The 72,089-nt window shown below is 44.8% G+C and overlaps 2 protein-coding genes across 7 annotated transcripts in view; one reads left to right on the plus strand and one right to left on the minus strand.

Annotated features, from left to right (window-relative positions):
* Positions 1 to 674: 674 nt before the first annotated feature.
* Positions 675 to 32,102, plus strand: fbxw2 (F-box and WD repeat domain containing 2). Its single transcript, XM_085965600.1, has 7 exons — positions 675 to 927; positions 13,706 to 14,215; positions 16,380 to 16,574; positions 18,067 to 18,200; positions 22,131 to 22,217; positions 29,241 to 29,410; positions 31,369 to 32,102. The coding sequence occupies exons 1-7, from the start codon at positions 678 to 680 to the stop codon at positions 31,655 to 31,657; spliced, it is 1,635 nt and encodes a 544-aa protein (XP_085821726.1). The 5' UTR covers positions 675 to 677; the 3' UTR covers positions 31,658 to 32,102.
* A 29,496-nt stretch (positions 32,103 to 61,598) lies between these two features.
* The window catches only part of ralgps1 (Ral GEF with PH domain and SH3 binding motif 1), a 905,396-nt gene continuing 894,905 nt past the window's right edge, over positions 61,599 to 72,089 (minus strand). For 4 of the 6 annotated variants that reach the window (XM_085965594.1, XM_085965595.1, XM_085965596.1 and 1 more), the window contains 2 exons: positions 66,817 to 66,922; positions 64,159 to 64,666 (listed from right to left, as the gene is read on the minus strand). In XM_085965594.1, the coding sequence (XP_085821720.1) occupies positions 64,527 to 64,666; positions 66,817 to 66,922 (246 nt within the window). In that variant the 3' untranslated portion in view covers positions 64,159 to 64,526. Of the gene's footprint in view, positions 63,014 to 64,158; positions 64,667 to 66,816; positions 66,923 to 72,089 lie in introns of those variants that run through there. The other 2 variants (XM_085965598.1, XM_085965599.1) reach the window with 1 other exon arrangement.

The raw sequence follows: 72,089 nt of genomic DNA on the forward strand, positions 1-72,089 counted from the left end.
CCAGGGGTCACAGTCTAAGGATAAGGGGTAAGCCATTTAGGACAGAGATGAGGAGGAATTTCTTCACCCAGAGAGTGGTGAGCCTGTGGAATTCTCTACCACAGAAGGCAGTGGAGGCCAATTCATTAAATATATTCAAGGAGGAGTTAGATATATTTAAGGCTAAAGGGATATGGGGAGAAAGCAGGGACCAGGTACTGAATTTGGATGATCAGCCATGATCTCATTGAATGGCCTTCTCCTGCTCCTATATTCTATGTTTCTATGAACTGTTCCCATTGGCAGAGGGCACAGATTTAAGGTGATTGGCAAAGGCGACATCAGAAAAAACTTTTTTACGCAGCGAGTGGTTAGGATCTGGAATGCACTGCCTGAAAGGGTGGTCAAGGCAGACTCAATCACAGCTTTCAAAAGGGAGTTGGATAAGTATCTGAAGGAAACTAAATTTGCAGGGCTACGGGGAATGGGCGGGAGGGAGTGGGGCAAGCTGAAGTGTTCTTGCCAAGGGCTTGCACCGGCTGGAAGGGCCGAACAGCCTCCTCCTGCGCTGTAGCCACTCGACTCTGAGAGTCTGTTGTTGTTTTTTTGCTGGAACCCGCGCATGCGTATTGAGTGAGAGCGGCGCGAGATAGACTGGTTTCCAGCAGCGTCACCAGCATCCCGCCGGCGCCCGACCAATGGGAGGGGAGCAAGCGGTGACGCCGGGTCCGCGCGCCGGCGGCTCGGGCTGCGGTGTTCGCGAACGCGCAAGCGCGGCGATCCTGTTGCGTCAGTTCCGGCCCTATCAAACTTGGACTTGTCCCTTTTTCTCTCTCTCTCTCTCTCTCCCTTCTGAAGATGCGGGAGGCGGCAGGGCCCGTGTGAAGAGCGAATGTCCTCCGCCGGACCGGTGGCAACGGCAACTATGGTTAAATTATTCAGGAAATGGTAAGTTGGGGCCAGGCAGGCGATCCTCTCCTCTCACGCTGTTATTTAATGTTTTAAAGATACAACTTTTTCATGGTTGGTGTGTGTGTGTGGGGTGGGGGGTGGGGCGCTGTTTACATTGACCGGTTCACTGACAGCCACTTTGGGTATAGTATCATTCGGCAGACGCTGCTTAAATTTGATGCTCTTATTTCACTTCGAGCTATTTCTACCAATTCGGTGCTCCCCCACACATTTCTTATATCCAGTAAATGTTTGTAGGGGACACTGCCTAAGTTAGTGTTGTTTACATGTCCACCGTCTCCTTTTTTTAAAAGAAGGAGATCAGGCATCTCTCGCCACATCATTAAAAAGAAACCTCATCCAGAAAAATAAAAACGATATTTATATGGGGGACAAAAGCAAACATCAGAAGTTGAGGTTGGGCGGAGGTGCCACGTGAGATCTGCACCTCCCTTGAAATCTTCAAGACTTTCACTGAAAATGTGTCTGGAGCTGAAGTTGGTGTATGTAGTATGAGCAAACTCAACTTGTATACCCTTGTTATCCCACTGTTAAAGTTTAAAATGATTTGGCCTAAGTTTTTTTTTAAATGCTTCAAATTGTCATATCAATATTTTCTAGTGGAACCTCCTCTTACTTCCAACCTTTGAAGTCAAACAGATGCCTAATTGCTGCATTATAGCATAGATTTACCTCTCCTGTAGGCCTCCAGCAACAGAATTCTCATTACCAAAGAAATAAATTTAAATTATATATACTATCTACTAAAATAAAATTCTTTGGCATGCAATATCCAGAAGTTCATGATCATAAGTTGTTCCAGCTTAATTCTAATGGTATTACCAAGCCCCTCATTGGCTTGGGATTGACTACTGTGATTTTCTTTTTATTCATTCATGGGATGTGGGTGTCGCTGGCATTTATTGCTCATCCCTAGTTGCCCTTGAGAAGGTGGTGGTGAGCCACCGCCTTGAACCGCTGCAGTCCGTGTGGTGAAGGTACTTCCACAGTGCTGTTGGGGAGGGAGTTCCAGGATTTTGACCCAGCGACGATGAAGGAACTGCGATATACTGCCAAGTCAGGATGGTGTGTAACTTGGAGGTGATGGTGTTCCCATGCGCCTGCTGCCCTTGTCCTTCTAGGTGGTAGAGGTTGCAGGTTTGGGAGATGCTGCCGAAGAAGCCTTGGCGAGTTGCTGCAGTGCATCTTGTAGATGGTACACACTGCAGCCACGGTACGCTGGTGGTGGAGGGAGTGAATGTTTAAGGTGGTGGATGGGGTGCCAATCAAGCGGGCTGTATTGTCCTGGATGGTGTCGAGCTTCTTGAGTGTTGTTGGAGCTGCACTCATCCAGGCAAGTGGAGAGTATTCCATCACACCCCTTACTTGTGCCTTGTAGATGGTGGAAAGGCTTTGGGGAGTCAGGAGGTGAGACACTCGACGCAGAATACCTAGCCTCTGACCTGCTCTTGTTGCCACAGTATTTATGTGGCTGGCCCAGTTAAGTTTCTGGTCAATGGTGACCCTCCCAGGATGTTGATGGTGGGGGAATTCGGCGATGGTAATGCTGTTGAATGTCAAGGGGCGGTGGTTAGACTTTCGCTTGTTGGAGATAGTCATTGCCTGGCACTTGTATGGCGTGAATGTTACCTGCCACTTATCAGCCCAAACCTGAATGCTGTCCAGGTCTTGTTGCATGCGGGCATGGACTGCTTCATTATCTGAGGAGTTGCGAATGGCACTGAACACTGCAGTCATCAGCGAACATCCCCATTTCTGACCTTATGTTGGAGGGAAGGTTATTGATGAAGCAGCTGAAGGTGGTTGGGCCGAGGACACTGCCCTGAGGAACTCCTTCAGCGATGTCCTGGGGCCAAGATGATTGACCTCCAACCACCACAGCCATTTTCCTTTCTGCTAGGTATGACTCCAGCCAGTGGAGAATTTTCCCCCTGATTCCCATTGACTTCAGTTTTACTAGCGCTCCTTGATGCCACACTCGGTCAAATGCTGCCTTGATCTCAAGGGCAGTCACTCTCCCCTCACCTCTGGAATTCAGCTCCTTTGTCCATGTTTGGACCAAGGCTATAATGAGGTCTGGAGCCGAGTGGTCCTGACGGAACCCAAACTGGCCATCAGTGAGCAGGTTATTGGTGAGTAAGTGCCGCTTGATAGCACTGTCTAAGACACCTTCCATCACTTTGCTGATGATTGAGAGTAGACTGATGGGGTGGTAATTGGCCAGATTGGATTTGTCCTTTTTGTGGACAGGACATACCTGGGCAGTTTTCCACATTCAGATAGATGCCAGTGTTGTAGCTGTATTGGCACAGCTTGGCTAGAGGCACGGCTAGTTCTGGAGCACAAGTCTTCAGCACGACAGCCGGGATGTTGTCGGGGCCCACGGCCTTTGCTGTATCCAGTGTACTCAGCCATTTCTTGATATCACCTGGAGTGAATCGAATTGGCTGCAGACTAGCTTCTGTGATGGTGGGGACCTCAGGAGGAGGCCGATATGGATCATCCACTCGGCACTTCTGGCTGAAGATGGTTGCAAGCGCTTCAGCCTTGTCTTTTGCACTCGTGCTGGGCTCCGCCATCATTGAGGATGGGGATATTCATGGAGCTTCCTCCTCCCGTTAGTTGTTTAATTGACCACCACCATTCATGACTGGATATGGCAGGACTGCAGAGCTTTGATCTGATCTGTTGATTGTGGGATCGCTTAGCTCTGTCTATAGCATGCTGCTTCCGCTTTTTAGCGGCATCCCCAGGTTGGCACCTCATTTTTGGGTACGCGTGGTGCTGCTTCTGACTCCTTATTGAACCAGGGTTGGTCCCCTGGCTTGATGGTAATGGTAGAGTGAGGGATATGCCAGGCCATGAGGTTACAGATTATGGTGGAATATGATTCTGCTGCTGCTGATGGCCCACAGCACCTCATGGATGCCCAGTATTGAGCTGCTAGATCTGTTCTGAATCTGTCCCATTTAGCACGGTGGTAGTGCCACACAACGTGATGGAGGGTGTCCTCAGTGTGAAGACAGGATTTTGTCTCCACAATGACTGTGTGCTGGTCACTCCTACCAATACTGTCATGGACAGATGCATCTGCGACAGGTAGATTGGTGAGGACGAGGTCAAGTAGGTTTTCCCCTCGTGTTGGTTCTCTCACCACCTCACAGGCAGCTATGTCCTTCAGAACTTTTGGACATTGAAGTCCCCCACCCAGAGTACATTTTGTGCCGTTCCTACTCTCGGTGCTTCTTCCAAGTGGTGTTCAACATGGAGGAGTACTGATTCATCAGCTGAGGGAGGGCGGTCGGAGGTTTCCTTGCCCGTGTGACTTGTGACTTCACAGGGTCTGGAGTCAATGTTGAGGACTCCCAGGGCCACTCCTTCCCGACTGTATACCACTGTGCCGCCACCCCTGGTGGGTCTGTCCTGCCGGTGGGACAGGACATACCGAGGGATGGTGATGGAGGAGTTTGGGATATTGGCTGAAAGGTTTGACTAGTCTGTGGGACAGCTCTCCCAATTTTGGCACAAGTCCCCAGATGTTGGTGAGGAGGACTTTGCAGGGTCGACTGTGCTGTTGTCGTGTCTAGCCGGCGCCGAGGTCGATGCCGCGTGGTCCGTCCAGTTTTATTATTATTATTTCTTGTAGTGGATTGTTACAACTGAGTGGCTTGCTAGGCCATTTCAGAGGGCAGTTAAGAGTCAACCACATTGCTGTGGGTCTGGAGTCACATTTAGGCCAGGACAGCAGATTTCCTTCAAGGACATTCTGACAATCAGATAGTTTCACGGTTAGATTTGCTGATACTAGCTTTTATTCCAGATTTATTTAATTAACTGAATTTAAATTCCCCAGCTGCCGTGGTGGGATTTGAACTCGCGTCTCTGGATCATTAGTCCAGGCCTCTGGATCACTAGTCCAGGCCTCTGGATCATTAGTCCAGGCCTCTGGATTACTAGTCTAGTAACATTACCACTCTGTTATCCTATGTGAACCATGGTGGTAATTTCTGACTTTGTACTTCCAGCAGAGAGCCTTGATCACCGGGAGAACATAATGCATAGGATTTTCTGACCATTTAATGGTTAGACATCATGTGCAGCACACCCCTGAATTTCTGATATGGGGGGGAGGGGGGCTCCCCACTGGGAACATTGAAGTTGGAAAATAATCCCAATATTTAGCTTTTTGAACTGCAAAGTAATTCTCTTGCCTGCTCCTATGAATGATCGTTGCTATGATGTTCTCGCATTAGTCTGACAGTTTTCAATTGTTATACTGTCATGTTTCATTTTATCGAGGGCACAGTATATCCTGTTACAAATGAGTGGTTGCAATCTGTTTTTTGCTTCATACAGATGAAAATTCTGTTTGCACGTCTGATGGTGAATGCCCTTCATGTTAATGTTTAAAAGGATTTGGTCTAAAGAGTTTAAGAGCTTTGTTAATTGTAGCTTCCAATTAAGTAATAATGAAATCAACTTTACTTGATATATTAATATTACGGTTGGAATAATATGCTTCTCTCAGCACTATATATCGTAATACCATATCTGTTACTAATGCAGTTATTCAGACTAAACCTCTCGATGCTGTAAGAAGTGTTCTAGCATGGCACTTTCCCTGACATTCCTCCCAAAGATAGCAAACCAAATACACTACGTATTTAGCGCCATAATGATGTCAGATGTTCATTATATACTTCAGTGTGTCGTAAAGTTGGTTTCTTTCATTTTATTTTTGAAAACAGGCAATCCAAAGCATTAGGTTATTCACTATGTCTTTCCTTTTGTTTAATCAAGTACCTGAAGTTAGCCATCCTCCTGCAAAGAGAGGAGAAAAGGTGTAAAACATGTTCACAAATAGCTATGGGGCTCCTTTCCCTTCATTCTGAAGAATACCCCAAATGCAAGGCAGTTGTGCAGCCACAGGATCATTTATTCTAAAGAGAAAGGTTTTATACTCGTACTCTCCTGATTCGATGCTAGGAAGAGTAGATTGCTGCCTAGGGCATTTTCTATGGCTACTTGGCTTGTTAATAGTTTGGAGCTTTGAGTAATTTTTGCTGGACTATAATTTTTCTCGACCCAAGGTTAGCACGTCCCGTAGATAAACTTATGGCTGTTTTGTTCAGCAGGAACTTGATCCAACATCGTGAGTAAACTTTTCATAAAGCAGTGACCTTGAGACTAGGTTAGCAGTAAAACTATACTTGGTTCGAACACAAGACCGCCTCCCCCTTGTTCTTGAAGTAGGTAGCTCTGGATCGAGGTAGACACCTCAATCTTTATTATGTGAAGATGTTCAGTTCCTGAATTGCTGACTAGCACACCCGATGTAGCAATGCTGTCACCATGTTTATTTAGCTTATTGATAGTTCTGTACAGGAAGGATCATACTTAAGCCAATATGCTTTAATGTTGTGCAATAGGCACATGAGAAGAGATAGAGTAAACTAGGCCTGTATTCTCTTGAATTCAGCAGAATGAGAGGGGATCTCATTGAAGCATACAAAATTATTACAGGGCTTGATAGGGTGGATGCAGGAAGAATGTTTCCCTTGGCTGGGGAGTCTAGAACCAGGGGCCACAGCCTCAGGATAAAGGGTAGGCCATTCAGGACTGAGATGAGAAGAAATTTCTTCACACAGAGGGTGGTGAATCTTTGTAATTCTCTACCCCAGAGGGCTGTGGAGGCTCAGTCATTGGGTATATTCAAAACAGAAGTCGATAGATTTCTGACTAGTAGGGGCATCAAGGGATATGGCGATAGGGCTGGTGAATGGAGTTGAGGCAGAAGATCAGCCAGGATCTCATTGAATGGCAGAGCAGGCTCGAAGGGCCGAATGGCTGACTCCTGCTCCTATTTATGTTCTTATAGGCATCTTTGGTGATGTTCTTAATTCATTTATATTGCTATGACCATTACCAATGCCAGTACATTTCAGATACAATATAGCTCAAAATGATTTCTCCGGATACAACCCAAATCTGGAAGGGCAAAAATCTATAACTGTACTGTGTGTTTGTCACAGTTCAAGTGGACATAGTACAAAAAAATTAACATGCGTTCAGTTTAACTGGAATCCTGCTTGATTGATGTAAACAATGGTTTTGACAATTTCGCATGCGTCCACACACTAATGTACTTTACTGAAATCTTAGTCACAACGCTGGATCCCTTAACAAAAACAGGAAATGCTGGAAATACTCAGTAGGTCAGGCAGAATCTGGGGAAAAACAGGAACCATTCAATGTTTCAGGCCTTATGGGTTTTGGGGGCTGAAACTTCGACGGACTCTTGTTTTCCCAGATGTTGTCTGACCAGCTGAGTATTTCTGGTATTTTCTGTTACTCTTTTCAGATTTCCAGCATCTGCAGTGTTTTGTTTATTTGGTTACTGTCCATTCCATTGTATGCATCTGCGGTTTCTGCATGGCTTTGCTGTTGAAAAGGACCGCCTTGCGGTTTCATCCTTCAGACTTCGCAGTTTGATGACAGGGTGGGGATTGATATGACAGTAGAATCTTGGCCTAGGGTCTCCTTCTCATTCTTCCCGAGCTGATGCAGCCTCTATAGACATTACGTTTCATGGTGAGAGCTTTGCATCTAGTCCATTTCCAGTCAGTTGAGTTTGAACTCTCGGATTTAGCAGCCTGTGATTCTTTAGCATGAGCATATGGCAACCTTCGTTTGTCCTGAATGAAATCTTATCTAAAGAAACCAAGATGAAGGCCCGAGGGCAGGCACCACCAAGATTTAAGAGAGTAAAAGCTAAAGGTTCGTTATCTTTACATGCTGCATTCATGAACTTTTATTTTGATGCCATCTTGTATTTTAAATGGATCGACAAGAATGTTAAAGTAGCAAAGACAGGGAACTGAGCAGCATGTGTTAAGTAAGAAAGAACGTTTATTTATAAAGATCCTTTTCATCCCCCAAAGCACTTCAGTGAATTGCTTTTGTAATCGTCAACCTTTTGTAGGCAGATGTGCCAGCGAATTTGTGCACAGCAAGGTCCTACAAATAGGACATCAGATAAATGACCAGCTAACCTCTCTATGGGGTCTTGGTTAAGAGGTGAATATTGGCCAGGGCATTGCCAATGCTCCCTCTAATTTTTTTTTTGGGTGCGCTGTCCATTTAACGGGCTGTGCGGCCCATTCGAATTTCCGCACATGCGCGGTTTTTCCATTGAAACATCAGTGAGCAGCCTGTGTGGGACCTCCGGACCGCTCCGCTGCCGCTCAGCATAACGGGAACATTGGACACTGGGAGATCTCCCGATACGGTCTTGGCTTAACATCTCATCCGAAAGATAGCCAGTCAGATAGTGCAGCACTACCTCAGTGTTTCTGTGAAGTGTCTCCCTATCTTATGTTCAAGCTCAAGCCCTGGAATGTGATTTGAACCCAGAGGTGAGCGTGTGCCCAGCTGAACCACACTGACAGCCGGTGTGCCAGAAATAGTGCAGAGAGAAATTTTAAAGTGGTAGAATGCCAGTAGATGAGGCTAATTTATCACTTTTGCTCTTATCTGTGTGTAGTAGCCAGTGAATTTGTTTTAAATAAACTGCTCTGTAAACGCAGTTGGGCTGATTTTGGTCACTGTCTCCCTATTTGCACTCGACAACAGGATGGTAGCGGGTGGAAAATGGAGTTTAATTTCCACCCGCCCAGTTAACGCTGCTCGGAGAACCCTGGTGGAGATCCTTCCTGGCGGCCAGGGCTGCCATCTGAAACCGGTGGGAGCCTCGGGAATATTGTAAATGCAAAATGGAGCCGTGTGATACCATGCCAATGCAATTTCCTCACCTTGCTTTCCGTCTAATGCCACGTTCTGCTCCCACCCGCAAACCATGTGCGGTGCAAGTTCTGAGGCGGTCATTTCAAATGGTATTTGAAGCGATCCTCAGCTGCCTGCAGGCATATTTCTTGCATTAGCTTGTCGGTATTTTGACATTAAAGTTATTGCATTTGTCATTGTAGGTTCTGAACTGTAAAGGGACTTCTGGCATTACTGTTGTTTCAGAATAGGGGCACTTCTAGGTGACTGATGCCTTGTTTAACACATTCGTCACTTGCCCCATGGACATCCTGAAGCAGAAGGGCGGGACTCGGGTGTTCACATGAATTGCAGGATTTGCCCAAATCCAAGGGGTTTTTGCACCCACGTCGCCTTGCGGGCTCCTTCACACAGTAGAACTGTCTTCTTGAATCACATTTAATTAATGTTCAACTGGTGTGCGTGGACTGGCAGCACATCATGCAGGTCCATGTCCGCTTTCCTGGCAACTGCCGTGATGTTTTTTGTATTGTATCACTCACCCATTCTCCCACTGTTTGTCTCTGTGCAGCACACTAAAGGCTGGCTGCTTGGAGAGGAGGGCTATCCTCGGCACACCTGGTTTATGACCTCTCTTAGGAATCCAATGTCAGCAGCAGAACTTCACAACAATCCGATCATTGAGTCAACTAAAGCCCTCATTATTCAGACCATTAGAGTCCGCAAACAACAATTCAGATGTCTGAGCCAACCTAGTACCCTCCTGCAATGCAGCCCAGTAGACTGTACCTTATTGTGCTGCGCTGTATGCTGCATGAGGACAATATATGAAGTCACCATTGTGGAGGGCCTTCAGCGTGATGAGGGAGAGTACACTGATGGCGAGGAAGCAGGAGTGGTCTAACCATTGCAAGCAGTCAGAGCTGTTCGGCAGCAGCTAATTAAAGAGGGCTTTGGCTGAGCAATCTGTGTTCCCTTGCATTAACATTCATGTCCAACATATGTCCCAGTCCGTCCATGCCACCATCGGCATCTGCCCAAATACTAAAATTACTATTCACGTGACCCAACACTGCAAGATCAACGGCTACTACAGGAACCCCCTCCGCGTACACAGTTTGCAAATTACATTGTGATTTTAATGGCTTGCATACTATTTGTCACCCCGATGCGAGCCCCGTTTTTCGGACGAGTCGTTAAACCGAGGCTCCGTCTGCCCCCTCGGGTGGACATAAAAGATCCCACGGCACTATTCGAAGAAGAGCAGGGGGGTTCTCCACGGTGTCCTGGCCAATATTTATCCCTCACCGCCATCACTAAAAACAGACTATCTGGTCATTATCACATTGCTTTTTGTGGGACCTTGCTTTGCACAAATTGGCTGCCGTGTTTCCTACATTACTACAGTGACTACACTTCAAAAAGTACTGCATTGGCTGTAAAGCGCTTTGGGGCGTCCTGAGGTTGTGAAAGGCCCTATATAAATGGTAGTTTTTTTTTCTTGGTGCCTGTGTAAAGTATTCTTTATTGCTTCAACAAGGTGCTTCCCCAATGGCTGCAACCTAGCAGGAGGTAGGTTGCTATGGCTCAATCCAGGGCTCATGTAATGTTGTTGATCAGTGAACTGTAGGAGCGCTGGACTGAGAGGGCCCGTCTGCAGAGTGCAACAACTTGCTGGCTGCGGGACCAGTCTGGCCTAGCCTGCTTTCTGGCACCAGGGTGGGTATTGCTTCTCGGGGGTTGCAAGGGTACAGAAATGTTACTGTGAGCTGGCAGTATTTTCCATTCCCATTGCATAGCTGCCACTGCTACTGATCTGCAGGAGAGCAGACCAGGAGCTCCGTGATCTGAGTGAAGCCCCTATCCATTTGATCTCCAAACCTGTCCCAAGGCAGAGAAGGTGGTTGAACCCAGAGCTTGCATGGTTCCAATATGAGTGTTCCTGAGAGATGCTATTGCTGCTGTAGGGACGGGGATGCTCCGCTACAATGGGCGTCAGGGTGACTTGGCTCTTCCCTTGGCCTTCTTTGACACTTCCACCTGATCCTGCTGTGCTAGTGCTTGGCGTGATGAGAGCGAGCGACAGTGCATCATCAGCAGCCTGTCCGGCGTTGGTGTCCAAGTCTTATGACTGACCTAGAAAAAAGAGGGAGAAGGATCAGAGCGAGAATGTAATTTTGATGGTAAGCACTTGCCAGATCACCGGCAGCACTATGCCACACCAGCTTGTGCTCAGATGAGTGAGTGCCTGACTGAAAGACTCCAGTAGAATGACGCAAGGCAGAGAAGGAGCCATCAAACCCTGCTGTGACAGGCCTCCAAAGACTGCTGTGCCTTCTCAGTATGTCAACGATGGCCTCTTTCATAGGGATGAGTGTTTGCAGACTGGCTGCACCTTCCTCCTGCTGTGTGCCGTCTTCTCCTGCAAGATGAGTGGAAGTGTGTAAATGTGTGCCCTGGGCAAGAGCTTTCAACCCTCACCATGTGATGAACCAGCATACCATTGTGTGCATGATGAGAGGCAGCAAGAGTGACCAAAGGGAGACATTGTTGTGAGGGTGCTTTCGAGAGTGCGAGTGAAAGCAGAAAGGAGGTGCACGAAGGCTTCCCCCTTGATTTGTGGACAGGTATGGAAGTGGGAAAGGGAGTTTTGATTGTGCAGAAGGAATGAGATGTGAGGGGGGAGTCTTGCCTCTGCACCGCAGCCAGGTCCTGCAGGACAATGCTGCTCACGTTCACGTGCTGACTGTTGCCGTCTGAGGGAAGATGACTACTTTCCTCTGACCAACGTGCTCCTCCAGCATTTCCACCGCTGCATCGGAAAATCTTGGAGCCCTGCTGAAACGCCCCCAGACATCTTCCTGCAGCTCCACAGCACCACTTCCCTTTTTTGGCTACAAAAAACACTTCCCTTTAAGCTGCTGTAACCCCTTAAAAGCTTGTAGCAGTGACCAATTTCCTGCTTACTCTTTGATGAGCACCTATTGGTGTAGGGGTTACGGGGATCGGGTGGGATATGTGTCGGTGCAGGCTTGATGGGCTGAAATGGCCTCTATCTGCACTGTGGGGTTTCTGTGATTCTGTGAACCACATATCGCAGTGGCAGCTCCCCTACCGTATGCAAATTAGTGGCGGCCAGAGACTGGGAAAGATCGAATGCTGACTTTTAGATGCCCATTGCTCTCTCCCTGTCCAGCAACTGTCAGTTTCACACCAGGAGGCCACAATTGATCCCAGTTTTTTTTGACCGATGATTGATTTTTTGATGATTTGGGTGGGCGCGTGTGCCGTGAGGAGAATGCAGAGAAACTCCAGTATGATTTGGACAGGCTGGGTGATTGGGCAGATGCATGGCAGATGCAGTATAGTGTGGATAAATGCGAGGTTATCCACTTTGGTGGCAAAAACAGGAAGGCAGATTATTATCTGAACGGCAACAGATTGGGAGAAGGGGAAGTGCAACGAGACCTGGGTGTCCTTGTGCACCAGTCGCTGAAGGTAAGCATGCAGGTGCAGCAGGCGGTTAAGAAGGCAAATGGTATGCTGGCCTTCATAGCGAGAGGGTTCGAGTACAGGAACAAGGATGTCTTGCTGCAGTTGTACAGGGCCTTGGTGAGACCACACCTTGAGTATTGTGTGCAGTTTTGGTCGCCTTATCTGAGGAAGGATGATGTTGCCATGGAGGGAGTGCAGCGAAGATTCACCAGACTGATACCTGGGATGGCAGGAATGACATATGGAGAGAGATTGGGTCGATTGGGCTTATATTCGCTAGAGTTTAGAAGAATGAGAGGGGATCTCATTGAAACGTATAAAATTCTAACAGGACTAGACAGATTAGATGCAGGAAGGCTGTTCCCGATGGTGGGAGAGTCCAGAACCAGGGGTCACAGTCTAAGGATAAGGGGTAGGCCATTTAGGACTGAGATGAGGAGTAATTTCTTCACCCAGAGAGTGGTGAACCTGTGGAATTCTCTACCACAGAGGACAGTTGAGGCCAATTTATTAAATATATTCAAGAAGGAGTTAGATATATTTCTTAAGGCTAAAGGGATCAAGGGATATGGGGAGAAAACAGGGACAGGGTACTGAATTTGGATGATCAGCCATGATCGCATTGAATGGCGGAGCAGGCTCGAGGGGCCGAATAGCCTACTCCTGCTCCTATCTCCAGAAAAATACTATTAAATTGAAAGAATGACTGTTCACAATAGTCAGCTCATGTCCATTATTCCTCGTGAATAGCAAATTGCTATTGTCATTATAGTTTTGAAAATATTTAAATATTTGTCCCATTCTAGTCAAATGGAAAATGGTGCTTTGGTCAGTTGCTCCAGATACTCATATTTTTAATGAAGCCGATTTCATTTTACAAGAACAGTGGGAAATCTAGGTGCTTTATTTTTATGGAAGATGAGCAAAGCACATAGCAGTAGTTGAATCCTGGGATTCTGATGGCGTTCTAAATGCGAGAGTGCTGCTTGAACTGGTTACGGTGTCGTCAGAAACTAGAGCTGCAATTATTTGTTTTACCGATCTTTCCGTAAATTTTTATAATCTATACGAGGTAGTGTTTATAATTAAAGCAGTTGCCTCAGCTGCTGTTGAAAATAACTGGAGCAGAGTTTGCAATCGCAAATGACATGGACAGGATAATGCCGATAAGATTGATGTTGAAACACCAGCTGTATAAAAACAAGTGACAAGGTAATTGCTCATAGCAATACTTTTCTTATGATAACAGAAACTAACAAAGAACCAATTATTGCAGTTGAATAAAATCTGTGTTTTTTTTTGCAGAGAAACTCTGCCTGTGAAAATACTTTCAGCACGGCTGATGGGGCCGCATGGCGCACAATTGTTTTTTCACCCCATCCCCACAATATTTGGGCAGAAGTTTTAACCTGTTCTACATGTAGTTATGTGTTGCAACATTAACTACAGACATAATATGCTCTCTTGTGTTTCACAGGTATATTGTCACATGGCCATATGGAGAGAAAGGACTTTAATGCATGGCTTGAAACCCTCTCCAGCACATTTATCACCCTGACAGAGTCCCAGAAAAATGAGACCCTGGACCACCTGATCAGCTTGAGTGGGGCTGTCCAGTTGAGGCACCTCTCCAACAATCTGGAGACACTTCTGAAACGAGACTTCCTCAAACTGCTTCCGCTAGAGCTTAGTTTTTATCTGTTGCAATGGCTTGACCCACCAACCCTACTCAATTGCTGCCTAGTCTGTAAGCAGTGGAATAAGGTGATCAGTGCCTGCACTGAAGTTTGGCAGGAAGCCTGTCGAAGCTTAGGCTGGCAGATTGATGATACGATTCAGGACACACTGCACTGGAAGAAGATTTATCTGAAGGCAGTTAGAAGGATAAAACAGTTACAGGACAAAGAAGCCTTTGAGACCTCCTCTTTAATTGGCCACAGTGCTAGAGTGTATGCTCTTTATTATAAAGATGGATTGTTGTGTACAGGTCAGTATAACAAAAGATCACCGTTCCAAGAACATCTGGAAATAAAAGCACATGCAACATATAATTTGTGCAAAGTTTATCTCTGCTAAACATGTGGCTTCTACTGAAACAACAACCGTAAAATCAAGGAGTAAATTATTCGCTGGATTTTATAGTCGGAAATAAAGATGTTGTTTTACCTTGTACAGGAAACTCTCTTTTTACCGGCACCTAAATAACCGGAAATCTCTCTTAACCGGCAAAATTCAGGAGTAGGTTCAGGTAAGTTTTACTGTATATTAGTGGCCGTGTAACCGGGGTTCCTGGATCTGTGGCCGTGTAACCAGGGTTCCTGCACCTGTTGCCATGCAACAGGGACGCCTGGATCTGTGGCTGTGTACGGGGCTCTCGTACCTTAGTAAGTATACCTCTCTGTAATCCGGACTTTTTGATCAACCGGCACCACGCTGGTCCTGTCGGTGCCGGATAAAAAAGAGTTTCCTGTACTGTATTCTTCCCATCCTAACCCTTTCTCCCAGGTGTTAGCTGCCACATAGCCTCTCCTTCAGTCAAGAGGACAGGCTGGTCTGTGCTTCAGTTCTGTCGACATCTGCTGCCCAGTTGGTTTTTGTTTGTTGGGAAGTAGGCGAGTCACCATGTTCGGAATTCTCTTCATCGTTTTATTCTTTTCTCCCCTTTCTTCCACCCAATAAAGCCAGCACAGATGGCGATGGACTCTGCCCAGCCACCTGGCTGAGTATTCGCGTGACTGCCAACCTTGGGAGTCATGTGACTGCTAATGAGCTTCAGAAATCCTGCGCTCAGGGTCACCAACCTGCCTCTTTCAGTTGTGACTGGTGGTGGTTGTCATTAACCTTTCTTGGTATTCGCCGGGTATGCCAAAGTCTTCTCTAGACAAGGATGAGATGTAAACCGCATCAAATGTCACATTAACATTTTTCAGATTAAAATGAGTGAGAAATAGCTTTAGAATTCTGCAGGTGTAATGACCTCACCAGCATTGCTTGATTTTAACCAAAACAAGTTTGATCTGTTTATATTTTTGTTTTTGGGCTGTTTTCAGCGTGTAATCCAATGCGGTTTGTGTGGGTTTGGTGTGTGCTCCACTTGTCATTGATACGAGTTCGTAAAGTGTCTAGTATATTATTAGATTAATGGTCTCTTTGCTGAATAGACACTTGGGACGATCTAATATTCCCTTCTACACAGTGCTATTTAGAGTGAACACACGTGCTCTCTACAGAAACTGAATCTGGAGCACTAACCAAAACAAATTAGATTCTCCTTCACAGTCCAAAACAACTCTGATCAAGCATTGAGCTTTTTTTCTCCTCAAAATAATTCTGCTTCAGTTATGTAGTTGCAGGTAATGTAAGTAAAGGGTGCCTATTTTTTGTTGAGGCCACATCTTTTACTTTGCATTGGCGGGCTATGAGTAAAGGCCCAGGGACGCACTGAGCAGTAGGTCCTCTGAGGGTCAAGGGTGAGGGGTAGGATGTAAGTGACCTAAACTCTATTCGGCGTACAATTGATTGACTGCAACTTTAAAAACTAACTTTAGCTATGTTAATAGAGGTAATTTTATGGTGGAAAATACAGCAGCTGTAAGTGCTCCACTTAGTATTGTTCTCCACTTGTGCTATATGTAAAGGTCCTTTTGTGTATATCATGCTTTGAGACTGCTTATTGTATAGGCTCAGTTTGTCTATTCCTTACATCATGAGTCTCTGACTATACTTTAACTAGCTGCTAATACAAATTTAATGTAACTGGGAAAATGTAGATAATGATGTATATTTAAAGGTGATTCAAAACTGCCATTTATCAGCTGCTTCTGGTTAGAGGTCCAGATTCAGTATCTATATAGAGTACAGTCCTCTAAATAAAGTTAACTAGAGGGCAATCTTTTAGCTCTGCTTACACTCCCTTGGGCTGAATGTAATGTTGGGTTGCAAGTCTAGCTGGGGTTTGAATGTGTTCAAGTTAGAGAGACCTGCCACTTCAGAATATTACATCTCTTGCAGAAATTGGAGATAATGAAAATGAATACCTAATCTACTTGTGTTTTTGTAATTTGATATTTATCACTGCATTGTGTAGTCGCTGTATATTCTGCACAGTACTGAAAAGATTAGTGAATTCATTTTTTTTTTTTTAACTGCAGGCTCTGATGATCTATCTGCCAAACTCTGGGATGTTTGTACTGGTCAGTGTATATATGGGATCCAGACTCACACATGTGCTGCAGTGAAGTTTGATGAACAGAAACTAGTTACCGGATCGTTTGATAATACAATAGCCTGCTGGGACTGGAGCTCGGGCGCCAAAACCCAAAACTTCCGGGGTCATACAGGGGCAGGTAGTGAATGACAAAATATCTTCGTAGATAATCGTATCAACGCTCCTGCTACATGCCCTTCATAGTAAATTTGCAGTGAAATTGCAAGTGGCTGTTAAATTCGGCTGTCTGCCAACACCCCATTGTAATACAGGAAACTTTCTGGTATCCGGCACTGACGGGACCGAGCTGGTGCCGTTAGATCAAAACTGCCGTATAAACCAGCGGCAATGTTAAAACATACAGAGCTTATCAGCTCCGTTTGAATCAACAAACCCTGTTGCTTAGCAACAGCTTCAAAACAGTCGGCTGCAGCTGCAAGCGTCTCTAGCTGAAGCTGTTGCTTAGCTACAGATCTTGCAGAGCCGGACTTGGGGGGGAAAAAAGAGCAACGAGAAGTAAGAAAACTTATAGAAAACGGCTCCTGAATTTTGCCGGTAGATAGAGCTTTCCGGACTTTTAACTTCCGGTTAAATGAAAGTTTCCTGTACCTGACCTACTATGATCTCTAACTTAGCAAACACATAGTTCCCCTAATAACAGAAACCCTATAAAGAACCTTTGTTGCAACAAGGGTGTATGTCGATTGTATTTTTTTATCGTATGGCTCCAAAAAATTCTGACACTTTTTTTTCTTTCTACTCACTTCTTGTGAGAAGCATATAACCTCTATGTGGGGTCTTCCCCCCCCCCCCCCCCCCCAAACACTAGCTGACATCTGTCATTTCATACACTCAATTCCAAGCACAAATCCTCGTCACTTACCACAGGCTTTACCTGAGCCAGTGCACTCATTTGTTGCTTTTCAAGTTGGCGACCAAAATGAGTGTTGTAATTTTAGTATTTATTCACAGTTTAAGAGCCTTTGCATTGTCATCTGATGTTTTGCTCTCCCAAAATATCTTATGATGTAGTTTTGAGGCCCCAGTGCCACTAGGACAAGTAAAGAAACACAAGATGGGTCTCGAGGAGCTGTAAATGGCAACTATTAAGCCCAAATGTTCAATTTACCAGCTTATGACTTCTATTGAGTTTAGTGAATTCTTTCCCTGGCTACAGGTTTCATTCACTCCCTTGCATCAATCCCACAATCTCATCATCTCTACCAAATTGCCACTGCGAGTTGAAAGTCCCTTGCATCCTAACTGGAACCTACCCATTCTGATTATAGAGTTAACCTTACCAGTTGTTGGACGTAACACTGAAAATAAAACTGGTACCAGTAAAAGGGCCACAGTGAATAATACATGTGCTGAATTATGCTAAAGTAGTATAAGCAGTGACTAGAAAGGTTGTCTAGTTTTCTTGATCTGACCCAACCCTCTTCTTCCCTCCCCTAGGACCCACAGGTTCAACTATCTTCACCTACACCCCTCCCTGATAATGCATATGGAACAGGCACAAATGTTATGGAAAGCATTGTTTAAGGACATGTTTTCCTGGCACTTAAGGACATTTTTTGTTTGTTGGCTCTGAAATGTGGTCAGTTCTAATGTCATAATTTTCTCTTTAGTTTTCAGTGTTGATTATAGTGATGAGCTAGATATCCTGGTCAGTGGGTCTGCAGATTTCACTGTGAAAGTCTGGTCATTGTCAACAGGGATATGCTTGAACACACTCACTGAACACACTGAATGGGTGACTAAGGTACTATGTGCCAGCTTTTACTTGCAAAGCTGCTTTTGTTTGTTCTGTTTTATTAATTAAATTTGTTACAATATGAAAATGGCCCCAACTCTGACTTACCATTTGCTGTGTAAGAATGTATACGTTTGATTAATTTTTATATCTACTGTGATATTGGTACTGGGAATAGAACACTTTCTACCACTTGCATTCAGTGTCAGTGTCAGACACATTGTAAAGCTCCCTTGTATCTTGCCACAGGAATGTCCCTTGGAAAAGCCAATTAACTGGTGTAAATGTTTCCATCATTCATTCATGCAATCCCTTTAATTGAACTCGTCCACTTGCAGACGAGGGACTGGGTTGCTGCTGCCAAAGTTCAAGAGTTGAGGTTGGTTTTGAAACTCTTAAACCCAGAAGTAAAAGGACAAGATACTTATTCCTCTATGTCGCCATATCCTCTTCCTTTTCTCTTTTTTATGTACCTAGTCATTATCATACCTGGCACCTTGATCAAAAGAAATCACTTCATCTAAATGGACCTGTCAAACGGAAACCATATGACGTGTGCTATCTCAATACTTACTGACTATTCAGACTTCTGTACTCTCGCCAGTGTTGTGAATTTTGTTAAATGTGAGGCTTCAGGTCATAACTTACATAGTTGACTGGTGAACTGAAGACGTCAGCTGCAGCAGTCTTGCTGTTGCATAGTCCTAGGCAATTGTGAAATTTGGAGAGACTTGGCAAAACCTAATATTCAGTGTGTGGGATTGGAGTTTTACCACTACGAAAGTGTTAATTATTGCGTTTGATAAGAAATTGAATAGTGTTTAATGTCCGACAAGCTCAGAGTGGAACCTGGCCCAGTCATGCACGTGTGCCTTTTAAGTAAGTTTGGCTAAGTTAAATGTGAAACAATATCAAATACAATCACTTTTTAACTGTAATGGGTGTAGTAAACATTAGTGGGAGTGGTATATAGACCTCCAAACAGTAAGGCGGAGGTTGGGGGTGGCATTAAAAGGGAAATTAAAGAAGTGTGCAATAAGGGCACAGCAGTCATCATGGGTGACTTTAATCTACATATAGATTGGGCCAACCAAATTAGTAATAATTCTGCGGAGGAGGAATTCCTGGAGTGTTTACGGGATGGTTTCCTGGACCAATATGTCGAGGAACCAACCAGAGATCAGGCCATCTTAGACTGGGTATTATGTAACGAGAAAGGATTAATTAGCAATCTTGTTGTACGAGGCCCCTTGGGTCGGAGCGATCATAATATGATCGAATTCTTCATTAAGATGGAGAATGAAGTAGTTGACTCAGAGACTGGGGTCCTCAATTTAAATAAAGGAAACTACGATGGTCTGAGGAGCGAGTTGGGTAGGATTGATTGGGGAATGGCACTCAAAGGGTTGACGGTGGATAGGCAATGGCAAACATTCAAAAACCGAATGGATGAGCTACAGAATTTGTTCATCCCAGTTTGGCATAAAAATAAAACAAAAAAGGTGACTCAACCATGGCTAACAAGGGACATTAGGGATAGCATAAGATCCAAGGAGAGGACATATAAATTGGCCAGAAAAAGCAATAATCCTGAGGATTGGGAGCAGTTTAGGATTCGACAAAGGGATTAATTAAGAAAGGGAAAATAGAATGAGAGTAAGCTTGCAGGGAACATAAAAACTGACTGTAAAAGCTTTTATAGATATGTGAAGAGAAAAAGATTGCTGAAGTCAAGCGTAGGTCCCTTGCAGTCAGAATCAGGGGAATTTATAATGGGGAACAAAGAAATGGCAGACCAACTAAATACATATTTTGGTTCTGTCTTCACAAAGGAGGACACAAATAACCTCCCAGAGATGCCGGGGAACATAGGGTCTGATGAAAGGGTGGAACTGAAAGAAATCAGTATTTGTAGGGAAATGGTGTTAGGAAAATTGATGGGACTGAAGGCTGATAAATCCCCAGGGCCTGATAATCTACATCCTAGGGTACTTAAGGAAGTGGCCCTAGAAATAGTAGATGCATTGCTGGTCATTTTCCAGAACTCGATAGACTCTGGAACAGTACCCACGGATTGCAGGGTAGCTAATGTTACCCCACTATTCAAAAAAGGTGGTAGAGAAAAAGCGGGGAATTATAGACCGGTGAGCCTGACGTCGGTAGTGGAGAAAATGCTAGAGTCCATTATAAAAGATGTAATAGCAGAGCACTTGGAAAGCAGTGACAGGATTGGACAAAGTCAACATGGATTTACAAAAGGTAAATCGTGCTTGACTAATCTACTGGAATTCTTTGAGGATGTAACTGGTAAAATAGATAAGGGAGAACCAGTGGATGTGGTGTATTTGGTCTTTCAGAAGGCTTTCGATAAGGTCCCGCATAAGCGATTAGCGTGTAAAGTTAAGGCACATGGGATTGGGGGCAAGGTATTGACTTGGATAGAGAACTGGTTGGCGGACAGAAAGCAGAGTTGGAATAAACGGGGTGTTTTCCGAGTGGGAGGCAGTGACTAGTAGGGTACCGCAGGGATTGGTCCTTGGGCCCCAGCTGTTCACAATATATATTGATCTGGACGAGGGAATTGGATGTAATATCTCCAAATTTGCAGATGACACAAAGCTGGGTGGGAGGGTATACTGTGAGGAGGATGTCATGAAACTCCAGTACGATTTTGACAGGTTGGGTGACTGGGCAGAAACATGGCAAATGCACTATAATGTGGATAAATGTGAGGTTATCCACTTTGGTGGCAAAAACAGGAAGGCAGATTATTATTTGAATGGCAATAGATTGGGAGAAGGGGAAGTGCAACGTGACCTGAGTGTTATTGTGCACCAGTCGCTGAAGGTAAGCCTGCAGGTGCAGCAGGCGGTTAAGAAGGCAAATGGTATGTTGGCCTTCGTAGCAAGAGGGTTTGAGTACAGGAACAAGGATGTCTTGCTACTGTTGTACAGGGCCTTGGTGAGACCGCACCTTGAGTATTGTGTGCAGTTTTGGTCGCTTTACCTGAGGAAGGACGTTCTTGCCATGGAAGGAGTGCAGCGAAGATTCACCAGGCTGATACCTGGGATGGCAGGAATGACGTATGAGGAGAGATTGTGTCGATTGGGCTTATACTCACTGGAGTTTAGAAGATTGAGAGGGGATCTCATCGAAACCTATAAAATTCTGTCAGGCCTGGACAGACTAGATGCAGGAAGGATCTTTCTGATGGCCGGGGAGTCCAGAACCAGGGGTCATAGTCTAAGGATAAGGGGTAAGCCATTTAAGATTGAAATGAGGAGGAATTTCTTCACCGAGAGTGGTGAACCTGTGGAATTCTCTGCTACAGAGGGCAGTGGAGGCCAGTTCATTAAATATATTCAAGAAAGAGTTGGATATATTTCTTAAGGCTAAAGGGATCAAGGGATATGGGGAGAAGGCAGGGATAGGGTACTGAATTTGGATGATCAGCCATGATCTCATTGAATGGCGGAGCAGGCTCGAATGGCCGACTCCTGCTCCTATCTTCTATGTTTCTATTGGAATTGGTGTATAGTGAGCCTCGTAAAATGGATGTTGTTCAATATTGGTTGAATGGATTTCTGATTCATACAGTTTGACTTCATTTTAAGTGCACCTCTTAAAAATTTATTTATACATAATTGGATCACATTGATGGATTTCAGGAAGTAGCTCCAATATTTTTTGACAAATTGATTGTCAAATAAGTGTGTGTGAAATTCATTGATGGGCAGTGTCTGATGATCTGGTGGCATCTTGGTGAACGATTCTGCAGTCTTTGTTTAAAATCACAAGATAGAGGATAATTTTACAATTATTATACATGAAGGGACCTTGAGTCCAAGCTGTTCATCTTCTTAAGACTAGTTACAGTTTTGATGATCCTAATGTGTCTCCCCCTGTCTGTACTTAAACCTGTTTTCTTTCTTAATGTAGGTGGTTTTACAGGTCAGCCAGGTAGAATCCGTGATGCACAATCCAGGGGACTATATTCTATTAAGTGCCGATAAATATGAAATCAAGGTAATTTTTTTTTTTTTAAAGGAAAAACAAACTCCTTCCCCCCCCCCCCCCCCCTCTCTCTCTCCCATAGCTCTTTACTAATTAATCAGTCTTTGCAGCATTCCTCTGAGATTTCTGGTCTCTTGCGCATCCCCCATTTCCTACGTCCACCATTGGCGGCCATGCCTAGGCTCTAAGCTTTGGAATTTCCTCCCTAAACCTCTGCGCCTCTCTGCCGCTCTCTCCTTTAGGACACTCCTTAAACCCAAGCTTTTCGTCACCTGTCATAATGTATCTTTATGGCTTGGTGCCAGATTTTGCTGCCTAACGCTCTTGTGAAGCGCTTTTATACATTTTACTACATTGAAGATGCAAGTTGGTCTTGTTGACGAAAGTCATTCAATTCAGCAATCTCTGATGTAAATTCGTCCATTTCCTTTCTGATCTTGGAAAAACTAAGTGTAAACAGCTGTTCTGTGGTTTTCATTGTATTAGTTATCTCTAGATACAGCTTTACCTATTTTTTTTTCTTGACAGTTATTAGAACTCATTTGTTACTGATACACTTAATGAGGAAACTAGGTCAGAGAATGCAGAGTCAGGGGACAAGTAGCAGAATGGATAGCTAGCTGGCTTCAAGACAGAAAGCAGAGAGTAGGGTAAAAGGTAGCTATTCACAGTGGCAGAAGGTGGGTAGTGGTGTTCCACAAGGATCAGTGCTGGGACCACTGCTGTTCACAATTTACATTAACGATTTAGACTTTGGAATCAAAAACAATTTCTAAATTTGCAGATGACATCAAATTGTGGGGGGGGGGGGGGGAGATGATACTGAGGAGGACTGCAACAAATTACAGGAGGACATTAATAAACTTGCCAATTATATGCCCATTCTGCAAATGAAGTTCAGCACAGAAATGTGAGGTATTACATTTTGGTAGGAAGAATAGGGAGGTCACTTATTACTTGGAGGGTGCGAGTCTAGCTGGGGTAGAGGAACAAAGGGATTGCGGAGTACGAATACACAAATCACTAAAAGTTGCACCACAGGTTAGCAAGGCCATAAAAAAAAGCAAACCAAGCACTCGGGTTTATTTCTAGAGGGATAGAATTGAAAAGTAGGTAAGTTATGCTAAACCTGTATCGAACCTTGGTTCGACCACACTTGGAGTACTGTGCGCAGTTCTGGTCGCCATATTATAAAAAGGCTAGAGGCACTGGAGAGGGTGCAGAGATTTACGAGGATGATACCAGAAATGCGAGGGTAAAGACATCAGGAAAGGATGAACAGGCTGGGTCTCCTTTCCGTTGAGGAAAAGAGAAGGCTGAGGGGTGACCTAATAAAGGTCTTTCAAAATATGAAAGGTTTTGATAGTGGATAGAGAGAGAATGTTTCCACTTGTGGGGAAGAGCATAACTAGAGGCCATCAATATAAGAGTCACCAAGAAATCCAATAGGGAATTCAGAAGAAACTTCTTTACCCAGAGAGTGGTGCGAATGTGGAACTCGCTCCCACAGGGAGTGGTTGAAACATAGAAGATAGGAGTAGGCCATTCGGGCCCTTCGAGCCTGCTCCGCCATTCAATGAGATCATGGCTGATCATCCAAATTCAGTACCCTGTCCCTGCCTTCTCCCCATATCCCTTGATCCCTTTAGCCTTAAGAAATATATCCAACTCTTTCTTGAATATATTTAATGAACTGGCCTCAACTGCCCTCTGTGGCAGAGAATTCCACAGGTTCACCACTCTCTGGGTGAAGAAATTCCTCCTCATTTCAGTCCTAAATGGCTTACCCCTTATCCTTAGACTGTGACCCCTTGTTCTGGACTCCCCGGCCATCAGAAACACCCTTCCTGCATCTAGTCTGTCCAGGCCTGACAGAATTTTATAGGTTTCGATGAGATCCCCTCTCAATCTTCTAAACTTCAGTGAGTATAAGCCCAATCGACACAATCTCTCCTCATACGTCATTCCTGCCATCCCAGGTATCAGCCTGGTGAATCTTCGCTGCACTCCTTCCATGGCAAGAACGTCCTTCCTCAGGTAAGGCGACCAAAACTGCACACAATATTCAAGGTGCGGTCTCACCAAGGCCCTGTACAACTGTAGCAAGACATCCTTGTTCCTGTACTCGAACCCTCTTGCTACGAAGGCCAACTACCATTTGCCTTCTTAACCGCCTGCTGCACCTGCATGCTTACCTTCAGCGACTGGTGCACAATGACGCCCAGGTCTCGTTGCACTTCCCCTTCTCCCAATCTATTGCCATTCAAATAATAATCTGCCTTCCTGTTTTTGCCACCAAAGTGGATAACCTCACATTTATCCACATTATAGTGCATTTGCCATGTTTCTGCCCAATCACCCAACCTGTCCAAATCATACTGGAGTTTCATGACATCCTCCTCACAGCATACCCTCCCACCCAGCTTTGTGTCGTCTGCAAATTTGGAGATATTACATCCAATTCCCTTGTCCAGATCATTAATATATATTGTGAACAGCTGGGGTCCTAGGACTGATCCTTGCGATACCCCACTAGTCACTGCCTGCCACTCGGAAAATGACCTGTTTATTCCAACTCTTTGCTTTCTGTCCGCCAACCAGTTCTCTATCCAAGTCAATACCTTGCCCCCAATCCCATGTGCCTTAATTTTGCACGCTAATCTCTTATGTGGGACCTTCTCGAAAGCCTTCTGAAAGTCCAAATGCGCCACATCCACTGGTTCTCCCTTATCTATTTTACCAGGTGAATAGTATAGATGCATTTAAGGGGAGGTTAGATAAGCATATGAGGGAGAAGGGAAGAGGGTTATGCTGATAGATTTAGATGAGGAAAGACGGGAGGAGGCTCGAGTGGAGCATAAACGCCCGGCATGGACTGGTTGGGCCGAATGGCCTGTTTCTGTGCTGTATATCCTATGCAAATGATGGTTTGCTTCAATTGTATGACTTTCAAGCTTGCTTCAAAATTGCAGTGTGTTATTATGTTAGTGGTTTGCAACATTTACAGGAAACTTTCTGGTATCCGGCACTGACGGGACCGAGTTGGTGCCGTCCCATCAAAACTGCCGTATAAACCAGCGCTAATGTTAAAACATACGGAGCTTCTCCGCTCCGTGTGAAACAACAAACCCTTTTGCTTAGCAACAGCTTCAAAACAGTCGGCCACAGCTTAAAAGCGTCTCTGTAGCTAAGCAACAGCTGCAGCTAGACGCTTGGGAGCCACGACTGGGAAAAAAAAAAGCAACGAGAAGTAAAAAAAACTTACAGGAAACGGCTCCTGAATTTTGCCGGTAGATAGAGCTTTCCGGACATTTAAACCTCCGGTTAAACGAAAGTTTCCTGTAAATGAAAAAGTGATTTAAATCCTTGATTTAGCAACAGTCAATGGTCTAATCTGGCATCTTATTTAGCAGTTGTACACCTATGGATTAGCAGTATGCACTTGCATCAGCGAGAGACCAGCTTTAGTGGTGCAATGGGTTAGCAGCAATCTGGCCCAAGTTCAGTTCCAATATACAACTTTGGCTATATTTAGTGAGTGAGTTTCAGTGGTTTTCAGCTGCAGCGATATGTGGGGCACCTTTTACAATATCAGTGTGCCTGGGTGTGGGGGTTGATCTCCAAACAAACCCGTGGACCAGCATGTAACAGCAGTTAAAAGACACGGTGGCATAGCAAAAAATGAATTACATACGCTTTGTTGATATTTGAAGCTTGTGAAATCTAAATGCTACTGAACAGTACAAAATAAATCGTTTTTTTTTAAAACAACAAAAATCATTGTTAGTAAAGTTTCATGCTTTTGTGTAAGTTTTTTCTCAGCAAGGTAAGGGGGGTGAGATGTTACTGTTTGGGAACATTTACCCCCCATTTCTAATAGTGTTTAGCTCCATCCCCAGAACAGCATCACCCGCCCCCCCACCAACCCCCACCAAAGCCATCGTACACCAGTGTGAATTTTTCCACTTCCCACTCCAGCTCTGGCTCCTCGTCATAGGTCTGATAATTGAACTCCAAAGTTGTGAGCAGTTTAGTGTCAGTTTCAAACCCAGGTTGCAGACGTAAAAATGTGCCACACTTCAACCTTTTAGTAGATTTTTTTTGTTGTTGAAATTTTCACCTGCCTACCCTTCTCTGATGTACTGACTGCTTCTGCCTGGTGTATTCTTCCTTGGGCACCCTTCAGTATATTTGATTCTTGATGTGAGAGTTAGGTTGCATTTTAACTATGGAGGGCATCACGATGGAGCCTGATCCGTATTCTCTTTGCCCTCCCCAGTGAGGGTGTGTGTGTGTGTGTCTCCCCTCCCCCCTCCCCCTCTGCCCGTGCCCCCCTCCCCCTCTGCCCGTGCCCCCCTCCCCCTCTGCCCGTGCCCCCCTCCCCCTCTGCCCGTGCCCCCCTCCCTGTGTCCCCCTCTTCTCCCCCTCTTCTCTCTCTCTCTCTCTCTCTCTCTCTCTCTCCCTCCCTCCCTGTCCGTGTCTCCCTCTGTCTCTGTCCGTGTCTCTCTCTCTGTCCGTGTCTCCCTCTCTCTCTGTCCGTGTCCGTGTCTTTCTGTCCATGTCTCTCTCTCTCTGTCCGTGTGTCTCTCTCTATCCGTGTCTCCCTCTCTCTCTCTCTGTCCGTGTCCCCCTCTCTCCGTGTCTCTCTCTCTCTCTCTCTCTCTCTGTCCGTCTCTCTCTGTCCGTGTCCCTCTCTCTCTCTCTCTCTCTCTCTCTCTCTCTCTCTCTGTCCGTGTCCCCCCCCTCTCTCTCTCTCTGTCCGTGTCTCCCTCTCTCTCTCTCTCCATGTCTCTCTCTCTCTCCCTGTCCGTGTCCCCCTCTCTCTCTCTCTGTCCGTGTCTCTCTCTCTCTGTGTCTCTCTCTCTGTCCATGTCCCTCTCTCTCTCTCTCTCTCTCTCTCTCTCTCTGTCCGTGTCCCCCTCTCTCTCTCTCTCTCTCTCTCTCTGTCCGTGTCCCTCTCTCTCTCTGTCCGTGTCTCCCTCCCTCTCCCTCTCTCTCTCTCTGTCCGTGTCTCCCTCCCTCCCTCTTCCAGCAGCAACCCTGTCTTTTTTCCCCCCTGCTTTGCCTTCTCTCTTCCTGCTCTGTCTCCCGTTGGCACGGAGGCCAGGCATGCTAATTCTACTGGCTCTCTGCCAATGGTCAGATAACTTTGCTCAGACTGGGAATCGCGCAGAAGAGCAGCTCGGTGTCTGTGGTACTGCTGGTTGCTGGATAAACTCACTGAGCTATCTTGGTGCTCTTTTTTTTTTACTAGATCGATTTAAGAATGTAGGTTTCTGATCTGTTCTATCTGACAGCTGTTTCTTCTATGGTCATCCAGGTACAGGCTCCTCAGATGAAAAGGCTTAGATCTGGGTAGAGGACCTGATGCTGGTAAGACATTTGAATCTGGCTGTGCGCTATCTCAGTTCCAGTACTGGATTTCTTATGGACCAGGCAACTTTGTTTGTGGCAGTCTAGACTGAATTTGTCTTTGGTACACAGCTCCAGCCTCAGCTTAATGAAGATCCAGTTTGGTGCTGAGTGCAAGTCTTCAATTATCAAAGGCATGAACGTTACTGTCTTGAAACCGCATTGGTTTGCATTCTATCCTAAATCCCAGCGATTACACACAATTTGCATAAATCTGTCCAGGTACTACTGGGGAGAGTTGGCTTTCTTACTGATCCTGATTGTTACTGCATCTAATGATGAACTTGGTGCTGAGTATGATGAATCAATACCTTTTAATCTTCATTCTTCAGGAGCTGGAGTCCCATATACTTACTATTCATGGATTTATTCCCTCCTAGACTGTTGTTGGTGTTTAAAGATGGTCGAAGTGCTTTGGTGCATTCTTATCGAATCTTGCAGCATAGGAGGAGGCCGTTCAGCCCATCGCGCCTGTACCGGCTCTTTGAAAGGGCTATATCTTTGCAAGTTACTATTAAGTCTGCTTCCTCCATCCTTTCAGTCGGTGCATTCCAGATCATCGTGACTTGCTGCGTATATATTTTTTAAAAATCTCATCTCCCCTCTGGTTCTTTTGCCAATTGTCTTAAATCTGTGTTCTCTGGTTACTGACCCGCCTGGCATTGGAAACAGTTTTTTCTCATTTACTCAATCAAAACCTGTCATAATGGTGGAAACTTTGCAAACCATTGGCGCAGTGGTCTTGCTAATTGAGGAGCTACCTAAACATTTACTCAGATTTGTACACTGTGCATTCTGACTAAAAGTTGCCTAGATCAAGTTTTGGGAGAGAAATATGATCTACAAGAGTTCCGATCCTGTTGTTCCATATCGTGGAAATGGAATTCGCAATGAATATCTTGCGGGTTTTCTCGTGCTGCATATACAAGGTCTAAGCTCTACACTTGAGACCTCACCAGTAGTTCTTCAAGTCCACATCACATTCAAAGAGTCACCTCTCCAGGATAAGAACCTGTTTCTTCCCAGTCCAATTCACTTCACAACGATGGAAATTTTTTAAAGATCCTGTACAGATGAGGATGGCCCCTCAATTAATAGATTGGGCATACATATTTTGCCTACTGTCAAACTATGTGCTGGAGATGCCCTCTAACCATATCTCTTCAGGGAGCCAGTTAAGATGTGAAAAGCACCAGCGAAGCTATACTTGCGATTGCTCAGGTGAGCAAACCCACCTCGAGGAGTAAAATCCTCATTTCCACCAATCAAGATTCCTTGGGGATTCTTCGAGTTAATAGGTGGCCGTATATTGGCAGTTACCTTATTGCATATTCCCAACAGTGATTCCACCCTTCCAGTTCCTATTCCTTATAATGCAAAGGATCCAGTGAAGATTCCCTTCATTGTTTTAAGAAAATGCATAGTTTCAGATACATAGGTCAGAGAAACCATTCAGGTAGGCTAGCTTGCAGTGCAGGGATAGTTGAGTCTTGTGTCCTGCCATTATTTTGGCATCATGTATTGGTGTTTGTGTGTGCACAAATGTTTACAAATACTGCTGTTGTTTTTCTGGTAATACTTCTAATGTATTTCACAAAATTTAATTGATTTTTACGTTCATAGGTTTGGCCAATTGGGAGAGAGGTCAACTGCAAGTGTTTAAAGACTCTTGCCGTGTCAAATGACCGAAGCATATGCCTCCAACCGAGACTGCAGTTTGATGGCAAACACATTGTTTGTGCATCTGATCTAGGATTGTACCAGTGGGACTTTGCCAGTTATGATATTATCAGGTATTATGCAATGTTGTTTCATTGTTGTCAAAACTATCAGGGATATTTTTATTGCCCAGGCACACGAGTGTAGTGGTTACGGTGCTTGACTAACAACCCAGAAGTTGAGTTTAAAAACCACCATGGCAAGTTGTGAAATTCAATTCAATAAATCTGCTCATTTATGGGCTGGTATTTGAACAAGTAATGTTGAAATCTACCATTTTATCTTTAAAAACGAATGTCCTTGAGGGAAGGGAACATGCCACCCCTACCCAGTTTGGCTACACACGACGCCAGGCTCACATTGCATGGCTGACTCGATGTCCTCTAAAGAGGTCTGGCAAACCACTCGGCTGTAAAACAATTGCAAAGGCAACTCGTCCTGGGCAATAAATGTGACCTTGCCAGTGTCATCGACATTAGAAAAACATTTGTTTGTGGGAGTTGGAAGTGTTAAGTTATTGAAATTTCAGCAGGTGGATTTTCCCTTGTGGTTGTAATAATGTAAGTCTTTCGGCAGAAGCTTTTGTTTCATCTAAAATATTGAAAACCCTTTTTTTTAGGTAATTGTGTGATGCAAACATTTAGTAAATGCAACTGATTGAGCCCACACAGAAGTTGAACTTAGGTTTTCTAATTATTTTGGATTCTATTTTCTGTAATTGAAAATCACAATTTATGACTGTGTTGACTTGCATTTAAAAAAAAAACAACTTTTTTTTGTGAATTCTATACCCTTAAGGGAGGGATGCTAATGACTTTACACTTCTAGCACCCAGTACCCATCAAGCATTCCCAAGTCCGGTATGGTGTATGGTTAGATGGAGCATAACGCCCCTATCCCACTCCCAGCATCAGAAGAGCACCTTGTTTTTGAACCAGCATAACGCCGGACTATTTCCCACGAGTTCTCCTGTGGCCTCTGAATGAGGTTTCCAACTTGGTGCCTATTAATGTTGAATTAAGGGCAGTTCTGTGCGACGACCCCAGGCAGAGGAGACTTTTTGCCTCTTCAGCCTGGGGTGGACTTGAACCCAGGTGCTAGAAGTGAAAAGCCAGTGTTCACCTGCAGTTCTCCATTATCTTCGGTTCCTGCCAGCAAACTCCATTCCTCTACCCTGGCCCCTGTCTGAGGCTGAATCAGACTTTTAGTAATCTTGCTGTCCTACTTGACCCTGAGCTGAGCGTCCTCTCCTATCAGCCGGTCCGCCGCCTTCCATCTCCGTAACATCGTCCGTCTCCACCCCTCAACTCATCTGCTGAAACTCTCATCCATGCCTTTGTTACCCCTAGACTGGTCAAATCCAATGATATCCTGCCCAGCCTCACACCTTGCACCCTCTAAAATTGAGTTCATCCAAAACTCAAGCTGTCCGTATCCTATCTTGAACCAAGTCCCGTTCACCCATTGCCCCTGTGCTCACTGATCTACATTGACTTACGGTCTGGCAACGCCTCAATTTTAAAATTTTCATCCTTGTTTTCAAATCCCTTCATGGCCTCGCCCTCCCTATCGCTGTAACCTCTTCCAACCCTATAACCCTCTGAGATCTCTGCACTCCTCCAATTCTGGCCTCTTGGCGCATCCCCGATTTTCATTGCTCCACCATTGGCGACCGAGCCTTCAGCTGCCTAAGCTCTGGAATTCCCTCCCTAAACACCTCTCTCCTTCTTTAAGACTTTCCTTAAAACCTACCTCTTTGACAAAGCCTTTGACCACCTGTCCTAATACCTCCTTATGTGGCTCAGTGTCAAATTGTTTGGTAACGCTCCTGTGAACCACCTTAGGATACCATATTAAATGCAAGTTGTTTTTGACACAAATAATTTATCGGAGATGTCTGAATTGTAAGTTCGGCCATTTCCTTTCGGATCTTTGAAAAACTCAAGTGTTGAGAGCTGTTCTGTGGCTTTCATTGTATTAATAATTACCTCTAGGTACAGCTTTACCTATTTATTTTTGTTGTTGTTGACAGAGTTATTCGAACTCCTGATTCTACAAATCTGTCCTTGCTGAGCCTGGGAGAAGTCTTTGCTCTGCTCTTTGACAGCCGTTATCTGTACATAATGGACCTAAGGACCGAGAAACTGGTTGGCCGCTGGCCTCTGCCCGCCTACCGGAAATCAAAGAGAGGTTCGAGTTTCCTGGCGGGAGAGACGGCGTGGCTGAACGGACTCAATGGCAAGAATGACGCCGGCCTAGTTTTTGCCACAAGCATGCCAGACCACAGTATTCATTTGGTCCTGTGGAAGGAGAATGGATGAAGAAAAAAATATTAAAACTGTAGGGCCTGGGCTGCTTGTGCTGCTGTTTTCGAGGACATTTATGAGAATGCAAAATCTTTGCATGAACCAAAGTGGCACAGACCTGGCATTCTCGTGTGTACAGTACAGTTTGATTGCCTTTATTTTTTTTTTAAATGTCAAATGAAACCAGCATGTTGAAAATTATTTTTACAGCTTAAATCCGTTTGCTTGCAAATTGATGTACCGATACAGGAAGGGAAAAAAAACAGTAATATCTGTTAAATTTTACATGGCACTGTTGAGAAATTTATGAGCCAAGGGTTGAAAATTATGCTTTACAAGCACATTTCAACGTAATTAATCTATTGTTTGCAGTATTCTGAACATTCCCTGAATGCCTTCATTTCTTCTGCACCTGACAATATAGAATACCTTACTTTTATATATAAATATTTACATTCAAGACTTTGCCTTAATGCTTTTAGTAGTGGTTGCTCTCAAAGAACATGTTTATAGAACATAAGTAGGTACTTTAAATTTGTCCACATTTTATATTTTGGTATAGTCAGTATTTACAATGATATTTTTATTGAAATTTGCCCATGTTGTCACAGTTGTTAATTATCTTCAATATATTCTTTCTGAAGAAATAGTTGGAAATTTACTTGGTTACTTTGCTCATTGTGTTAAAGGTTTATAGACTTAGAAATTAGTGTAATGATGAAGATATTCCCTTTGCACTCGAGGCTGCTCGGCACTGCATGTTAAGATGCTGCAATAAAACCTGAGTTGGGGGGGCTGTTCTTATCCATTACTCCCTCCCCCCCCCCCCTTCTCTTTCCCCTTTCCTCCCCCCCCCCCCCCCACACCAAAGACTTGAACATCTGCCAATCTAGTCATTAATGCTGGGACCAGAAACTGCAGTACAGGTTTCAGCCAGGCAGTACCCTGTCTATACTGCTTACATAGGAACAGTAGGCCATTCAGCCCCCTCGAGCTTGTTCTGCCATTCAATGAGATCATGGCTGATCTGTTTATTAACTCCATCTACCTGCCTTGACTCCATCTCGGCTTAGATGGAACTACTATCCTTCTGCCCAAGAGGGACTTCTGTGCCTATGCTCCAGGGAGTTTTACAAAGCTTTTCTCTGGATTTATAACTGCTCCACCGTGATGCTTAAATCACACTCAAAGTGGCAATATTCTTAAAAGTTGCACAGGAGCTTGCGACCTGTTTTTGCATCTGTTTATTTCCTCTTCAGGAATAGGTAAAGCTCTGGCTGAAAAATGGGCAGAAAGGAATGAGTAATTCATTTGAACATGTCATTTGCTCCTGTCATTTTTTTTTAATTGTATTTTGTTACATTCTAGGGCATGTTGTCAGCAATTTGCAAAATATGATTGGAAAGTAAAGTATAAAGTTGTACATGAAACAGCCCACTTGTAACAAAGTCAGTGGGTGGTTTGAGCAATTATCTTTGGTGAATTGAGTGTTTTCCCCCTTTTTTTATATATGTAGGAGATAACCGGAATAACGAAGCGGGTCCAGTGAAGAGCTCCTCTTTTGTTCCATCGTGTACCTTAGCCTCCATCGTCAGAAAAGCATCTGCTACTAAACTGTTGACCTTTCCATTTCTCGTGTTGATCCCTCCAATTGGAATATGAAGTTTTATGATGCTGAGCCATTTTTGATCTTTGCTTCTAGTTTGGATTTGATCTCAAGATTGTAGAGGTAAAAGGACAGTGTTGTAAATTTCCTGGCTTCACTTCGTTCCGCCGACTATTATGTTCACTTGTATTTCATCTTTGGTTTTGAAGTGTGATTTTGAGTATTTCATTGCTTCTAGACAGTTTCAATAAGAACTCTTTAAGCCCTCTTAAACAGATTAACATCCTGCTGCCTGAAGTAACTGTAAACCATCAAACTGTCAACACATGCAAAATTGCACTTGGTTAAGGAAGTGGAACCCTTTTTTATGTATTATATAACTGTTGCTTAATTTTAAACTTTGAATTTCCTTATATACACACACTTGAAAATCTAAATATTTAATTGGCATCTATTTACATTCTAATAATGTGTGCAGCGAATGCTAAATTGAGCCTGAGGGATATGAGAGTTCAGTCAGCTTTTTCAAATGTCAGCTGAAACCATTCCAGCAAATTTGTGTCGGTGTGCGCGCGTGTCCCCCCCCCCCCCCCCCTAGATGAGCAGTTACCTCATTAGTGATACAAAGCGTGAAATCATCCTAGTCATACAGTGACCAGGCAGTGACATGTAAAGTACCAGGCGCTCATTTTTAACTCTAATGAGAATTCCCTATGAGCAGCAGTCTGGATTTTTGGATATTATGAAAATACCCTTCAAGATAATGTTTAATAGTGCTCGGAAAACTTCGTTTTTTTAACCGAGTATATTACTTGAACGCTGGTCTTTACTTGCATGTAATTTTATGATTTCTTTTTTAAAAGGTCTTGTTCTGCAGCCAATTGTCAGGCAATTAAGAACATAAGAAATAGGAACAGGGGTAGGCCATTCGGCCCTTCGAGCCTGCTCCACCATTCAGTAAGATCATGGCTGATCTTCTACCTCATCTCCACTTTTCTGCACTATCCCCATATCCCTTGATTCGCTTAATATTCAAAAATCTAGCGATCTCCGTCTTGAATATACTCAATGACTGAGCCTCCACAGCCCTCTGGGATAGAGAATTCCAAAGATTCACCACCCTCTGAGTGAAGAAACTTCTCCTCATCTCAGTCCTGAATGGCTGATTCCTTATTCTGAGACTGTGACCCCCGGTTCTAGACTCCCAGCCAGATAATTGGTTTATCAGTTTGAAGGTAGGTTTTGCTATACTGCAGAAAACAGTTTTTAGGGGAAGGCATGTGTTGAGAATAAAAGCTGCACACATTATTGATCTTAATTGAAAGGGTAACATTTGATGTGTTTAGAGATGGCAGTTTTAAGAAACATGAATATAACTGCTGCTTAATGTTACAGTTTAGAAATTCTCGTGTCGATTTAATTAGCGAGGGTGGATTGATTTAAAATTTGACTTTTTAAACCCTGTGATATTAGGATAGTGGTGTAGTGATTGGTAAGACATTGGGGAGTGTGCTTCAGCTGTAGTGTGTTTTATAGGGGATGGAGGTTGGGGAGAGACTGTAAGCCTTCACAAGCAAATAATTTCAGCAGAAATGTGTATTAAATCTTACGAAGTCAGATCTTTAACAAATAATTATAGTAAAGTATGTCTGAACTGTGTTAATTTTCTTGACAGTTTTCATTATGGTAGAACTAATTTAGATTGACAATTGACCTAGCCAATCAAAAGGCAAATTAGAGAATGACTTAACTAATTTTTGACCTCATGAAAGTAACTGGCAGATTGGACCAAATAATGAACAGAAGAAAATGCTTTATACTAAATTCTAGGGTCATTTGGCCTTTGACTGGAAGAGTGCTTCTACTTAGTATTTGTTCACTTTTTCCCTGCTTCCTCTTACTGTGCAGTTTTTCCCCTCTTGGGGACCATACTATACAGGTAGGCGATTAGCACTCTGTTGCTTTAATAATGGTATTTTAAGTTGTCTTCCAGGAGTCTGGCATCCGTGAACTGCTTGCTGGCATTCATGCTATTAAATCTGGTTTCTGTAGACTAGCGGCAGTATTGTAGAGCTCACCAGGGACTTAAAATGTATATTCGGAGATGTGCAAGAGTGACCGTGATTGCCTGTAGATTTTCCCTCACTGATGGTCTGGCCAAGATTGAAAACTCGTGGGGAATTACATGTGGCTAGAAACAGAGTAAACTTACCCATTTAATGTATCCGCCACATGGCAGCAAGACAAAGCTCAGTTACTATGACAGCCTGCATTGGATCTTTTTTCCTTATGCTTTACGTTTCCTGTTGAGAAATGAGCACTATGTTTGAAAGGGACGTAACCTCTGCCTGTAGTCACATCATTTCAGCCACTAATACCTTTGTTTTCACCAAAGCTCTAACGAGACTTTTGGTCCATATGCAAGTTGGATCAGTATAATTCCTATGCCTTACTAACATCACTTTTGAGATGTGGAACAGCTTTTGTCATATTATTGAAATCCTGTCATTACTTGGAAGAAGTTGAAGCACTAGTTTTCAAAATAGGGGGAAAAAACTAAACTTTTGTTTGTTTTGATTCTGATAGATGTATTCTCCTGCTGTCTTGGATATTCCACACCACATGCTATCCTGCTTGAGAGGGTGGATGATCTCCATCGACGCTTCTTTGAAAGTGGCTGCTAAGAGGTTTTTGTGAGTGATTATATTTTTTGATCTATTTTCTCCTTTTCCTAGGGCGGAGAAAGACCCTGTATGCGGCGAACCTCTCCAGTATTTTAAGGTGAGTCCTATCCTTACCACAGACCAATGCATTAAAGTGGCAGTATGCACCACCCATCCAAACCATTTTAACACTAGCCCCACCTCCTATTGCACTGTGATTTAAGAAAGTTTAAATATAGCGTTAATTTTAAATGAGGAATTTTGTGATTCTTGCCCAGCTAGGATTTGCTCTCCTAAAAGTAAGTGGCTGCAATTAGGTGATGGCACCATTTCCAGGCATTTGCTGGACACTTGCTTTTCACTTGCAGCACCCTAACTACTTCTTGGTGGCTATTAAAGAAACCCGAGTGCTCACTATCTGATTTCTACTTGCCATAATGATAATAGTGGAATGGCCGTATCACATTTTGGTTAATCTCAATTAGTCCATGTTACTGCAGACATTTAATATAACTTGCTGAAAAAGTGATCATGCTAGTGAAATGTTAGGGGGTAACAATGCATTTTTGGTGTCTTCAACAAAACTTCAGTAATGTTATGAAGATTTGCCTCAAATTCAAATTACAACTAATAGCTGTGACTTTTTTAAATGGCATTTATCCAGTAAAATTAAAATACCTTCCCAGGATCAGTGTTGATGTCAGTCTTTCTAAGCTCCAAGAGAATTATTGTATAAAAGATACAGTAAAATTAAATAGGGACAAGGAAACTCTAAAGACATGATTCGTCAATGTATTGTCTAAAAACATCATCTGAAATTCCAACCCATTTATAATTCACAAGCCAGTCTGTCGTTGGAATGGGGGAATTGATGATCTGTGAAGACCAACCTTGGTTTGTGGAACATGACTACACTTCAAGATGAATAATCTACCCTTCTTCACTCCAATCATGCCTCATGAGGGAAGCTGCTGTCTGGCAATTCAAGTAGAACGGAACACATCCCAAACTATCTCTTAATACTAAATGACGTTTACTCAAAGTATATGGACCATTGCTTTTAATGTTACCGCCCCAAAGTTACTGTGATTTGTGACCTTTAAGTTTAGCTCTAGCAATGGCTACTTATGCAAAATATCTCCTTTTATGGCAGCAGCAGGGTTTAAACCCTGCTAAGTGTTAGCAAAGTGGAATGCAGTTTATACAATGTTAATTTGTTTGAGATGTCTCTGGCACCTCCTTTTTAATGCTACATTTACTGCTGCGTTTGCAATGCTACCATTGCAGAGTAAATCTGGAGTCCGGGGGTCCCAGCTGCTACTGGAACAAAGTGGAGTAGGATTCTCCGGAGCAAGAAACCATTTTGCACTGATGCTACGGTTGTAGTGTAAACGTGGCATAGGGTACGTAATTGTCGTGGAAATCTGGAACTTTTGCCCCCACAGAACTGTTCAGGCTAGGACAGTTGAAAATTTTAAACCTGAGATTGATAGATTTTTGTTAGGCAAGGGTTACGGCACCAAGGCAGGCAGATGGATGAAGATACAGATCAGCCATGATCTATTTGAATGGAAGAACAGGCCCTATGTTTAATGCATTGGATGGATAAACATTAATTGTCAGTACTTTGCTTTCAGGTTGTTGTCCTAAATGTACATTAATTTACCTCTTAGACAGTTTTCATTTTTGGCTTTAGAATTTGGACAAAAAGATAGTTCTGGAGTCAAATGGAACTCTGGCATAACCTTCGGCAGGACGTGGGTGGTGGCGGGGGTGGGGAGTAGAACTGTAGCTTTACCTTGTGTTTAGATAATTTGATTCTTCCATCACTAAGCTATGGAAAGTGTTTGCTTTATGAGCACAAGCCAAGGGCAAGAGCAGTGTTTCCTTTTGCTGGTGAGAAATTTGAAATTGTAGTATAGGATGATAAGGTTGTGGTACATTGCCCATATTTCATTCATAAATCTATAAATCACAATGAAGTACTTTGTTACATGTAAATGAAAAGCCTCCAAGCCAGGTTTCTACCCTCCCATTAGTTCCTATCTAGAGTAAGAGTTTATACATTACTCTGAAAACATTACAACTTTTCCTCATTGAAGCTGAGCTGTCTTTCAGGGGATGAATGGAAGGCATGTTGTTTATTGGACCACTTTATTTTGACAAATTGATGAGATTAATGCCTTATTTGAAACGGTTGTCTGTTCGTTACAGGCGCAGCATTGTTCCTAGCTGCAAGTCGCTTTCCTCCTTCTTTCAGTTCAAGCAATGGACTCTATTTTGGAATACTAATGATATGGCTAAACTCTCATTCTGGTTGAGGCAACTGACTCCTTGTGTGAATGGAGAAACGGTAGCCTCAGTCTCCTCCCAGCTACCCATCATCTCTCTCATGTCTTCAAATAATCCAGACTGGCACAAACATTAAGGGTCAGTCCACAATATTGGGCATTGATGCACAGTAATGTTTCTGTGAGCTGCACATTAATGGACTGGATGTCCTTTCTGTTCATGTCAGCCATGGGTTGATGTGGTGGCTACAGGGATGTCATTTGTGATATCCTGTCAGCCAGCAAAAGCTGAGCTGATTCCTCCTTGCCATAGAAAAAGCAATATATTGCTCTTTGTCAACTATTGCTTGATGTGCTTATGGATGGTAGATTTATATATCGTGCCTGCAGGGTAGGAGTCAGTTGCATAAAAGGTTTATGGCCGTGGTAAGTTTTGCAGTTATGAGATGAGCTGCCTCTGTTGAAGTTGGTTGTAGATCAGCTTTGAAGACATGTCATTGCTCAGTGAAGCAGAGCTGATGAAGAAAGGTTCTCTGCTGAGATGTCCTAGTAGGTCTGTCAATATAGGATCACATAATGGACGTGAACAAATTGGAGACAATCTAATGCAAATTATTCTGTAATGATATTTGAAACTGCTTTGGAAGCACAGAGTCAACATGCCCCATTGCGCAAAGAACAATACCCTCAAATAATTGCTGTGACATGAATGACAAAGGAGCATCAACAACCCAATTTTTTTTTTTGTCCAGTTACACTGAAGTCTACCACAATGAAAGGTTACTGGGTACGGTTATCATTACAGCAAGCATTTTACCAGAACAAACTGGTGACAGTACACAAACATAAAAATGAATTTCTACAATGTTCAACAGCCCAAATTACATAAAAATAAACATTAACAAATTAATTCAATGCTGGCAATACCAGATCAAATGCATATTCCATATAGGCAATGCAATTTAGCCACTTTGAGTATGGCAAAACCTGTTTTGTTTGCGCCCTGGCTATCAATTGAATTCTCAAAACCAAGCAGAACCTTGTGCGCACACATGCACATAAACTTTTTAATGTTTTGAGAGTGCACAAGGCAATGTCCACAAACTTACACGGAGTTGTTTTGAGTGTCCAGGAAAGTTCAAGGATTTCCTGAGCCCTGGAGTTACTCCCTCGGTTATCAACCCCAAGTGGTGAGTCAAATGGTCACTTTATGTCAGTACATAACTGCACCATTAATAGATTTCATACATATGTGGGGTGTATATGTAAGTAAAAATTTTCCTCACTCAACTTTTCTGTTATAAATTCATGTCCACATTTATAATGGACATTGAGCCAAAGCTCACTCCAGTGCTTATGCAGAGCAGGTAAGGCTATCACTGCCTCAGAAGATGAACCCCATTCCAGCTGGCTTCAGCAAACAAGGATGAGAGTTCTAGTCTCTCAATACTTGGTTGACAGCCAGCGGGGGACAGATGTGCTTAATGTAGGAGCAGGAGGGGGAAAAGCTGCAAACCCAGCACAGCTACACAATGCTAAGTGTTCACCAGCCAAATTCTGCAGAAGAAGGTGCCGTGCCAATTAGCTAAAAGATATAGGAGCCAGGTAAGTTCCAGTTCCACACGGGAGAACTTGTGGTTGTGTGCAACTGTGCTCCGGGAATTGGGGAAGGAGTGGAGTAGATGCCAGGCATAGCACCTTGCAGAACAATCCAAAGTTGTACTAGGTACATTCTTCTTCGGTAGTCCCAAGGATGACTTGCTTCCACACTAAAAATGAGTTCTCAGGTGAGTCCAATGCGGGACCTACAGTCTCTGTCACAGGTGGGGCAGATGGTGGTTGAAGGGGCAGATGGGTGGGGTACATGGGTTGACGTGCGCTCCTTCCGCTGTTTGCGCTTGCTCCCGGCGAAGAGACTCGTGTTCGGCTCCTTCCCGGATGCTTCTCCACTTTGTGCGGTCTTGGGCCACGGATTCCCAGGTGTCGGTGGGGCTGTTGCACTTTTTCAAGGAGGCTTTGAGGGTGTCCTTGAAGCGTTTCCTCTGCCAACCTGGGGCTCTCGCTGTGTCGGACTTCCGAGTAGAGCGCTTGTTTTGGCAGTCTCGTATCGGGTATACGGACAATGTGACCCGTCTATCGGAGCTGATTGAGCATGGTCAAAGCTTCGATGCTGGGGATGTTGGCCTGAGCGAGAACACTGACGTTGGTGTGCCTATCCTGCCAATGGATTTGCAGGATCTTGCTAGGTACATAGTAGCTTAGTGTCATCCTGTCTTGTGCTAAGAGAATTACAACATCCTTTATATCAGTGAGGTTATTTTCTTGCATCTAATCTAGGTACTATTGAAATGCAACCTTTCATGTGTATTTATTAAACACAACTAAATATTATTTGAACTTCTTTTGAGCACAAGGTAAAATATGTTACCCAAACTGATTTCCATTTCTTCTGACATAAACTATCTATTATGGACAAGATCTGGAAAATGTGAGTGCGCACAGTTTAGCTGAGGATAGGATCAGGCTGGCCCACACACAAACTATTACCACCTCGCTAAGATACTGCAGGATTGTACCCCACACGACTCAAGAGAACGGAAAGTAAAATCAAGACCATCACAAACCTTTTGACTTTATAAAAGGAATCCAAGCTTCTTGCCGAAGTTCTGTGTGGTCTGTTTGCTACTTCCCAGCAAAGATAATAGATATTGAGCAGCGACACTAATATCATTACCCCAGAAACGTACTAATTTTAAAGCATTGCGTGTGATACCATACAAATGTAGCCATGGAAAACCGGTTGTTTCAGCTTGTACCACAGAGGTGCTGAAGTGGATCAAACTTTCCATCACTGTGCTGTGACATGTAGCAGTGAAACAATAAAAGAGTAATCTAATTTTCTGGATGATTAAAAACATCATTGGCCCTATCAAGTACACAAGAACTTTCTGATCTGCTGATGAATTAATACAAAGTAGTCTCATAGGAGACCCACCTTAAGTTCATAACACCCAGTCACCTCACTAGCTGACGCCGCAGAATGCTGTTGGTAAGTGAAGAGCAACTAACAAAAATGAAAGAGACTTTCAAATGATATACTATAGCTATATCTGTCACGGAACGGTAGCATAGTGGTTACTAGCCTAGTAATCCAGAGGCCTGGACTAATGATCCAGAGACGTGAATTCAAATCTGGGGAATTTACATTCAGTTAATAAATAAATCTGGAATAAAAAGCTAGTATCAGTAATGATGACCATGTAACTACCGGATTGTTGTAAAAACCCATCTGGTTCACTAATGTCATTACCCGGTCTGGCCTTTATGTGACGCCAGACCCAGAGCAATGTGGTTGTCTCTTAACAGCCCTCTGAAATTACCTAGCAAGCCCCTCAGTGATGGGCAATTAGGGATGGGCTATAAATGCTGGCCTTGCCAGCGACACCCACATCCCATGAATGAATTTTTTAAAAAGTCACCATAAGGTTAGTGAGCACCAAACTATTTAGAAATTCATGAAAAGGTTGCAGCTACAATATGTTCCAACATTCCACAAAGCCGTACAATTTATACAGCTAAATGTCGTCTTTTCAGTTCTCATTTTTAACTAGTTTTGTTGTCTTGGCCATTGATTTTGCTTTCTTTTTCAGAGCATGTATTAATATCGTGGTGCTGGTGCAGTGTCTTCTTTATGCAGATGAATTCCTCCTTTCAATATGGCAAGAATTTTTAAATTTTTTTAGCAGTTTTATTGATGACTATGTTAATATTTTGAGGCCAGTATCGTTATGCCTTGAGATGCATTTCTCAACACTCACTTTGAGCAGTTCATTGGGTGCAATCATGGCTCAGCAGCAACAAGCACCGTTCAAATGATTAAAACCACCAGAACAGTTGTGGTTTCAGCCCACCATGCCAACAGAGGGAGATTTGGGCAAAATAACCTCATAATTGAAATGGTTTATTGACACGAAGCACAGAATCTCTATTGCCACTTATGTTTCAAAAACCACATCACTGTGACAAAAGCTGACATTATTGTCCATAGGAATTACTTTTACTTTCCTTATGGGACAACAAACCTGATTTGTACCAGGCTGCTGGACTGTGAACCAACATTACATGTTTTTACAAGATACGAGTGATGCCCAAGAGGAAGGCAAGATTGAGCGAGGTAAAAAGTCCTACAGTACTCAATAACCAGGAACTCTCAGCCGTTCCACTCCTTCAGAATGACCATTGGAAACCTTCAGGCTCTTCTTCAGTAAAGGAGTAAAGGGTAACTATTCACAGTGGCAGAAGGTGGGTAGTGGTGGTCCACAAGGATCAATGTGCTGGGACCACTGCTGTTCACAATTTACATGAACGATTTAGACATTGGAATCAAAAACACAATTTCTAAATTTGCAGTTGATACCAAATTGGGGGGGATAGTCAATACTGAGGAGGACTGCAACAAATTACATGAGGACATCAATCAAATTGCAGAATGGGCAAATAATTAAAGTTCAACACAGATAAATGTGAGGTATTACATTTTGGTAGGAAGAATAGGGAGGTCACATCACTTGGAGGGTGCGAGTCTAGGTGGGGTAGAGGAACAAAGACATCTCGGAGTACAAGTACACAAATCACAAAAGTTGCGCCACAGGTTAGCAAGGCCATAAAAAAAGCAAACCAAGCACTAGGGTTTATTTCCAGAGGGATAGAATTGAAAAGTAGGGAAGTTATGCTAAACCTGTATTGAACCTTGGTTAGATCACACTTTAGAGTACTGCGTGCAGTTCTGGTCGCCATATAAAAGATATAGAGGCACTGCAGAGGGTACAGAGATTTACAAGGATGATACCAGAAATGTGATGGTATACATATCGGGAAAGGATGAACAGGCTGGGTCTCTTTTCTCTTGAAAAAAGAAGGCTGAGGGGTGACCTAATAGAGGTCTTTAAAATTGAGAGGTTTTGATAGAGTGGATACAGAGAGAATGTTTCCACTTGTGGGGAAGAGCATAACTAGAGGCCATCAATATAAGATAGTCACCAAGGAATCCAAAAGGGAATTCAGAAGAAACTTCTTTACCCAAAGAGTGGTGAGAATGTGGAACTCGCTACCACAGGGAGCGGTTGAAGCGAAAAGTATAGATGCATTTAAGGGGAGGCGGGACAAGGGAATAGAGGGTTATGCTGATAGATTTAGATGAGGAAAGACGGGAGGAGGCTCGTGTGGAGCATAAACGCCGGCATGGACTGGTTGGGCCGAATGGCCTGTGCTGTACATCCTATGTAATTCTTACAGTTTTACGGTCATCATTTCTACCATCGCTGAGGGTTATAACAATGTTTTGCAGTTTTTGGAGTGTAGAATTGTACAGGCCCTTTGGGTCACAAAGTGGTTATAAATAAAAGCAGGTGCAACCAAATGTTAGGGAGAGGAGAGTGCTGCAGTATTAGAAACATAGAAGATAGGAGCAGGAGTAGGCCATTCGGCCCCTTGAGCCTGTTCCGCCATTTAATGAGATCATGGCTGATCATCCAAATTCAGTACCCTGTTCCTGCTTTCTCCCCACATCCCTTGATCCCTTTAGCCTTAAGAAATAGATCTAACTCCTTGAATATATTTAATAAGTTGGCCTCAACTGCCTTCTGTGGTAGAGAATTCCACAAGTTCACCACTCTGGGTGAAGAAATTCCTCCTCATCTCAGTCCTAAATGGCTTACCTCTTATCCTTAGACTGTGACCCCGCCATCGGGAACATCCTTCCTGCATCTAGCCTGTCTGGTCCTGTTAGAATTTTATAAGTTTCAATAAGATCCCCTCTCATTCTTCTAAACTCTAGCGAATATAAGCTTCATCGACCCAATCTCTCTTTATACGTCATTCCTGCCATCCCAGCTATCAGCCTGGTGAATCTTTGCTGCACTCCCTCCATGGCAAGAACATCCTCAGATAAGGCGACCAAAACTGCACACAATACTCAAGGTTTGGTCTCACCAAGGCCCTGTACAACTGCAGCAAGATATCCTTGCTCCTGTACTCGAATCCTCTCTATTTCAGAGGCATCCAGGATGGATGGAACACCATCTTCAGAAACAAACACTGTTTAGCAAATCTTGTTGCAGACAGACGTACAATGACATAAATACAAGACACTGTGGCAAAGCCACCAAAGAGACTCTCACAGTAACTTGTACAATTGTCTTTAATCATTATTGTTACCTTTTAATGTTTGCCCTGTTTAAACAGCGCGGGATCGATAAAATCGCGATCTGACGCGATGATGTCATCACATGGGTCACGTGACGTTCCCAACGGTGGGAAACGTGATGACGTCAGGGTTGGGGGGCGTTTCCAGTTAGTCCTCGTGGAGTGAGCTAGTGTACAGACCTGTTTGGAGTTTCTCCTGCGTTTCTTGTTTTGTAATACTTTCAGTGCATTAAGTTAAGTTTGTTAACTACCAGTTTAGTTCAGTGTTTTTGTTAGGAGTGCATAGACTCCTACATTGGTGACCCCGAATCCTCGCGATCGTTTTTCGCGGTGGACACGGAACGCAGGCCAGTGATGGATGCCAACGCTGTGGCCTTGAAGCTCCCCCAATTCTGGGAACAACACGCGGCCTCCTGGTTTGTGCAGGCCGAGGCGCAGTTTGAACTCCGCAACCTCGTGCAGGACCAGACCCGATATTTGTACGTGGTCTCCGCCCTCGATAGCTCGACGGCGTCGAGGATCATCAGCCTTCTGGAGAACCCCCCGAATGCTGACAAGTATGTAGCCATCAAGACTCGGCTGCTGCAGGTATTTGGTCTTACCAAGGCGGAGCGTGCTCGCCGCTTACTGACACTACCAGGGTTAGGTGACTCCAAACCCTCGGAACTAATGAGCCACATGCTAACGCTCCTGGGGTCCGAACCCCCATGTTTCCTGTTCCGCACGCAGCTGCCCGAACAAGTCCAGGCAGCCCGCGCCAGATCGGACACCGGGGGGGAGTGCATCGCGCTCGCCGAAGAGGCGGATAAAATTTACGCGGTCCGGCAACAATACTGCGCCATCGTGCAACGCCCCGCCCCGCCCCGAGGGCCCCGGCGCCTCCAACAGCCGGTTACTGTTACTACCACACTCGTTTCGGCCCGAAGGCCTGCTGCTGCCGACCACCGTGTAGTTTCGTGCCTTGACCGCCGCAAGTCAAGAACACTGGATTTGGTGCGTCCCCCGTGGCCACGATGGCGATCGGCGACTCCGGGAATCTGATGTATTTAACCGACTCTATCTCGGGCCGTCGTTTTCTGTGTGACACGGGGGCACAGTGCAGCATAATTCCCGCCTCGGTCCTCGACCTTCAGTCCGGCGGACGGGGTCCCCCCCTCCAAGCTGCCAACGGGGGTACAATCCGCACTTGCGGGAAACAACGGGTGCAAGTCTGTTTCGGTGGCCAGCGCTTTACCTGGGATTTCGTCACTGCTCAAATCTCGCAGGCCCTTTTGGGCGCCGACTTTTTGGGCACCGACTTTTTAGGTGCCAATGGCCTGTTGGTGGATGTGAAAAATTGACGCCTCGTTCACGCCGCCACGCTAGACGGTATTTCAGGTGTGCACAGCATGGCTGCGCCGCACTTGGTCTCCTGCGCGCGGCCACCTCCCGACGACTTCTCCCGCCTTCTCGGGGATTTCCCCGAGGTGACAAAGCCCACCTTTTCAGCTTCGACCACCAAGCATCGGGTGGAGCATCATATTTCGACAACCGGCTCTCCCGTCTATGCCAGGGCACGGCGTTTGGAGCCCAGCAAGCTCGCGGTGGCGAAGGCGGAGTTCGCCGCGATGGAGAAGCTGGGGATTATTCGCCGGTCCAGTAGTCCCTGGTCTTCACCGCTCCACATCGTCCCAAAGCCCGGCGGGGGATGGTGGCCCTGTGGCGACTATCGCCGCCTCAATGAGATAACGACGCCCGACCGTTACCCCCATCCCCCACATACAAGATTTCTCTGCGCATTTGGCGGGGAAGTCAATATTCTCAAAGGTCGACCTCGTCCGTGGGTACCATCAGGTCCCAGTGCACCCCCAGGATGTCGAAAAGACGGCGGTCATCACCCCTTTTGGATTCCTCCGCATGCCCTTTGGGCTTAAAAACGCGGCGCAGGCGTTCCAGCGTCTTATGGACTCGGTTCTGCGGGACCTCGATTTTTTTGTTCGTCTACTCGGATTACATTCTGATTGCTAGCACCACAAAGGATGAACACCTCAAACATCTCCGTGTCCTTTTTCAACGGCTTCAGCAGCACGGCCTCATTGTGAACCCGGACAAATGTCATTTCGGCCTGGCGCAGCTCGATTTTTTAGGCCACCGCATAACTTCCGCAGGGGCAACGCCGCTTCGAGCTAAGGTGGAGGTGATCACGGCGTTCACTAAGCCGTAATCCATGAAAGCCTTACAGGAGTTCCTGGGGATGGTTCATTTTTACCACCGGTTCGTCCCCAGGGCCGCACAGCTCATGCGGCCGCTCTACGAGGCCCTCGGGCAAGACGGGAAAGGAGCCCGTAGTTTGGTCGCAAGAAATGGATCGCGCCTTTGAGGATACGAAGACCGCGAACGCGACGATGTTGGCACATCCCCTGCCAGGAGCTATCATCGCCCTCACGACGGACGCATCGGATTACGCTGTGGGGGCCATCCAGGAGCAATGGGTCGACAGCGCATGGCAGCCTCTGGCATTTTTTAGCCGCCAGCTGCAACGGCACAAACGTCGGTACAGTACTTTCGACAGGGAGCTTGTTTTTGGCCATCCGCCACTTCTGATTCCTCCTCGAAGGGCGCCGCTTCACCGCGTTTGTTGACCACAAACCCTTGACGTTCGCAATGGCCAAGACAGCAGAACCGTGGTCGGCTCGGCAACAACGGCAGCTGACTTACATCTCCGAGTTCACCACCGACGTCAAGCACGTGGCCGGCAAGGACAATGTCGTCGCTGATTGCCTAATTAAACAGCCTGGACGGCGGCGCGGGAGAGGCATTGACTTCGCAAAAATGGCAGCCGACCAGGCTGCCGACCCGGAGACTCAGGCCTTTCGTTCTGTCCCCTCCAGCCGAGAGAGGTACCGTTCCATGCGGCAGGTACCACTCTACTCTGCAACGTTTCATTGGGTGCACCCCGTCCGATTGTGCCGTCCACCTGGCGCCGAGGTGTTTTCGACGCCATACACGGGCTGTCGCATCCTGGAGTGCGGGCGTCGCAGAAGCTGCTAGTCTCCAAATTCGTATGGAGAGGAATACGCAAAGACGTCCGCGACTGGGCGAACACTTGTGTGGTTTGTCAATGGGCCAAAGTGCAACGGCACGTCAGGGCCCCTCTGGCCACCTTCGAGGTACCGGAGCGGCGTTTCGACCACATTCACGTTGACCTAGTGGGCCCACTTCCACCGTCCCGTGGTTTTATGCACCTTCTGACAATGGTGGATCGCACCACGAGGTGGCCGGAGGCGGTTCCCCTGACATCCACCACCTCTGCGGATGTCGCGCGAGCCTTCATCTCATCATGGGTAGCCCGGTTTGCTGTCCCTGCGGATATTTCGTCAGATCGCGGGCCGCAATTTTCGTCGGAACTATGGAATGAGGTAGCCTCAGTATTGGGCACTAAACTACACCACACTACGGCTTATCACCCGCAAGCGAACGGCTTGTGCGAGCGGTTCCACCGTTCATTGAAGGCGTCGCTCAGGGCCAGCCTGCTGGATGCAGCATGGGTCGATAAACTGCCGTGGGTGATGCTAGGACTGCGCATGGCGCCGAAGGAACATCTACAGTCGTCGGCCGCGGAACTGGTTTACGGTCAGCCACTTCGAGTTCCGGCCGAGTTCCTACCGTCCCCTACGCGGCCGTGGTCTGCAGCCAGTCAGCGAGAGGCCCATCGGGACGCGGCTCAGTGTTTCCGCCCAGTTCCAACCTCGCAGCATGATTGCCTTCTTCCAACATCCCGGGGAGCTGTTAAAGGCCAAGTTAGTCTTTGTGCGCCAAGACGGCCATCATACCCCACTCGCACCTCCTTATGCAGGTCCGTTCCAGGTTCTACAGACCGGGGGCAAGAGTTTTGTGATCGACGTCGGGGGCAAGCCTGATCACATCTCCGTCGATCGCCTCAAACCTGTGCACCTGGACCTCGAACAGCCGGTCGAACTGGCGCAGCCTCCGCGCCGGGGCCGGCCGCTGCTACGCCTAACCGCACCGGACTACCTGCCAGCTCGCCACCTGCTCAGCGTTTTCCTCTCCGGGAATATAGGAGTCGGTCAAACAGGCTTGTCCAACCTCCAACGATTGACTTTCCTCATTAAAGACAATTCTGGGGGGGGCGTATGTGGCAAAGCCACCAAAGAGACTCTCACAGTAACTTGTACAATTGTCTTTAATCATTATTGTTACCTTTTAATGTTTGCCCTGTTTAAACAGTGCGGGATCGATAAAATCGCGATCTGATGCGATGACGTCGTCACGTGACGTTCCCAACGGCGGGAAACGTGATGACGTCAGGGTTGGGGGGCGTTTCCAGTTAGTCCTCGTGGAGTGAGCTAGTGTACAGACCTGTTTGGAGTTTCTCCTGCGTTTCTTGTTTTGTAATAATTTCAGTGCATTAAACTAAGTTTGTTAACTACCAGTTTAGTTCAGTGTTTTTGTTAGGAGTGCATAGACTCCTACAACACCATCATTACCATCAGCAAATCCCAGCAGTCGGCCTGTATCTAGGACAGAAAGTGTTTGGTTCTTGTAGATATTGTTGAAATTATTGATCCCTGTTGATCAGAAATCGGGATGAATTGATGAAAGTTATTAAAAGGAGGAACCCAGGTGTATTTAAGAATCATGTATTCCCCAAACATTGATATTTTAAATTCTAAGCTATGGAAAAAGAATTGAAGTGTTATACTATAGCATAGTTATTGAGAGCCAAACAAACCATGGCTTTTTAATCCCCAAAGTTTATTGTAGATCCTTTACTTGTGATTCAAACTTCTATTTATTCAATTTTAACCCTCTAGTAAAAATAGTAAATTCTCAAATCCGACCCCAACGCACCGACTTCCAGTTGTAGCGGAGGCACGTTTGTCTGCATGCGAGTAACCAGCGTGCGCTGGAGGTGCTAATGAGGTGCATTTGAAGAGATTTTAACATGGATTTGAATTTATTGCCTCCAGCACAGGTTTCCTGGGGCTCAGCCAACTCGCCAGTGAAACAGAGGCGAAATTGAGCAGCATTTAATGGGGGTGTTGAAATTTCTGATTGCCCGTAACAAATAAATGCTCAGTGTTTGTTTGCAGCTGCTTTCTCAATTCCCCGGAAAACATTTTGCAGAGAGTTCTTGTGATCAGAGACTTGTTTCAGAAGTTTGGAGGCTTTCAAATGGACAACATCAGGATGGGGAGCATCAGGGATGTTTTCGATAGGACAGTGGATGAAGAAGACACTCACCATCCACGGCAGCGTCATGCTGTGGTGGAACCTGCAGGTGCACAACACAAATCTGAACACAGATCTGGAGAACAGCACAGAGGCGAGAACAGCAGCAAGGAGAGCAACAGAGGGGCCGAGGTTGCAGCAGGCACTATTCACGTGATAGGATCTACAGACAGACGCTCAGATTCTTTGTCCTCCGCAGGCTCAGGTTGACACGGCAGGTGGTCACAGACCTCCTTCAAGAAGAGCCGCTCCCTGCTAGACCTGGTGGCCATACATTGCCGTCGCTGCGAAAGTCACCACTGCCCTCAATTACGCAGGTTGCGGATGGGTTGTGACTTATGTCATCTTCCTCAGCGATAATAGGAGTGAGCAATCAGATTCGCATCTCTGGCTGGCTTTCCACAGGTGCAGGGTGCTATCGATTGCACACACATGACAAGCCAAGGACTAGCAGATGAACCAGGAGCTTTTATCAACCGCAAGAGGTTCATGCAGGTGTGCGCCAGATTCTCTGGAAGCTGACATGATGCTTTTCTACTGCGGCAGTCCAACATTTCAAACTTCTTCCTACCAGGAAACTGAATTAAGGGCGGGCTTGCAGGATACCTCCTTCAAACTTGGCTCATGACACTTGGGAGGAACCCCACCAATGAGGTGCAAGGGTGCTACAACAAGAGCTACATGACCACCAGGTGTGTTAGGGAGCAAGCCATTGGCATGTTGAAGATGCACTTCAGGTGCCAAGATAGACAGCTCTGGACGCGCTCTTCAGTCCTCGCCACCGAGAGTGTCTAGGATGATCTGGTGCTGCACAACATTGCACAGCACAGAGGATTAGAGGTGGAGGACATCCAAGGCATTCATCAATCCTCTGATGACGAGAACATTGAGAGGAGGAGGAAGACAACAAGCAATATGAAGAGGAGGCAGCCATCACCAGACCAGCCATGAACATTGCTGCCTGGGATCCCAGGGATGCCCTAATAGCTCAAAGATTCAACCAGTGACTCACACCGGAAAAAAGGATGAAAGCCTCCCGCCCGCTCCCACTCCCACCCCCGCCCACCCTTTGCGCAAAACAACCCTTCAACCAAGCATACACCCATCGCACATCCACCAATTGTTCACTCATCATGAAACAACTGAAAGGGCGAGTTGGCACTCAGGCTGCAATAATGGGTAAGATGGGGAAGTGGTAAAAATCATTACATTTTTTGTGCCATCATAAAAAAAGGAAACTTAACAACATAATGTTTTGTCAAACATCCATGTTCATACACTTGGTGAATTACAGTAGCTTTCTCTTACACTTCCACGTGATGCATTCGCTGTGGCTTCAGCAGAGGTAGTGGCAGGTTGCTCAGATCTCCTACTTTGACTGTTGAGATGCTTTTGGCCTAAGCCCTCTGGGTTCTGGAGCCCCTGAGGGCCACGCCAAACACTGCTCCACCTGCACCTGTGCAGGGGCAGACTTGGCCATTGGGAGACGAGGCAGCATGTGGGCTACAGAATGGGGGGGCAAATGGGTGAGAAGTGGGAACGCTTTGAGTGGAGTTCCCACTTCCATGTTCCCTTTCGACATCACTCCTACCACCCTGCTGGAGAGGCAGCTCAGTGCAGATCAGCGAGGAGTTGTAAGGCCACGGATAAGGTACCTGTTGTGGTAAACCACTTTTATCGTTCACTACCGTTACACTATGGTTATCACTGTTATATCGTTACACTATGGTTATCACTGTTTACACTGTTGTATCACTACACGAGGTCGCCTCTTGCCACGCTGTTATACCTGGGCTGACCACTGCTGACTCCGCCCATAGCTCCGCCTACTTGCCCAGGTATAAAGGTGGTCGACTGGCTGGTATTCCTCCTTGTTGGATCCGATCACCCACGAGGGTGGGCTCTGTTATTTAGCCAATAAAAACCTATAGTTACTTTCTTAACTCGTCGCTTTTCATTGGATGAATTGATAGGTATATCACCTGTCATCCTGTTTAAGGTGGCAGATATCTCCTCCATGGCCGTGGTCATGGCCTGCATGGACTCATTTGAGAGCCGTGCTTGAAGCTCCATGGAGGCGACCACCAATGTTCCTGGTAAGCTGCGCAACCCCGCAGCGTTCCAGCGAACCTGCGCAGCCGGCTTGCCAGCTTTAGAGGGAACATTGGCGCCCCTCTCCATGGCAGATATTCTCGCAAATACCTGCGTCACCAATCCACTTCTGTTGGAGCTGAACTCCTCCATCCTCTCTGCTATTGGATGCATGGCACGTCTGCCAGTACCTCACAAGGTTGCTTCTGTACTTCTATCCTTCTCAAAGATGGCCAAGATTCAGCATCTGCGTCCAGCTGAGCAGAGCTTGGAGAGGATTGCGCCCCCTGATGTGGACTCGCCACAGCTGCGTCTGCTTATGCTCACTTGTGAGGTGTGAATCACCAGGTGAAAACCTAACTAACTGTCTTAACTGGACCCACCAAAGTGTTGAGTATTTGCGCTGGTGCATGGTTGTATGTTCTGTGGCAGTGCACCCTCAGGAAATGAGGTCCAATGAGGAATTGTCGTCAGGCATGTTTTACTCTACGCCTGAAGGCCCGGGCAGACCAAATAAATGGATATGAATTAATCCTGGCAAAGCAACAATCTTGACAATCACCATACTCAGACTTCTTATAGTTCAGTCACTGATGAAATGAAGTCAGCATTTGTGTGTCAGAAATATTTGTAATTCTGTCACCAGGCATCTGCGAGTTCCCAGTCTCTCCATCTTGGATTGACAGGTACACAGATGTGCCACTTATCTCCATTGCCTCCTTTGCATCTGTGAGCTGCACAATTTGTGGTGGGCCACCTCCAATCCTCTCCCTTGCGTTTTGTGCTCTCTTCTACAAAGGGGCAAAAGAACAAACCTGTGAGTGAGTGAAGGTCAGGATGAGAGTGACTGAGTGACAGATGCATCACATTGCATAAGGATTGGGGTGAGTGGCAGCGGTGGATGGATAAATGGGGACATGAGGAATGGCGTAGCAAGTGAAGGATAGATGCTGTTTAAACTTAAGTGAGTGTGAGGAGTAATGTGATGGAGTACACTTGGCAAGACAGAGTGAGATGGGGAGGGGGGTGGGGGGGTCCTGTACACCACAGACTGTCGGTGAATCAGCAATTGTACTCACTTTTCCTGACCTGGTTAAGTCATTAAACTGCTTCCTGCACTGCATCCCCAAGACTGGGGCACAACGCTTCTGCTGCTCGCCTCCTCCAACCACGCCTTCTTGGAGAGAGCAGCAGTTTTCTTCCTCCCATTGCTGGGAAAACTTATTTTCCTCCTGCTCCTGATTGCACTCAGCACTAAGTCAAGGGAAGCATCACTGAATCCGAGTGCTAGCCTTGCTTATCCTGAATCCATACTCACTAACTCTCACTGTCTCCTCCAAATTCCACTGACCCTTTAAATAGTCGAGTTCAGAGTGCGTCATGTGGGTGCACATCACAACCGCTGTCGCAGCTTGGATTCACGATAGCTGGAAGGAAAAATTTAATTTGGCAATCAAGTTGCAATCAGACATTAAGTCCCGCTAAATTTTCTTCCGTGTTTTCGCGCATGCAATTCCCCTCTGCCCCCACGCTCTGAACCCACCTTTGCCTTAAGATCGGGGACTTAAAATCAGAGGCTAGCAGTATCTTTATTGATGATGGATGCATTCACCATTACAGCCAAATCGCACAAAAAAGTCATTAGCAAGAGACAAGTTGCTCTGGAGACACAGCACATCATTGATGGGAATAATGTAACAGAGGAGGCTTCAACTGCTATTGAAGTGCCTGATTTATATTTACATTTTACTGAGAATAGAGCAGTTTAATTTATTGACCAGTAAAGAATGTGGTTATACGTTAAGTTTAAATTTACAGTGGATGTAATGTAACTCATTATCAGAGACTTCATCCAAATATGTGGCGAAGATCCCACGACTGAGACAATTCAAAATGCACAATATTTTACAATTGTGGTTGACTGTGTTGATCTCAGTACTCATTGCACAGTCCCCTACTCTTAACATCTTCGTACCTAGGACCTCAAAACTGCAATGCTTTACCTCCCAATCATCCCTTCCTCCTACAATCTTCAGGGATTAAATCCCAAACTCCACGTCACTACTTTCCTGCTCTTTTCAACCTTGAAGACTTTAGCCCCTTATCTAGGTTTCTCAATAAATCAAAAGCCTATGTTGGTGTACCACCATTGTTACTGTTGTGAAGCATGCGACCAATGGCAAGAACTTATTTACAACCATTTATTTTCTTACTTGCTAGTGTTACTTAAATTCTATTATCCTTAGTGATAACTAAGGAAAACAATTTTCAAATTCCTTGTATTTTTGAAAATTTGACATTTGTATCTTACCATATATATTTCGTCAAGTGCATCTTAAAAGGTTCCCTTTGCGTAAAGCTCAAAGTGAAGACATTTCAAAATGTACCACAATGTAAAATTGTAATAATTTAATGGAAACTGTTTTTACATGTGTGTACAACCCACAGGAATTCCAGTATGTCCACTCCCTTGACTGTATAGCAGTGTTCAAAGTACAACGATTTACACCATTGGCAAAGTATTTTGGGACTGCCACAACATGGGACCTCAAAGTGCTACCAAGATTGCACTGTGGAAATTTGGAATTCAAGAAAAGCCAAGGAGAACAACCAGTAGAGTTGAGCCTCATTTACAGCGTGGTGTTGTGCACAAGTGATGCATGATATATTCTGATATAGAAACATAGAAGATAGGGGCAGGAGTAGGCCATTCGGCCCCTCGAGCCTGCTCCGCCATTCAATGCGATCATGGCTGATCATCCAAATTCAGTACCCTGTCCCTGCTTTCTCCCCATATCCCTTGATCCCCTTAGCCGTAAGAAATATATCTAACTCCTTCTTGAATATATTTCATGAATTGGCCTCAACTGTCTTCTGTGGTAGAGAATTCCACAGGTTCACCATTCTCTGGGTGAAGAAATTCCTCCTCACCTCTGTCCTAAATGGCTTACCCCCTATCCTTAAACTGTGCAAATGTGCAAATATAATTGCACATTTGTTTAAAAATAGGTTTGCTTTGCAGCTTGGCCAGATCCTGTAGAAGTATCACAACCAAAGTTGATCGTGGCTTTGCATTCTGATATACAGAATCCATCCCGCTCAGGAATGTGTCCCAGATCTAAATCAACAGTGTGTAAAACAGAAATGTGACTCTTTGACCCTGCTTTGAGTGGCACCATGTTACAGCAAAACTGACACGTTTTTCACGCCTCGCATCTGTAGTGTATGTACCCGTCTACCTTTAAGAGAACTATTGTATGTAACCGTCCACCTTTAAGAGAACTACTTTAGGTGTTGCACTACTTTGTTGGCTTCTGTATACTGTAATACCGACGGTGACCACACCGGTATATAAGTGCTGTTGTCAGGATTTATTGGGCAGATTCGCCCTGACCTTCGAATAGTAAAGTCCTGTTTTAAGTTACTCTGGTAGTCTGTGTATTAATTAACTAAACAACCCACAGACTTTACAGCATCAGTCACAATCCCAACTGATTTGAGTGGATAAGAATGGGTTGGGTAGACAGAATCTTACTGAGACAAGGTGTTTATTCTTGTGTATCCAGGATGTGAAAAGGTCATATGCTTATTCCTTTGTCTAATTCCATACTCATTTACCAACCCTCCTTCCTCTCCTCCGCCATCTGTGGAAGAGGCCAAAAATTATAATTTGCAGACAATTCAGGAGTCCTCTGGAGAAAGTCCCTCCCAAACCCCTGACAGGCCCCAAACTTACTATTTTCCAGAATGATTTATTTTTACCTTCCACATGATGTGATGAACCCTGTCTCCACAAGTCTGCCTATTGCCTTCTTGAAAGACTGTAAAGAATCAGTCTTCGTTATCGTCTCTGGAGTCCAGCTCCACAGGTTGATCACCCTCTGGGAAAAATAAAACTTCCAGACATCCAAAATCATTAGGTGCTTCGTCAGTTTACATGGGTGACCCAAAGTTTCCCCCTATCATCCCCATCATATCATAAAACACACTCTACTTTTATATTGTCCTTGCCTTTAGTACTCTTGAATACCTGGATCAAATCCCCTCTTTGTCTCATTCTTGCCAGTGAGTACAAACCTAAGGCACCAAGTCTATCTTCACAGCTCAATACTCTCAGGCTGGGGATCATCCTTGTTGCCCTTCTTTCCACCTTTTCTAGCGTCACAATGTCCTTCCTGAGTTAAAGGAACCAAAACGGGACATAATATCCCAAATGAGGTCTTATCAAATCTTTTATAACTATTATTATGGCACTAGTTTTGTAAATAAATGGTTTGGGGAATGCAGCCCAGGACACTGGCTTTTTAAAAATATTCATTCCTGGCATATGAGCATCAGTGGCAAGGCCAGCATTTATTGCCCATCCCTAGTTGCTCTTGAGAAGGTGGTGGTGGGCCTTCTTGAACCTGTGTGATGAAGGTGCTTCCACGATGCTGTTAGGGTAGCGAGTTCCAGGATTTTGGCTCAATTTGTGACTATAAAGGAACGGCAATATATGTCCAAGTCAAGATGGTGTGCTGGGAATTTGGAGGCGATGGTGTTCCCATACACCTCCTGCCCTTGTCCTTCTAGATGGTGGAGGACACGGGTTTGGGAGGTACTGCTGAAGATACCTTGGTGACACTGCACAGTACGCCTGCGGTGGAGGGAGGTGGTAGGTGGGTTGTCGATCAAGCAGACTGCTTTGTCCTGGATGGTGTCGAGCTTCTTGGGTGTTGCTGCAGCTGCACCCTTCCAGGCAAGTGGAGAGTATTCCATCACACTCCTGACTTGTGCCGTGTAGGTGGTGGAGAGATTTTGGGGAGTCAGGAGGTGAGCCACAAACCACAATACCCAGACTCTGACCTGCTCTAGTAGCCACGGCATTTCTGGGGCTGGCTGAGTTGAGTTTCTGGCCAATAGTGACCCCCAGGATATTGATGGTGGGGAATATGGCAATGGCAATGCCATTCAATGTCAAGGGGAGGTGGATAGGCTCTCTTGTTGGAGATGGTCATTGCCTGGCTCTTGTGTGGCGCGAATGTTACTTCCCACTTATCAGCCCAAGCCTGGATGTTGTCCAGGTCTTGCTGCATGCGGGCATGGACTGCTTCATTATCTGAGAAATTGCAAATCGAGCTGAACACTGCTTCTGACCTTATGATATAGAGAAGGTCATTGATGAAGCAGCTAAAGATGGTTGGGCCTAGGACGCTGTCCTGAGTAACTCCTGCAGCGATGTCCTAGGGCTGAGAGGCTTGGCCTCCAAGAACCACAACCATCTTCCATTGTGTTAGGTATGACTCCAGTCACTGAAGCTTTCCTTCTGCTCTGCATTGACTTCAGTTTTACCAAGGCTCCTTGGTGCTACACTTGATCGAATGCTGCCATGATGTCAAGGGCAGTCACTCTCACGCCACTTCTGGAATTCAGCTCGTATCCATGTTTGGATCAAATCTGTAATGAGGTCTAGAGCCGAGTGGTCCTGGCGGAACCCAGATTGAGCATTGGCGAGTGTCACTTGCCAGCACACTGTAGATGACGCCTTCCATCACTTTATTGATGATTGAGAGTAGGCCGACAGGGCAGGAATCAGCTGGGCTGGATTTCTCCTGCTTTTTGTGGACAGGTGATACCTGGGCAATTTTCCACATTGTCGGGTAGATGCTGATGTTATAGCTGAACTGGAACAGCTTGGCTAGAGGTGCGGCTAGTTCTGGAGCACTGCAGGGTCCGTAGCTTTTGCTGTGTCCAGTGCACTCAGCCGTTTCTTGACGCTGCGATTGAGAGTGTTCAATGATCATTGCACGTCTTTCTCGCTCTTAGTTACCTTAAACTGACATCCACTCACGTTACATTCCATGCCCTTATTAAGTGCACCATAGCTAGTGTTAACCGTGCAAGAGGTGTTTACATTAGGCGATATTACCTCACGACGTCCCAAAGCGCTTTACAGCCAATTAAGTATTTTTGAAGTGTAGTCACTGTTGTAATGTATGAAACACGGCAGCCAATTTGCACACAGCAAAGCCACACAAACAGCAATGAAATATTCCTACAATACAACAGTGGCTACAATTCACAAAGTGTTTCATTGGGCGTAAAGCATTTTGGGACATAGTAAGTTCTTTCTAATGACCGGATCATCTGTTTTCATGAATGTCGATTGAGGGATAAATATTGGCCAGGACGCCGGTGAGAATTCCCCTGCTCTTCTTCGAAATAATGCCACGGGAGCTTTTACATCCACCTGAGAGGGCAGATAGCGATTTGCTTTAACGTCTCGTCCGAAAGACAGCACCTCTATCAGTGCAGCACACCCACAGTACTGCACAGGAGTGCCAGCCTAGATTATGTGCTCAAGTCTCTGACTCAGATGTGAGAGTGCGAGTCACGGCGGACGCCTTTTTGTCTAGTCTTCCATTTGATGGGTCTCGTAACAAACTCTGACTTTACACGTGATCACAAATGACACTTTTAAGATTTGACCAAGCTTGTGTTACATAAAAACAACGCACATCTGCTGTAAAAGACCATTCAGAGTATTGCAATCACAAGAACCTTTTTTTTTAAACAGCAATTTGTTTATTGAGTAAGTGAAACTGCGTCATCAATGTAACAAGCTGACAAAACAGCAACTTGATACAAGCCTGAGGTAACAAATAATTTAGCAAAGAACATCCATTGGGGCAGTCCAAGTTCAGTGGTTAAACCAGATCAGCTCAGCAGTTGTAGAAAGAAACACATCACAAATGGCATGCGAGTAACCTTCGTCTATTACCATTTCTTTTCTTGGAACTGTATGAAAATTTACAGACCATCTTATTTACCATCCAAAGTGTAAAAACTCACAGTTAGCAATGTCCATTGATCCTGCACTCATCTTAGCTGAACAAACGTGCTTTTTATTTCGCACTTTACAGAGGTGAAACCCATTGCATTCAAGCAAACTGTCAGGTCAGTTGGCATCGGTGCACAAAAGGATATATGTTGGCTGCAGTTAACAATTATAAAAATTAAACGTGGATTCACAGATGTATAGTTTTAGTGGAGCCGATGTGAACTCCGACCACAATGTCTCTGGCCACCCTTCTTGCCATGAGAGTCCTTGTACCTTCAATTGAGGCACACAGCAACCACACCGACATTTAATGAACTGAAGACAAATAAACATTTGAATTCAAGCGTCAAAAAATATCTTTGAGAAGTGAGAAAATAACATTTTAGATTGTAATTGGACTACGTAGCACAAGTGTAACAGCAGTAATAAAATAAAATTCATTGGAGCAGCCAACATGAGGTTTTCAGCTTGGTAAAATAGTGATCACTGTGCTCTGCTAATAAAGTCCTGTATAGACCAACCTGTCATTTTCTTAAAAAAAACTGATTTTAACAGCTTGGAAGAAAAATGACCGTCAATTTTTATGCTATCATCCCATTTTTCCCCTCAATGGAACCTATAATCTTTATCTGGGAAGTGAGCAAGCTGCTATCTTCTCCATGTTAGTCTTTGGTTTGTGTGCTGGAGGTGGTCTTGCTGCAGGTTAGTTCAGTGGCACCTTGGTGCCTTACCGAGAGCTTCCGATATTGTACTAACATTTCAGGATTATCTGCACCAAATTGGCACGGGATGGAGGTGGAAAATAGGACAAGTAAGCCTTAGGCCTAGCCCATGATTTTCCAATCAGCGATATCTTGTGCAGTCTTTTGATGGGTCTCGTAACAAACTCTGACTTTACACGTTAAGACAAATAACACTTTAAAGGTTTCACCAAGCTAGTGCACATTCCATATCATATTAAGTAATGAATGCCTGGCACAAATTGCCAGCCTTTGTACCAGGCCTGGACTTCTTCCCTATAAAACCTATTTTGAATAGATTGCATGGGACATTTTTGTGTGATGGAGCTCTTAAAAGGGAATGTGCTTTAGATTTGTTTTGTTGCAATGTGTGCAGTACCATTTTAGTACTGTTTTCATTTATGTTTCAATATTTCTCAATTATATTAGTATAAATTTGTGGGAAATTTTATTGAGATGGACACTTTTTACTTGCTCATTACAGTAAGTTTGGTTTTAGACACCCAGAAAAATACACTATTGCCCATGAATTTACTGAAAAGTTAACAAAGTGAAGCGTGTATAGGATATCAGTAGAATAGGCCAGGTTGGGGGGAAAGGGCACAAGAAAAGTATTATACATTTTTACAGGAGCTCGGGCCGTCACAAGCTGCAATAAAAGGTCAAGTTAATGGGAGGGTTTGCAGCAACTGCAGCCCAAATTCAGGACTTCATGGTTGAAATGATACAAAATGAAAGGCAGCCGAAATCTGTCCATGGTGTCTGCTGGGTGGATATGGTTCGGGTGAGGTAGCAGATGATTCAGGATATCAAGGGGAACAGATAGGGTAGATAGAGGGAAACTATTTCCGCTGGTTGGGGATTCTAGGACTAGGGGGCAGAGTCTAAAAATTAGAGCCAGACCTTTCAGGAGTGAAATTAGGAAACACTTCTACACACAAAGGGTGGTAGAAGTTTGGAACTCTTCCGCAAACTGCAATTGATGCTAGATCAATTGTTAATTTTAAATCAGAAATGGATAGCTTTTTGTTAACCAAAAGTATTAAAGGGATGTGGGCCAAAGGCGGGTATTTGGAGTTAGATGGCAGATCAGCCATGATCTCATCGAATGGCGGAACAGGCTCGAGGGGCTGAATGGCCTCCTCCTGTTCCTATGATGAATGGGAAACTATTTCCAAAAGGACCTTCTCCTCCTCGAGTGTTTTTGGAGGTTGCTGATCCACGCTTGCAATACTGACCAACTCAGCCACCATCTGCACCATGGTTCCACCAATAGAGATCACAGCCAGGGATGCACACAGCTCATTCATTAATCTGTCAGTTAAAACTGACACACAGATAGTACAGCAGCATCATCACCAGCAGTACAAGATGGCAGGTTGCAGAGGCCACAGATGTTTGTGTAATACAAGTTCAACTTACATTTTGTGGCCTTGAGACTCCACCTATGTTTACAGGATTGCACCACTCCTGAGCTGGCTTTTTCAGTGACTAAAACTAGGTTTAGATGATCCTACAGTTACGTTGTGGGGATTGGGAAAGAGGATATTAAAGCTTAATATATGCTAATCATTTATGTTACTGCGCAACTCACCTTGGTGTGTCATGATAACTGAAACCCTTTCTGCACACGACTGTCAAAACCGGGTACAAATAACACATGGTACAGCCTGCACCACCCGTCTGGTCCAAAACAAGTACACTGCTCGGGGGTAGAGCTGGGGTTAGGTTTCAGCTCCATGACTCGCTATAATGGCAAACAAATAAAAAGACTTTTTAAATCTAAATGTGTTTGCTGGACAGTGTTGTGTTGGTAACATTACCATTGCACGACCAAAAGGGCAGACAGGTGAACCGCTTCAAACCCCCTCTTTTGATCCAGCAGTTGAGGGTGACTTGCGCTCCATCATTCTCACCTGGCCCCTTCAAAACACAACTCAGACTGGGGACAAGGTATACGGGGAATCACAGGTGCGAACCAGTATCTTTCCTCTTTGTGGAACACCAAAAGTAACTGCATATTTTAAGCTAAATTCTGAGCTTTGATAGTATTTTTTGTATATAATCAGAGAGGAGAAACATTCCAACTCCTGCACAGAAAATCTGAGCCGTTTTCCATCTTTCACCAGAATTAATGCAACACGGAGGATAGTCTGTAACTCCTGTTTGCTGCCTGTGCCCTATCTCTAGAAGTAAGTGGCAGGCGGCACGGCATCCTTTTAGTAGGACTAGAGGGTTACGTTGATAGAGTGAACAGGCCTAGTCACTTTAGCTTGTCTGACAGATATTTAAAAAAAAAACTACTCAAGTGTTGTACAAACAGAATACTTTATGTGGAAACCATGAGGTACAACTAAATACACAGTGGCACAGAATATTTTACACGTTATAACACATCTCGGGGGTTCAGGTAATGTTGAAAAACCAATCAAGTTTCATTTACGTGGACTATGAAGCCATGTGAACCCTGGCTGTGTTACATACCCTGTCTACGTTACCTACTATATACAACCTTTAAATAATACACAACAAATGAGGGTCATCATATATTACATACCTGTGACTTTTTGAAACAGTTACGTAAAAGTAATTTGAATTGTATCTTGAAATAGATATCGAAAAACATAAGATACTTTTAGAGATGCTGGAATCAAGTTGAATGGCAGAATAATATGATCCAAATTTGTTGAGAGGATGACATGTTTAACTTGAGTTGTAAACAACAGCATTATAACTGACATAACCCGAAGATGTAAAGCACGATAAAGCAGACCTATTGTTCACTTTTCACAGCGGATTCAATATGTAGTGGTTTCTTTGCCTGGCAGTACTGTATGGACAGAGTGCTTCTCCAACAGGGAGTCTTCATCCCCACACTGCTCCTCCTAGTGGCCAGTTAGAGAGTGGCACTGGCAAAGACCTCGGAGCACAGAACATCCACCCATCCTCTTAACAGAAATACTGCCTGGGGTGGGTTGGTAGCAGGTGAGGGGGGGGCAAAGAAAAAATTGGGGAGGGGGATGGGCATGAACTGTTAAGTTTGCTCGAATGTCACAACGGGTTCAAACTCCACCAGCTAAAGAATGCAAAGAACAGTGAACGAACTATCACCGATGCCGACAATTCTGAGGCAACCACAGTGCCAAACAATTCAGTGCACTTCATTTAAAAAAAAAACCTCTTGTTCACTGATTTACTATTCTAAATGCCACTCAATGCAGCCTGTTAACACTGTCAGTAGTAGTTTTTTTGTGCATAAGAAAGTTAACACCCAACATGGGCTAAAAAATTGTTCCGTTACAATAAAGCAGCTTAAGAATAAAAACAAACATTAAAAAAAAAATGTAGGCAGCAGTTATTACACACAGTTCCTTGGTCAACCACCGTCCTCCTTGAAGTGTGGTCAGCTTGTAGTTTCGCCAATGCTGAAACTGTGCCTAATTTCTGCGGCCGGTACCATAAATTAGGAGCAGTTGTTCACTTCCTCTTTCAAGACATACCAAAATCATTTCGGGGTCACATAGTAAGCTTCAAAAAAAAGTGCTTCAGTATTCAACGCTGGCAGTTGACGCACAAATTTCTCCTCATAAGATTGTTTTTCCTTCACTTTTTTGTTTGTAATCCACTTAAAAGTTTTATTTCCCATTGCTTGGGTTGGCACTTTGATCACGTCACGTGTACAGGATCCATATATTCACTCAAACGACATAAGGTTAGTGGGTAGCTGAAAGTAGACGGGAGGGGGGGGAACACATGAGTCAAAGGCCGAGCGGTTCTTCTTCCTCCCGACACCCCAGTTACTTTGCTGCGCTTCCCCCCCCCAGAGGCACCCTGATCCACGGAAGCATGCGGCAATATTAAATGAGTCAGCAGACTTCCCTCCTGAGGGAAAAGTGGCGGCAACAGCAAAGGTTAAAATGGCTGCCGTTGGCACTGCTCGCCATTGGGGCCACCATTTTATCCTCAGCCAGCAATGCCACTTTAACATTGCTGCATGTGTTACTGTGGTCAACAGTTTCTGACTCCGTCCCCACAGTTTAAATGTTGTGAATTCAACGCAAAGGCCATGATTCCCGAATATAAATAAGGTGTAAAAGTAAGCTGCTTTCCTCAAATCAAAGGAACTCCGCTCGCTCAATCACTGCTGCCGGATGAGGTAATAAGATTCACATACGCAATAGTAACATGCTCTTCAACCTCATGTGCTTAAGTGGCATGGGATATGTCATTTTAAACTAAAAACCTGGCAGCTAGTAGAATGGAAAATAAAACAGCTGCATTATTTCTCTTAAATGACACGTCAAACTTATTTTTACCTTTTACAGGCAATGAGCACATTTAGATACTCTTAACATAACCAGGGTTATTAATGGTTAATTAATGGAACTAGCACATTCCAAAATGGTGAGTGTTATCTTTTTGTCTATAAAAATAATGCTGGATTCGTACGTTAACTCAGACATTCGTTTTGTAAATAAGACCCTAGTAAACTCGCAAAGTCCAAATTGGTTGTGCTCCGAAAAAGAAATGGCCACTGTCATCTCCGGCCACTGCTGACCCATCCTCCTGCACAAACGTACCCAATATCACTCACTGTGAGTGACTAGCAGAGAAAAAAAATCACAAACTAACAAGAGAGGGAAAAAAAACTACCCCCCCGCCCCCGCACCACCACCCCCTAAACTATTTTGTTTAGATGCTGTATTTGTTATTTCAATGGCTTGGATAACCATTTACTGCGCCAGCGAAAGGACCGAGATAATTTTATGGTTAACAAAGGAATAATGACTGAGAGAGACACAGGGCCTCGATTTTAACTCCCCCTCCCACCCCCACGCCTGGCGGAAAGCTGAGGGACTTACCCACTCCTTTCCCGCCCCGATCTGGCTGACTGCAATTTGAAATTGCAAGCGGAAAGGACGCCCGCCCTAAGCTGGCGGGGTCCTCTTTTAAATATACAGGTCAGGTGTCTGAGCATCGAGGCCCAATCTGCCATTATAACCCGAGGCACGAGCGAGGGAACAGTAGTGGCTTCCCCTGCCGGGGCCATACCAAGACAGAAAGCTGTGCTTAATAATACAGGCTCTACAACACAACGGGTAATAAAACTGTACAAAAATATACACACGCGCTTCATTGCACGTTGAAAATCTCAAGATTTATGCGAACTGGGTTAATTTTTTGACTAGTTCTACAATTTTATGTGCCAATCTGACCTCTTTTTAAGTAGTTACCAGTCAGTATTGGATTTTTACGAAGTGCTGATGCCAGCTGAATGGTCCTACCTGAGGCCTATTGCTTTTGCATGCATCGTCCAAGTGCTTGTGCCACAATATTGCATGAAACCTTGAGCTGGTCTGGAACTTGTAAACATTACCTGCAAATGAAAGGCAGATGTGTAGTTACGTCGACAACAACTTAGAGTGCCTTTAACGTAGTGACACGTCCCAGAGGCATCTCACAGGAGCGTTAGCAGACAACAAATGACACTGTTTAAAAATGAACACTGTTCATAAAGTACGTCTAAGCTAGTTTCCTGCGGCTCAGCTAGTCACTGGTGATGCACTGAGCAATCACTCCTGTTGCATAGAGAACTGCACACTGCTGTTGAATCGATTTAAAGAACACCATTTTACTGCGCAGCATGCGTAGTAATAGAAATATGAGGGCGTGTCTGCACTGAAATAAACACAAAATTAGCTCATTTAGAAAGCTGCACCATTTCACTAAATTTGTTAAGTCCAGTTAATTTTTTCCCTTTTTTTTTTAATGGGATGTGGGCGTCGCTGGCAAGGCCAGCATTTATTGCCCATCCCTAATTGCCCTCGAGAAGGTGGCGGTGGGCTACCTTCTTGAACCGCTGCAGTCCGTGTGGTGAAGGTACTCCCACAGCGCTGTTAGGGTAGGGAGTTCCAGGATTTTGACCCAGCGACGATGAAGGATCAACGATATACTTCTAAGTCAGGATGGTGTGTGACTTGGAGGGGAACTTGGAGGTGGTGGTGTTCCCATGCGCCTGCTGCCCTTGTCCTTCTAGGTGGAAGAGGCCACGGGTTTGGGAGGTGCTGTCAAAGAAGCCTTGGCGAGTTGCTGCAGTGCATCTTGTAGATGGTACACGCTGCAGCCACGGTGCGGCGGTGGTGGAGGGGATGCCAATCAAGCGGGCTCTGCTTAGAACTTTATGTAACAATTCTTTTTCTGTTGCAGATTTTATGGCCAAGATTTTTAGTTCCAAATTGTCTCATTGTAACTTGCTCTATGCTGGTCTGTGGTAGGGTATGATAGGGTGGGCCGGGGGGTTCCAGGCTGGCTGCTAACAGGTCAGCTCCAGGTACTCCAGCAATCAGGAGGCCAGCTACACTTTTTGCTTTAAAAGGATTAAGAGCTTTTAAAAAATCAGTCTATTATTTAAAAAATAAGCTGATAGATTTTTTAGTGTTCTATTTCTGATATATTCCTTGAATATTAAATAAAGGAATTCTGGATTCAACCAAAGAGATTGCGTTTTGGAAAAACCCCATCAATCTTCAACAAGCTCCAATTGGAATCTACAAATAAGATAAACAGTGGCTGTCAGAAGATCTACAACAACAATAACTTGTATTTATATAGCGCTTTAACATAGTAAAACGTCCCAAGGTGCTTCACAGGAGCGTTAGCAAACAAAATTTGACACCGAGTCACATAAAGAGACATTAGGCAGGTGACCAAAAGCTTTTTCAAAGAGGTAGGTTTTAAGGAGCGTCTTAAAGGAGGAAAGAGAGGTAGCGAGGCGGAAAGGTTTGGGAGGGAATTCCAGAGCTTTCGGCCTTGGCAACAGAAGGCACGGCCGCCAATAGTGGAGTGATTAAAAATCAGGGATGCTCAAGAGGCCAGAATTAGAAGAGCGCAGATATCTCCGGGGGGGGGGGTGGTGGGTTGTGGGGCTGGAGGAGATTACAGGGCTAGGGAGTGGGGCGTGGCCGTGGAGGGATTTGTAAACAAGGATGAAAATTTTAAAATCGAGGCGTTGCTTAACCGGGAACCAATGTAGGTCAGCGAGCACAGCGGTGATGGGTGAACGGGACTTGGTGCAAGTTTGGACACAGGCAGCCGAGTTTTGGATGACCTCAAGTTTACGCAGGGTAGAACATGGGAGGCCGGATCTATAACATGGTTATTCTTTAGATCAAAGATACTGGAGCACCCAATGATTCACAGTCAGGAGCGAATTTCTGCTGCAACTTAACAAGGAGCGACTTCAGACAGAACTGTATATTTGCTCCAACCCTCCCACCAACACACACACACACACAAAGACAAAATATATCTCTCCTAGAAAACAGTTAACCAAAGTAGTTTACTTTTGCCACATTTAGCTAAAACTTCATATGATGAGAAATAGAAACATCTTACTACACGATACAGGTTGGAGACCACGTCTGTTGCTGTGTCACTGAGGCCCATTTCTCAATAAATAAAAGGCTCCAGTCTGAACCCAGCACATGTAAAGGATTTCAAAGAATGGGCCCTTTTTCTGCTGCTTACCTTTATCAGGATCACTTAGTTGAAAGATATCTGGGTGCTCTGGGTCATCAGGTAGAACCACCATCCATCCTGCTATAGACACCTTCTTACTTGGCGACGATTTGAACTGTTTGGAAAACAGTAAAGTACAGATTTAAAAAAAAATTAAAACCAGAAATTTTAAGGAAAAAAAACTGTCTAATGGAATACATGACATAAATTAGAAAAGAAACAAACTAAACTACAACTGATTAGTCGTGTCCAGTAATCTAGATATGCTGCTGTCTACTTTGCTGTTGTGATCAAAGATAAATTCGATTTCTCCAATTCACATCTGAGAAGTTCTCATTATACATGTTAGCAGTGCATGTAACTTAAAAAAAAAGAGCTTCAGACAATAGAAAGTTTACAGGTGAAGGATTTCCAGATTTAAAAAAAATCTAGCCAGAAATAAGTTCTGTAAGCAGTCCACCAGCACAGACTTAAGCACAAAAACCTAGGCTGACTCTCCAGTGCAGTACTGAGGGAGTGCTGCACTGTCAGAGGTGCCGTCTTTAAGATGAAACGTTAAATGTCTGCTCTCTCAGGTGGATGTAAAAGATCCCGCGGCACTATTTTGAAGAGCAGGGGAGCTAACCCCCGGCAAATATTTATCCCTCAGTCAACAACACTAAAAAAAAAGATTATCTGGTCATTATCACATTGCAAGTGGCAAGTAACATTCGCACCATACAAGTGCCAGGCAATGACCATCTCCAACAAGCGAGATTCTAACCATCTCCCCTTGACATTCAATGGCATTACCATCGCTGAATCCCCCACTATCAACATCCTGGGGGTTACCATTGATCAGAAACTGAACTGGACCAGCCATATAAATACTGTGGCTACAAGAGCAGGCCAGAGGCTGGGAATTCTGCGGCGAGTGTCTCACCTCCTGGCTCCCCAAAGCCTTTCCACCATCTACAAGGCACAAGTCAGGAGTGTGATGGAATACTCTCCACTTGCCTGGATGAGTGCAGCTCCAACAACACTCAAGAAGCTCGACACCATCCAGGATAAAGCAGCCCGCTTGATTGGCACTCCCTCCACCACTGGCGCACTGTGGCTGCAGTGTGTACCATCTACAAGATGCACTGCAGCAACTCGCCAAAGCTTCAACAGCACCTTCCAAACCCGCGACCTCTACCACTTAGAAGGACAAGGGCAGCAGACGCATGGGAACATCACCACCTACAAGTTCCCCTCCAAGCTACACACCATCCTGACTTGGACCTGTATTGCCATTCCTTCACTGTCGCTGGGCCAAAATCCTGGAACTCCCTTCCTAACAGCATTGTGGGTGTACCTACACCATATGGACTGCAGCGGTTCAAGGCGGCGGCTCACCACCATCTTCTCAAGGGCAATTAGGGACGGGCACTAAATGCAGGCCTAGCCAGCCAGCGACGCCCACATCCCATCAATGAATAATTTTTTTTTTTTTTTAATTTGCTGTTTGTGAGAGTTTGCTGTGCACAAATTGGCAGTTAACGTTTCCTACATTACAACAGTGACTACACTTCAAAAAGTATTTCATTGACTGTAAAATGCTTTGGGACATCCGGTGGTCATGAAAGGGGCTATATAAAATGCAAGTCATAGAATCATAGAATGGTTACAGCACGGAAGGAAGCCATTCGGCCGTCGAGCCCGTGCCGGCTCTCTGCAAAAACACTTCAGCTAGTCCCACTCCCCCGCCCTTTCCCTGTAGCCCTGCAATTTTTTTTCCTTCAGGTACTTATCCAACTCCCTTTTGAAAGCCATGATTGAGTCTACCGCCACCACCCTTTCAGGCAGTGCATTCCAGATCCTAACCACTCGCTGAATAAAAAAGTTTTTCCTCATGTCACCTTTGCTTCTTCTGCCAATCACCTTGAATCTGTGTCCTCTGGTTCTCGACCCTTCTGCCAATGGGAACAGTTTCTCTCTACTCTGTCCAGACCCCTCATGATTTTGAACACCTCTATCAAATCTCCTCTCAACCTTCTCTGCTCTAAGGAGAACAACCCCAGCTTCTCCAGTCTATCCACGTAACTGAAGTCCCTCATTCCTGGAATCATTCTCATAAATCTTTTCTGCACCCTCTCTAAGGCCTTCACATCCTTGCTAAAGTGTGGTGCCCAGAATTGGACACAATACTCCAGTTGAGGCCAAAACAATGTTTTATAAAGATTCATCATAATTTCCACGCTTTTCTACTCTATACTTATATTCATGAAGCCCAGGATCCCGTAAGCGTTTTTTAACTGCTTTCTCAACCTGCCCTGGATAGAGGAGGGATGAGAGCCAGTTGTGTGTCCCTGCAGCTGACGTGACGGAAGAGCTTGGCACTTGTAACAATGTTTGTTTTCGGTCCAACTCGACACTTCAGGTACAACAACAACTTGTATTTATATAACACCTTTAATGTCATAAAACATCCCAAGGCGCTTCACAGGAGCGTTATCAGACAAAGTTTGACATCGAGCCACATAAGGAGATATTAGGACGGATGAGGTAGGTTTTAAGGAGCGTCTTAAAGGAGGAAAGAGAGGTAGCAAGGCAGAGGGGTTTAGGGAGGGAATTCCAGAGCTTAGGGCCTCAGCAGCTGAAGGCACGGCTGCCAATGCTGGAGCGATTAAAATCGACTTGCAACTGACAATCTTGCATCTAGGATTTGTCTAATATTGATTGTCTCAGTATTACTGACCTTTGGGCTGTACAACAGTAATTCTTAATAAGTACTTTGGGCTGCTCAATAAATAAAAGGGCTCGTGAACAGTTGCACATTAAAGCCATGGCAAAGCACACAGCTGGGTTAGATATCTGCCCATACTCCCAGAGGATGGCGCTGGTCAACTTTTCAACATAAGGAAGTCACGGTCTCATCGACCATTTAAAAAATGCAAAGTACTTCGAGAACCACAACAGCTCATAAGTTACCGCTAACACTAACTTTTTACTTAGTCTGAAATGACCTCTGACTTCAAACACACAGTTGCTATTGAAAACAAAGAGCTAAAATAACGTTCAAGTGACATTCCATTCATAATAGAGGGAGCTTTATGAATAAAGCCCAGAGATCAATTTAAATTAAACTGAAACATACACAGATGCAAAGCTATTAAGAGTTTAAGTAGACCATCAAATATCACATCAAACAATTAAAAAACATTAAACCTAAGCTTCAGAGTAAATTATTGTTGGCAGAAATAATGCCGTGTTTCTGGTTACGCTGCACTTTAATCCACATTGTCCTTCATTGGGTTGTGCATTTCTTTTTTCCAAATTCTTTGAGGTAAAGGTACAATACAGTCAGGTCAGATACTGTAAGTTAGACACAGAGTAAAATTCCCTCTAGTCTGCCTCAACAATACGCTTCAGTCACAAATCCCCTCCCACTGGCCAGTGCTCCATGTCCCACACCATCTATCCTGTGGCCCCTCTTGTCAATCTGGTGCCATGCAACTAAGGGCAGTTTTGTGCTGTGGGTCCCATGCCCACGAGGAACTGGTACGAGACTGCTCAACCTTACCTGACATACGACCTGTACAATCAGCAGAATAGACTTTCATCCCAGCAGCCTTGGCTGGATTTGAACCCTTGCCCCAGAGGTAGAAGGTCAGTGCATAGCTCACGACACTCCACAGTCCCCTCAGTAATAGTGGGCAAGGCAGAGTAAGCTAACACACGTGCCCAAGAGGTAGCAATCCCGTTAAGAGTTTTAGCACTCAGATCATACAATGGGACCTTAAAGTTCCTCTAAAGACCATCACCTTGCTGATTAGTATTTTCTCTCTCTTCCTGTTAGCATTAGTAGCAACGAGAACTACAACTAGCAACAAAGTCAAGCAATTCAACTTGGTCTATCATGTTGGTGAAACATTGTTAAAATGTTTCACATTTGTTGTTTTATAAAAATACAACCAAGAGTTTAAAAAAAATTCAGAACCAATTTTCTGAGAGTTTTTATGTCATTGTCCATTTTCAAACTCTGCTTAAGGGGCAGGAACCTTTCCTGAAAGTAAATGCACCTCATAGTCGATTGCTTCTGCTGTCCATCACAGGATCGTAACTTCACCGTCTGCACAAGGAGGCTCCAGCACTGGCCAAGCCAACTCCCTTTAAACTGGCTCTGCCCAAAACAAACAACGTTCCAAAGAAGGAAGAGAATAACTTCTGGAACTCTGTATCTTCTAGTGTAGATGGGGACAGAGGTACATAGACTAGCTCAGAGGGAGGCAGTTTATTAGCCCACGTGAAGATAAATGGATAAACTAGCTCAGAGGGAAGAGTGATGGATAGACTAGCTCAGAGGGAAGAGAGATGGATAGACTAGCTCAGAGGGAAGAGAGATGGATAGACTAGCTCAGAGAAATAGTAGATGCATTACTGGTCATCTTCCAAAATTTGATAGACTCTGGAACAGTACCCATGGATTGGCGGGTAGCTAATGTTACCCCACTGTTCAAAAAAGGTGGTAGAGAGAAAATGGGGAATTACAGACCGGTAAGCCTGACATCGGTAGTGGGGAAAATGCTAGAGTCCATTATAAAAGATGTAATAGCAAAGCACTTGGAAAACAGTGACTGGATCGGACAAAGTCAACATGGATTTACAAAAGGTAAATCGTGCTTGACTAATCTACTGGAATTTTTTGAGGATGTAACTGGTAAAATAGATAAGGGAGAACCAGTGGATGTGGTGTATTTGGACATTCAGAAGGCTTTCGATAAGGTCTTAGCGAGAGGGTTTGAGTACAGGATCAAGGATGTCTTGCTGCAGTTGTACAGGGCCTTGGTGAGACCACATCTTGAGTATTGTGTGCAGTTTTGGTCGCCTTATCTGAGGAAGGATGTTCTTGCCATGGAGGGAGTGCAGCGAAAATTCACCAGGCTGATACCTGGGATGGCAGGAATGACGTATGAGGAGAGATTGGGTCGATTGGGCTTGTACTCACTGGAGTTTAGAAAAATGAGAGGGAATCTCATTGAAACTTATAAAATTCTAACAGGACTAGACAGACTAGATGCAGGAAGGGTGTTCCCGATGGTCGGGGAGTCCAGAACCAGGGGTCACAGTCTAAGGATAAGGGGTAAGCCATTTAGGACAGAGATGAGGAGGAATTTCTTCACCCAGAGTGTGGTGAACCTGTGGAATTCTCTACCACAGAAGGCAGTTGAGGCCAATTCATTAAATATATTCAAGAAGGAGTTAGATATATTTCTTAAGGCTAAAGGGATCAAGGGATATGGGGAGAAGGCAGGGACAGG

The sequence above is a fragment of the Somniosus microcephalus genome, chromosome 23 (assembly GCF_052327205.1).
Source record: "Somniosus microcephalus isolate GS21.2 chromosome 23, FLI_Smic_1.0, whole genome shotgun sequence".
Lineage (NCBI taxonomy): Eukaryota > Metazoa > Chordata > Chondrichthyes > Squaliformes > Somniosidae > Somniosus > Somniosus microcephalus.

Excerpts from the sequence above, each read along its gene's own strand:
- fbxw2 (XM_085965600.1), top strand. The coding sequence starts at position 678 with ATGGGAGGGGAGCAAGCGGTGACGCCGGGTCCGCGCGCCGGCGGCTCG. Across the intron at positions 18,201-22,130 it reads ACACTGAATGGGTGACTAAG|GTGGTTTTACAGGTCAGCCA; the intron begins GTACTATGTGCC and ends TTCTTAATGTAG. Across the intron at positions 29,411-31,368 it reads GCCAGTTATGATATTATCAG|AGTTATTCGAACTCCTGATT; the intron begins GTATTATGCAAT and ends TGTTGTTGACAG.